The sequence below is a fragment of the Oncorhynchus mykiss genome, chromosome 26 (genome assembly GCF_057628025.1).
Source record: "Oncorhynchus mykiss isolate SJ-2025 chromosome 26, ASM5762802v1, whole genome shotgun sequence".
NCBI classification, from domain to species: domain Eukaryota; kingdom Metazoa; phylum Chordata; class Actinopteri; order Salmoniformes; family Salmonidae; genus Oncorhynchus; species Oncorhynchus mykiss.
Window position 1 is genome coordinate 15,805,397 of NC_143047.1, and position 60,948 is coordinate 15,866,344.

Below are 60,948 nucleotides of genomic sequence, written 5' to 3' on the forward strand. Positions count from 1 at the left end.
GTCCCTGCTTTGATGCACCTGTACTGACCTCGCCTTCTGGATGATAGCGGGGTGAACAGGCAGTGGCTCGGGTGGTTGTTGTCCTTGATGATCTTTATGGCCTTCCTGTGACATCGGGTGGTGTAGGTGTCCTGGAGGGCAGGTAGTTTGCCCCCGGTGATGCGTTGTGCAGACCTCACTACCCTCTGGAGAGCCTTACGGTTGTGGGCGGAGCAGTTGCCGTACCAGGCGGTGATACAGCCCGACAGGATGCTCTCGATTGTGCACCTGTAGAAGTTTGTGAGTGCTTTTGGTGACAAGCCGAATTTCTTCAGCCTTCACAATGCTGTCTGTGTGGGTGGACCAATTCAGTTTGTCTGTGATGTGTACGCCGAGGAACTTAAAACTTACTACCCTCTCCACTACTGTCACATCAATGTGGACAGGGGGGTGCTCTTATACTCAAAGCACAAAGTATCTCACTCAAAATCCACTCAGAGTCAAATCAAATGTATTTATAAAGCCCTTCTTACATCAGCTGATGTCTCAGAGTGCTGTACAGAAACCCAGCCTAAAACCCCAAACAGCAAGCAAAGCAGGTGTAGAAACACAGTGGCTAGGAAAAACTCCCTAGAAAGGCCAGAACCTAGGAAGAAACCTAGAGAGGAACCAGCCTATGAGGGGTGGCCAGTCCTCTTCTGGCTGTGCCGGGTGGAGATTAGAACAGAATATGGCCAAGATGTTCAAATGTTCATAGATGACCAGCAAGGTCAAATAATAATAATCACAATGAGCTGTCGCCTACTCTTAGCTATGATGTGGGTGTGCCCCAAGGGTCAATACTGGGTCTGAAGTTCAAACGTATGCAGATGATACAGTGATATATGTGTATGGAAAGAGCAAACAACAAGCTGCACAAGAACTCACTACTGTAGTGGTCCAGGTTGCAAAGTGGCTCAGTGACTCGTGTTTGCATCTCAATGTGAAAAAAACTGTTTGCATGTTCTTCACAAAGAGGGCAACAGATGCAACTGAGCCAGATGTCTGTGTGTCAGGGGAGAAGCTCCAGGTGGTATCTGATTTTAAGTACCTTGGCATCATACTGGATTCCAAGCTCTCTTTTAAAAAGCAGGTGAAAAAGGTAATTCAAATAACCAAATTCAACCTAGCTAATTTCCGATTTATACGAAATTGTTTGACTACAGAGGTAGCAAAACTGTACTTCAAATCTATGATACTCCCCCACTTAACATACTGCTTGACTAGTTGGGCCCAAGCTTGCTGTACAACATTAAGACCTATTCAGTCTGTCTACAAACAGGCTCTCAAAGTGCTTGATAGGAAGCACAATAGCCATCATCACTGTTACATCCTCAGAAAGCATGAGCTCCTGAGTTGGGAAAATCTTGTGCAATACACCGATGCATGTCTTGAATTCAAGATCCTAAATGGCCTGGCTCCCCCTCCACTCAGTATTTTTGTTAAACAGAAAACCCAAATATATGGCAGCAGATCCACAAGGTCTGTCATGAGAGGTGACTGTATAGTTCCCTTAAGGAAAAACACCTTTAGTAAATCCGTTTTCTCTGTGAGAGCTTCCCATGTCTGGAATACACTGCCATCAGACACACATAACTGCACCACATATCACACTTTCACAAAATGCTTGAAGACATGGCTAAAGGTCAATCAGATTTGTGAACATGGTCCCTAGCTCTGTGTTGCCGCTTTCCATGTTGCCTGTTGTCTGTAGCTTGTGAGGTGTGGAAACACTTTGTTGCTTTTATGAATTTTGTCTTGCTGCTTTTTGTTCTATATTGCTCTGTCTGTATGCTATGTCTTACTTGTCCTATGTTGCTATTGTCTATATTGTAATTGTTTTTAATAACCTGCCCAGGGACTGCGGTTGAAAATTAGCCGGCTGGCTAAAACTGGCACTTTTACTGAAACGTTGATTAATGTGCACTGTCCCTGTAAAAAGAAAATAAACTCAAACAGTGGTTGTCGAGGGTGCAACAGGTCAGCACCTCAGGAGTAAATGTCAGTTGGCTTTTCATAGTCAATCATTCAGTCCCTTGGAGGGCCCTGTGTTTGTGATGAGCTCTCCAGAGCTGGATGAGAGAGGCTTGTGAGAGAGCAGTGGTCATAGAGAAGCTCAACCAACCCATTATCTTCAGGCTTTCAGCATGTCTCAGGAAAACACCCAGATCACTTGGCCAACAGTGACAGATATAGAGCCAGCTGTAACGGCACTGTACCCGACCTTCTGAACCAGGATCCACTTCACCTGATACCTAATGGTGCCAGAGGGGATGGCTGCCATTTTACGGGCTCCTAACCAACTGTGCTATTTTTTTCGTTTTTTCGCATTGTTTGTAACTCGTTTTGTACATCAAATCAAATTTATTTATATAGCCCTTCTTACATCAGCTGATATCTCAAAGTGCTGTACAGAAACCCAGTCTAAAACCCCAAACAGCAAGCAAGGCAGGTGTAGAAGCAGGTGTAGGAAAAACTCCCTAGAAAGGCCAAAACCTAGGAAGAAACCTAGAGAGGAACCAGGCTACGAGGGGTGGCGAGTCCTCTTCTGGCTGTGCCGGGTGGAGATTATAACAGAACATGGCCAAGATGTTCAAATGTTCATAGATGACCAGCATGGTCAAATAATAATAATCACAGTGGTTGTCGATGGTGCAGCAGGTCAGCACCTCGGGAGTAAATGTCAGTTGGCTTTTCATAGCCGATCATTCAGAGTATCTCTACTGCTCCTGCTGTAACTAGAGAGTTGAAAACAGCAGGTGGGGGACAGGTAGCACATCCGGTGAACAGGTCAGGGTTCCATAGCCGCAGACAGAACAGTTGAAACTGGAGTAGCAGCACGGCCAGGTGGACTGGGGACAGCAAGGAGTCATCATGCCAGGTAATCCTGAGGCATGGTCCTAGGGCTCAGGTCCTCCGAGAGAGAGAAAGAAAGAGAGAAAGAGAGAGAGAAGACAGGAGAAGATAAGACAGGAGAAGTACTCCAGATACAACAAACTAACCCTAGCCCCCTGACACAAACTACTGCAGCATAAATACTGGAGGCTGAGACAGGAGGGGTCAGGAGACACTGTGGCCCCATCCGATGATATGGCGCCACAGTGTCCATGATGTTGCTGCTACTGCCTCTTATGACCGAAAAGAGCTTCTGGACATCAGAACAGCGATTACTCACCTCGAACTGGATGAAGATTTTTTCTCTAACGAGTCCGACTCAAAGGATATACTGCTTTCTTGAGACCAGGACTAAATCCCTGTCATTTGCATGAAGAAAAGATGGAAAGTTAAGCTAAGGACCCTGGCACTAAACACCTCCCTCTGCAACTGGATCCTGGACTTCCTGACAGGCCACCCCCAGGTGGTAAGAGTAGGCAACAACATCTTCCATGCTGACCCTCAACAATGGGGCCCCTCAGGAGTGCTGTGCTTAGTCCCCTTATGTACTCTCTGTTCACCACCAACTGCATGGTCAAACACAACTCCAACACCTGATCACTGACAATGATGAGACAGCCCATAGGGAGGACGTCAGAGACCTGGCGGTGTGGTGCCAGGACAACAACCTCTCCCTCAATGTGAGCAAGACAAAGGAGCTGATCATGGACTACAGGAAAAGGTGGGCAGAACAGGCCCCCATTAACATTGACGGGGCTGTAGTGCAGCCGGTCGAGAGTTTCAAGTTCCTTGGTGTCCACATCACCAACAAACTATCATGGTCCAAGCACACCAAGACAGTCGTGAAGGGGGCAATACAACAACTTATTCCCCCTCACGAGACTGAAAATATTTGGCATGGGTCCCCAGATCCTTAAAAAGTTATACTGCTGCACCATCGAAAGCATCTTGACCGGTTGCATCACCGCCTGGTATGGCAACTGCTCAGCATCTGTCCATAAGGCGCTTCAGAATGTAGTGCGTATGACCCAGTACATCACTGGGGCCAAGCTTCCTGCCATCCAAGACCTATATATTAGGCGTGTCAGAGGTAGGCCCAACAAATGTTTCAAAGACCAGTCACCCAAGTCATAAACTGTTCTCTCTGCTATCGCATGGCAAGTGGCAAGCGGAACCGGAGCACCAAGTCTAGGACCAAAAGGCTCCTTAACAGCTTCTACCATCGAGCCATAAGACTGCTGAACAATTAATCAAATGGCCACCCAGACAATTTACATTGACCCCCCAGTGAAAATAGTTTAAAAGTTTCATTGCAATGGCATTTCTTCTTTCTCCACAATGTGAAACAAGAACAAAGAGTGGCCATCTTTGCCCTTCTCTGTCTGGAAGCACTAAATAGGAAAGGAGGATACCTAATCAGAGAGGTGCGGGGGGCTGCCATAATCGACATCCATGTCTTCGGTGCACAGGACTTGGAGGAGATAGTAAGTTATGCCTTCTGTCTATATAAGTCATTGTTCATTGACCTGAATCGCCCTTTTTCTTCTTATTGGGTAAGTAAACATGGGTTAGACCTAGCTACAGAGTCCTCACAGGCAACAAATACACAAGAAATAAAGTACTATGCTATCTATCTATGAGGTTATTGCAGTGATTTGGCACTGAGAATATCATCCTCGTAGCATTAAAATGGTAAATCACTTTTTAAAGAGATGACTCAAGCTGCTGATAAGCATTGCAACAAAAAAATACAATTAGAATAAAAACCCACTAATCATTCCAAGTATCACCCGGTCGGCTTAAGTGCTTCCTCAAATGGCCCCCCAGAGGACCGTTACTCTGTTAAAGTACATAACCAAAGACTATGTCACCTTGAACTGCAGGGGCACTACAGCTGTTGCCAACCGCCAGGCACCTCTTCAGAGCAGCAGTTAGACTGTTTTATGCATGCTGAACATTTCAGGGGTGAAGGAGAGCTGTTGGTGAGCTAGCTAGCTTATAGCTCTGGTAAGCCAGCTTTTATTTGTACATGGTAAATAAAAACAGATCAGTAATCTGTATGGTTAGTCCATTAGTAGGCTACATAAAGATGATAAACCCAATGAAAAACTAGAGAACAAAAATGTATGTACATATTATTGTTATCCAACCTGATACAATGTCAGAGAGTAAATATTAGGAGTATAAACCCTGGTTAAAACATGCATAATGCATTTTTCATGACGCCACCACCAGTGTAATGGATAAATGGACTGTGCTCTGCAGCTCTAATTGGATAAGGGTTATCTAAGGATCAGCATTGTTTAATGGGCTCTCTCTGCTGCTCCTTATCCTCGATCTCTAACCAAGTAAACTACTGCCTAATCAGATTCCCGCCAAAGTCCATTTACTCTCTTGCCGGGCAGTGGTGACTGGGCCCGGCTATAGAGATGGGCTGCTGCTGGATCGGAGTGCACAGAGAGGAGTGTGGACGGTGTTGCCAATCTATCAGTTATAATGCTAATGCAGTTTTACAGGGCCAGGCAGAGGACCCGACAGCCTGACAATAGGGGAAGGAGGCCCAGCCTAAATCAATTAGCTAAGAGCACAAATATCATCTAAATCATAGCCTGCATGGTCCAGCTAGGCCCCAGGCAGTAGACCTGCAAATGAAAAGAGCAGGCAGCTTACTCAGGCCTGGCCAGAGAGTTATGACTGGGGCGCTGACATTTAAAACACAGCCACTTTTCCACCAACTCACAGGAAACTCACAACAGCAGAGACCAGAGAGCAAGACAGGAGCCAACCCTGAGATCAAACTTCACGTAAACCTTTCCCTCTGTCAATCAAGGTGTTGTTAAAGTTTGCTGCAGTGTAGCTTAATAGGGATAGTAATAAGTAATAAAATAGCAGGGGATTGACGAGAGGTGTTGCTGCAATACTGTATTTTGCAAAGCTAAGCCTTACTTTTCATTATACATCAAGATCATCAGTGTTTCACCCTTCTGAAAAACGATTGCAGTCCAAAATACCACAGTCGACTGCAGTTACTGCACTTTAACTGCAGTTTCAAAACTGAAAGGAACGTGTTCTTCGGGGAAGTGCAATCCCCTGTGTTGCAGTCCAAATGAATGTATCATTAGGCCTGCACAAAGAGTCATGCTAACTTTTGTTTTGGATTTCCATTTCCAAGTGAACAGCCTTGCTGACAAATATTCAAAAGAAAGCCATTGAGTTGAACCAAAAGTCAATGACTTTTTTCAAAACAAAGCTGTGTGAGTATTTGTTAGTTAGTGTTAGTGTGCTATTGCATTTACGTGAGAGAGTGTCTAAGGGGGTCGGGATGGTGTTGAGGGCCTTGTAACAGGGACGACAGGAACATATGGTGACTGTGCTGGGAAACAATATGTGGCAGACAGTATTTTCCACCTATAATTCAGATCTCAGTGGAGGGTGTGAGGAGGAAAGGCCAGTCCCAGGGGCATCACTCCACCATCTGGAGCCCAGAGAGCTGTGTGGCACATCCAATTTACCTCTACTGCGTAGCAGTATGACACTGCTCCACCTCTCCACCCAGCACACAAGCAGGGCCAAGGACTATGGAACACGGACGCTGTCAAAAAGGACAAGACGGACTCGTCAGTTTGGCCCCAAAAAATCCTCAAAGTGGAACAGAGTAGATTTAGTGACCTCAGACCACAAGTCTCTCACTGGAGAACATTCGGGGGTGTTACTGCAGAGGATGCATGGTTATGGCCTCTCACTGTCCTCTCATTGTACAGAATCCATACAGCATGTGCTCTGATATGTATTGCTTACTGTATGGTTCTTTTGTACTCTGGTACTTTGCTTATTTTGGAATGATTGAATGCCTCAGTCACTGTGGTTCATCCTAAGACCCAAGTTATTCATTGTTACCTTACAGTACCTTCTCATTGTGGCAATTTTGTTAAATGGAGCTCGGTAACCACAACATTGATAAAAACATAGTCAAGCCATCAGGTATTTCATAACATTATTATTTTGAGTAAAGTCTGGCCAAATGGCTCCATTGCTTCCAGACGGACCATTGTTATTTACATTAGACAACCACATAGACTTGGATGTCCTCCAGATCAGCAAACCAGCAGGTAATTCACCTCTTGATTGGCAGGAGGACATAGCAGGTTAAGAGATGACAGGAATCTAACACATTATGACCCCAGCCAAGGAGACTGCTACTGAATCCCTGGCCCATCTCTCTGGTCAAGAGCCAACACTGGACTGTTTTGTATTCCATGTCACAGCCAGATCAATGAGCACAGGATAAAATATTATAACTTTCAAGGAATCAGAGAACATTAAAAACGGATTTTATGGAGGAAATGTGTCCAACCTATAATGAGTTGAGGCCAGCAGAATTAGTATTCATTGAGGCGAATGTCTCCATATTGGAAAACTAAATGGATGCTACTGTAACAAAAAACTACTTGATAAAACAAAAACAGAATCAACCGCGAGCTGAATTAAATGGGGAGGTGAATCAAAGCAATACATTGAGGTACATGGACATGTACCATATACAATTGAATATAAAGAGAATGACTTCCACCTGCACTTGAGAGTGAACAGCCAACATCAGCATAAAGCCTTGGAATAATGAGAAATGAGAAGGAGAAACTCACCATAATTCTGTTTAATTTGTTGTTGACTGTGGTTGTTTAGGGGAAAACCAAACCCTTTGATGACAAATCAAAATCTTCTTTTATTTAACAGGTGTTTCACCTTACAGTGAAATGCTTACTTACGAGCCCCTAACTGACAGTGCAGTTTCAGATCAGAATAAGAGATAAAAGTAACAAGTAATTAAAAAGCAGCAGTAAAAAATAACAATATATACAGGGGGGTGCCGGTACAGAGTCAATGTGTGGGGGCACCGGTTAGTTGAATTAGTATGTACATGTAGGTAGAGTTAATTAAAGTGACTATGCATAGAGTGGCAGTGGTGTGGAGGTGGGTGGGGGGGGGGGCAATGCGAGTAGCCTGGGTAGCCATTTGACTAGATGTTCAGGAGTCTTATGGCTTGGGGTGGAATAGGTTTGGTTGTGCCCGCTTGTTAGTTTGTTGGTCATGTGGACACCAAGGAAGCAGGGTGGGCGGCAGGGTAGCCTAGTGGTTAGAGCGTTGGACTAGTAACCGGAAGGTTGCAAGTTCAAAACCCCGAGCTGACAAGGTACAAACAAATCTGTCGTTCTGCCCCTCAACACTGTTCCTAGGCCGTCATTGAAAATAAGAATTTGACTGGTAAAATAAAAGGAACTTGAAACTCTCAACCTGCTCCACTGCAGCCCTGTCGATGAGAATGGGGGCATGCTCGATCCTCTTTTTCCTGTAGTCCACAATCATCTCCTTTGTATTGATCATGTTGAGGGAGAGGTTGGCACAACACGGCCAGGTCTCTGACTTCATCCCTATAGGCTGTCTCGTTGTTGTCTGTGATCAGGCCTACCACTGTTGTCTCATCGGCAAATTTAATGATGGTGTTGGAGTTGTGCCTGGCCGTGCAGTCATGAGTGAACACAGAGTACAGGAGGGGCTGAGCACGCACCCCTGAGGGGCCCCTGTGTTGAGGAGCAGCGTGGTGGATGTGTTGTTACCAACCCTTACCACCTGGGGACGGCCCGTCAGGAAGTCCAGGATCCAGTTGCAGAGGGAGGTGTTTAGTCCCAGGGTCCTTAGTTTATTGATGGCCTTTGAGGGCACTATGGTGTTGAACGCTCGGCTGTAGTCAATGAATAGCATTCTCATATAAGGGTTTATTTTGTCCAGGTGGGAAAGGGCAGTGTGGAGTGCAACAGAGACTGCATCATCTGTGGATCTGTTGGGGCGGTATGCAAATTGGAGTGGGTCTAGGGTTTCTGGGATGATGGTGTTGATGTGAGCTATGACCAGCCTTTCAAAGCACTTGATGGTTACAGATGTGAGTGCTACGGTCGGTAGTCATTTAGGCAGGTTACCTTAGTGTTCATGGGCACAGGCACTATGGTGGTCTGCTTGAAACATGTTGGTATTACAGACTCGGACAGGGAGAAGTTGAAAATGTCAGTGAAGACACTTGGTCAGTGCATGCTCGCAGTTGGTCTGTGCATGTTTGCAGTACACATTCTGGTAATCCGTCTGGCCCTGCAGCATTGTGAATGTTGACCTGTCTTAAGGTCTTACTCACATCGGCTGCGGAGAGCGTGATCACACGGTCTTCCGGTACAGCTGGTGCTCTCATGCCTGTTTCAGTGTTATTTGCCTCGAAGCGAACATAGAAGTAGTTTAGCTCGTCCGGTAGGCTCCTGTCACTGGGCAGCTCTCGGCTGTGCTTCCCTTTGTAGTCTGTAATGGTTTGCAGGCCCTGCCACATCCGACGAGCGTCAGAGCTGGTGTAGTATGACTCGATCTTAGTCCTGTATTGACGCTTTGCCTGTTTGATGGTTCGTCGGAGGGCATAGCGGGAGTCCTGCTCCTTGAAAGCGGCAGCTCTAGCCTTTAGCTTAGTGCGGATGCTGCCTGTAATCCATGGCTTCTGGTTGGGGTATGTATGTACGGTCACTGTGGGGACGACGTCATCGATGCACTTATTGATGAAGCCAATGACAGATGTGGTGTACTCCTCAATGCCATTGGAGGAATCCCGGAATATATTCCAGTCTGTGCTAGCAAAACAGTCCTGTAGCTTAGCATCTGCTTCTTCATCTGACCACTTTGTTCTTGATCTAGTCACTGTTGCCTCCTGCTTTAATTTTTGCTTGTAAGCAGGAACCAGGAGGATGGAATTATGGTCAGATTTGACAAATGGAGGGCGAGGGAGAGCTTTGTATGCATCTCTGTGTGTGGGGTATAAGTAGACCAGAGTTATTTTCCCTCTGGTTGCACATTTAACATGTTGATAGAAATTTGGTAAAACTGATTTAAGTTTCCCTGCATTAAAGTCCCTGGTTACTAGTAGCACCGCCTCTGGGTGAGCGTTGTCTTGTTTTCTTATGGCGGAATACAGCTCATTCAATTGCTATCTTAGTGCCAGCCTCTTACTTTGGTGGTATGTAAACAGCTACAAAGAATATAGATGAAAACTTTCTCGGTAGGTAATGTCTTATCATGAGAAACTCTACCTCAGGCGAGGAATAGCTCGAGATTCCCTTAGATATCGTGCACTAGCTGTTGTTTACAAAAATACATAGACCAATGGCCCTTGTCTTACCAGACGCCGCTGTTCTATCCTGCCGGTACATCGTATAGCCAGCCAGCTGTATGTTGATATTGTCATCGTTCAGCCACGACTCCGTGAAGCATAAGATGTTACAGTTTTTAATGTCCTGTTGGTAGTTTAATCTTCCCAATAACTCGTCCATTTTATTGTCCAAAGATTGCATGTTTGCTAGTAGAATTGAGGGGAGTCGTGTTTATTCAATCGCCTCCAACTCCTCAGAAGGCAGCCCGCCCTCAGGCCTCTCTTTCTTCTCCTCCTCTTCACGCAGATCACTGGGGTCGGGGCCTGTTCCCGAGGGATCCTCCGTCTCAGGTTCGTCAGAGTCATGAAAGAAGAAAAAAGATTCTGCTAGTCCATGGTGAATAATCGCAGTCCTGATGTACAGAAGTTCCTTTCGGCCATAAGAGACGGTAGCGGCAACATTATGTACAACAATAGTAAAAAATAAGTTACAAACAATGCAGATAAACGAACAAAAAAACACAATCGGTTGGGAGCACTTAAAACGTCTGCGCCATCTTACACATGCTTTGTATGGTTAGTTGATTATCTCTGGCATACATCATTAGTGGTCAGTCCAGATCAGTCCAGATCCACAGCTATCACTCACATACAGTGCATTCGGAAAGTATTCAGACCCCTTGACTTTTTCTACACACAATACCCCATAATGACAAAGCAAAATAAATTTTTGCAAATGTATAAAAAATAAAAACTGAAATATCACATTGACATAAGTATTCAGACCCTTTATTCAGTACTTTGTTGAAGCACCTTTGGCAGCAACTACAGCCTCGAGACTTCTTGGGTATGAAGCTACAAGCTTGGCACACCTGTTTTTGGAGAGTTTCTCTTCATTCTATGCAGATCCTCTCAACTCTGTCAGGTTGGATGGAAAGTGTCGCTGCACAGCTATTTTCAGGTCTCTCCAGAGATGTTCGATTGGGTTCAAGTCCGGGCTCTGGCTGGGCCACTCAAGGACCTTCAGAGACTTGTCCCAAAGCCACTCCTGCATTGTCTTGGATGTGTGCTTAGGGTCGTTGTCCTGGTTGTCGGTGAACTTTCGCCCTCATCTCTGGTCCTGAGCGCTCTGGAGCAGGTTTTCATCAAGGATCTCTCTATACTTTGTGCCGTTCATCTTTCCCTCGATCCTGACTAGTCTCCCAGTCCCTGCCGCTGAAAAACATCCCCACAGCAAGATGTTACCACCACCATACTTCACCGTAGGGATGGTGCCAGGTTTACTCCAGATGTAATGCTTGGCATTCAGGCCAAAAAGTTATTGGTTTCATCAGACCAGAGAATCTTGTTTCTCATGGACTGATACTCTTTAGGTGCCTTTTGGCAAACTCCAAGTGGGCTGTCATATGCCTTTTACTGAGGAGTGGGCTCCATCTGGCCACTCTACCATAAAGGCGTGATTGGTGGGGAGATACAGAGATGGTTGTCCTTCTGGAAGGTTCTCCCAGCTCCACAGAGGAACTTTAGAGCTCTTTCAGTGACCATTGGGTTCTTGGTCACATCCCTGACCAAGGTCCTTCTTCCCCATATTGCTCAGTTTGGACGGGCGGCCAGCTCCAGGAAGAGTTTTAGGGATTCCAAACTTCTTCTATTCAAGGATGATGGAGGCCACTGTGTTCTTGGGGATTTTTAATAATACAGAAATGTTTTGGTACCCTTCCCCAGATCTGTGCCTCGACACTATCCTGTCTCAGAGCTCTACTGGCAATTCCTTTAACCTCATGGTTTGTTTTTTTCTCTGACATGTGCTGTCAACTGTGGGACCTTTCCAAGGTGTGTGCCTTTCCAAATCATGTACAATCAATTGAATTTACCACAGGTGGACTCCAATCAAGGTGTCGAAACATCTCAAGGATGATCAATGGAAACAGGACCTGAGCTCAATTTCAAGTTTCATAGCAAAAGATCTGAATACTTATGTAATTAAGGTATCTGTTTTGAAGTGTTTATAAATTTGCTAACATTTCTAAAAACCTGTTTTCGCTTTGTCATTATGGGGTATTGTGTGTAAATTTATGAGGAAAAACATTTATTTAATCAATCTGCCTGCGGTCTCCCCCTTACTGTGGCTTACAGAGGGCTTCACCTCTCCAATCACACCTCCCTGGGGAAGGGTAACATGGACACCAAATTGAAACGAAGATGATGAAACACTGTCCAGATGATGTCAGGGATAGACTCCTACTAACCACACTCCCTTGTTAACTGTAAACAAGGGGGTAAAAAGATACTGTTGCATCATGGACAGCTGCTGTGGGTCAGTCATGGGGGAATATTACAATCTGTGTTTCAGTTCAATTCAGGTTTGTGTTACTCCAGATTCTTGGTCCAGTGGTCCAGAGTTCCTATGTGGATATAGAAAGACCCAGACCCATCTGTTTGTAAGATAACACTGGGATAATGACTTTGACCTGTTCACCCAACTTCATCATAAGTTCTCTGTCAGTGATTGAAATGACAAAGCTGGTATAGTGCTACCTAGAAGTTGGGTGCTGTGATTAAAATGAGCTGAAGAAAATGATAGGAGATCCTCTATTATTCTGTGCTACAGTAAAAATATAAAATGAAAGAAATCTGGATAATTCAAATATATTTTTACAGTTCAAAATATTTTCATAGATCCCCATGAAATGGATGCATAGCTGACTCCAGTTGCAGTTGTCCCATACTGTTCTAAGCAACTCTTTGTTCTCTCTCCATCACAGGAACATGAATAATGGTGGGTGAGAAAGTGCAAATACAACCAAAAAGCAATTAAGGGATAGCAGCACTTCATAAAACCCAATCTTGATCTTCGTAAGCAATATTCCTTTGCCAAGCACACCAACGATCCGCCAAGCCTTGGTTTTGTGTTTTAAAGCTTTCTGTCAAGGTTCACCCAAACACACTGTGGAGGCCAGATTCCTCCCACATTATAATGACTCCTATTCCTCTCAGTTGTGGATGCGGTGTCAGTGATGAAATGTAGCTCTGTGGTAGTAGATAAAGTGCAGCAGTGCATATCATTTATTCAGGCAACGTTGGTTCTCCAGACCACCTGCTAACACCTCAGTAATAGTATACATCCATTCCTGGAGTGTATGAGTCACAGTATATGTTTTCCTCCAGTTGTGTCTTATCTGTTTGGCATCCACCCTGTCCCCCCCAAACAGATGTTTCCACTGGGACCCCATGGCCCCCGGGTTACCCCTTCACCCACAGGCCAGTGGGTCAGGACCATGCAAGGTCATTTCCATGTCCAGCATATATTCGATTTGCAGAGCCCCGACCCCCATGCACACTTTTACCCCAGCCACAGCTAACCTGAGTCAAATAATCAACTTATGTATTTGTTAGGGGAGGGGGAAAAGTGTGACATCACTCTGGCCCCAGGCTCATACCTCATTTAAACTTTTTTTCCCTCAGATTCACACCATGGTTTTGAACACACATCATTAGCAACATGCCCTGTGATGGCCTTCCTCCTGATATCTCTCTAATTTTCTCCATTCTTTCATCTTTACATTGTCTCAATAAACTAAGTTAAAGAACTGTAAAACTTGTGATGTTATGGGTAATTTCTTATTTCATCAAAAAAGTATGTTCGTCCTCAGACAGCTGAGGTTAAGCAATGAAGAGCTGTGTCTGCCTTCGTCCCATTCAGCTGTATATGCATGGACAGCCAGAGTGACAACAGTAGTAAAGCACATATTCAACTCAATAACATACCGGAAATGTCAGTAAAGTATGTATTCCAAGCAGGAATGATTTAAACAATGCCCTGAGCTTCATGAATATCCCTTAAACATGTACAATGATATTAAGATTAAGGACCCAGCATCCAAGTAAGTCTGAAGCAACAACAGTTGAGTGAGGGTCGGCGGGTCAGTGCAAAAAAAGGGTGAATTTAGTGTATTTAGCAATGCAGGTGGTAAGACAATATTAAGAGTTGTATTTACATAGTAGGTCTGGACACATTAATATTTTATTTTATATTTTTACAATTGTGAAAATACTTCACTTGCAAAAATGATAAACAGTTGGCCAATAGCAAGATGTACAGGGGAAAAAAATGCTAAATGCATCTTTAATTGACAAAGTATCAATAAACTCACACATCTGAATATATGGCAGAGCTATAGTAACAGCATGTTATCTAGACAAACAGCTCTTCATGAATGAGGAGACCGGGCATCTTAAAAAAGACCTGCCCTACCCTCCATAAGCCATAAACCAACAAGATCTCAGGCACGGTTTGACTGCAGTATTCAACATTTGTCCATAAACGTTGAGTTTTGATGGTTAAGTTTAGGCATTCATTCCAAATTGTTAGGGTTTGGCTTAAGGTTAGGGTTCAAACAAAAACTAGTACCTAGCACTGGGATTGAACTTGTGATCCTCTGAGCTGGAGCTCGAGGCGCACGCCCAGCCGCCATCCCCGTCCACAATGCCCTAGCAAGCCGTGAACCTACTTGATGGTAGTAGCGCTCACCGGTGCCCCTAGTGGCCTGTATTGAAGGCGTCTCCCAACGTTCTGGGGACCTGGACGAACGTTTGAATACCGCATTGGATCTGGTGGAGACCTGGCTGCATTAACACCTCAGACTAATTCGCATAAACAGTGATATGGTACTATTGCTCAATTCACACAATGGCCAATACTTTTACATTTTTAACATATACACTTATGCATAAACATTAGCATTTCCAAGAGAATCTGAAAGCACCCCTAAACGAGAGAAACCAACAAAAAGGAATGGAACCTATGGATAAAAGATAAATGGTTCTGTGCGTCGCTAGCCTGGGTACCAGTCTTTTTAGCTAACATTCCTTGCAGCCAACTCCGTAGTACAAGTAATGGAATATTTGCTAAAAAGTGGTACCCAGACTAGTGCTTGGCAAGGAACAACGTTTGAAGTTGAGTAAGCTTAAAACTTTGGCATTTCAACAAAAGGAAATACTAAACATTTTTAAAGAAATTATATGACAACCAGACTCTGGTGTTTGTTGTTTTGTGATACAAAGCGCAATGTTTCAGCATGACTAGCAGCATAAACAAACTTTAGAAAACAATGAGTTCATCTGGAGAGAAACTGAAGGGAAATAGGCTATCCCACATGACGATATAGCTACAGGCACAACTGATCAGTTTACTGTAGTGCCTCGCAGTTAACAATAAGATATTTTATTCAACATAAAATTTGATCTATTAATGAAACATTCTTTGGAAAAAAAATGCTGAGTGAAAAAAAAAATGCTGCGTAAGTGATTAGTGTTCAATGTCCTTATGCATGACTGCATTGATAATGAACATTTTCTCATTGACAATGTCAATGTCCTTGAAATGCATGTGCTGAATGAGGAACCATCAGGCTTTCCCAAATGAGTTTAATGAGTCTCTCACTTTGGCCTGTCAGCCTGATGTGGCCTATGTATTTGAGGGTGAGGCACTAGAGACCGCCGGGCCGCTTTGCTCCAGTCCACCTGTAAGAGTTTCAACTTCCTCTACTCTATTTTTTGCCTCTACCATTATAAACACAGACCCTAAGGGTGTCATTGACATAAGTATAACTAACTAGAGGGAAAAAACATACAATATTTTACAATTAGTTACGCACGTCTCTGAAGAGGGAACGCAACACCCTGCTACAACTCAACTCCCCGTGAAGTGAAAGAGGTATGGGACTGTAGGTACGAGTAAGGATGACAAAGGCAGAGAGTGGTACCGTTTACAAGGTTCCAGGGGCTGGACGGAACCAAAGCAAAGAAAATAAATCTCAAAGCCCCCTCTCCTACCTTACCTACCCACTACTAATTTAGCGCCACCTGGTGCCCTAACCAAAATACAGGGGGTGGTCCACCCAGGTCTTACCTAGTGTGCCTAGACAGTGAATGTACTACGGGTATATGTATGCCCGCGGGCCTCTTGCCTAAGCACTCCCTTGGCGCCTTCCCCTTCCCCCCTGGGAACAAATTAAACAGGATAACAAACTATTTCAATAATCAGAACACTGCATCCTATTGACACACAACCAATCAGCACCCTCAGCAACAACTAACATAGTACATACCAAATCTCTTTCTGAGAATCAACCAACACAGTATATAACCCATAGCCATCAGCCTCCTCTCTCAGCAATGATCTTTCTCTCCTGAACAGAACACTGGCTTTTATATAGCTTCAGAAGGCATTGGTAATTGGAGACAGCTGCGTCTTGACGAGGGGGCGGGGTCAGCTCCAATCATCAACGGGGCTGACCAATCAGCTGCTTGGGGAGAATTCAGGAAGCCATCTCCTGAAACACACACCTAACAAACCACAACACGGAAACTGGGGAACGTAACACATGTTTAAATCCAGCGGACTTCCAGAATTCACCTTCACTGCATTTGATGGCTGCATGGGACCTAAGCTCTCTCCTTAGATGACAATGTTCCATGTACATTGTGTAAGACAGGCTCCGGCCCCCAAGGAGGCTACCTCCTCTAAATCAGGTTCCCTGATGACAAAGGATCAGGGATGGACTGCTCCCATCGATCCCAGGGGGATTTGTGGGCTGTGCATCTAGGCAGGTGCAGTTATATGTCTATGGGCTGAGGCTGAGCGGTAAAGAAGGGCCCTGCGGATCACCAGTCATCAGGTTATGGAGAGTTCCGTCCCCCCTGCAGGTGTCCCCTAGGCCCGCTCAGCCCCACCATCCATTCAACTCTCCCTGGGTGAAATACAGGCCACCTGCCTGTCTATCAACAAGGACCATGGCACATTAATGATGAGGCTGGTCTATCTGTCTTCTTTAGGGCCTATCTGTCTTCTTTAGGGTCTGTCTGTCTTCTTTTCTTAATTCCTGCTTACCTGGATGTATGGCAGAATGTGTCGAGTTTCAAGTTTATTTGCTGTGTGAAATGAATAGATTTCTAAATCTTACTCACTCCAGCTGTGAGTGAGTCAGCATGAATACAAGGTTCCACTCATGGTGCCATTAGTAACAGACAATGATGCCACAGGAGGTTGGTGCCACCTTAATTGGGAGAGGATGGGCTTGTGGTAATGGCTGGACCGGAATCAGTGGAATGGTATCAAATACATCAAACACATGGTTTCCATGTGGTTGATGCCATTCCATTTGCTCCATTCTGGCCATTATTATGAGCCGTCCTCCCTTTAGCAGCCTCCTGTGAGTGATGTAGTGTTAATGAGCGTGGCAGTAAAAATACACACTAATGCATTTCAAATGTGGTTTTTTTTCACTGTAGTGAGACCATGTTCATCACATCAGACAGACATTGATGAGAGCAGGTGATCTCAACACGCACATACTTGCACACACAAACACACACATTGTAAGAATGGATTCACTGATCCCAGCAACATTACAACACCCAGGAAAGCTATGAAATCGGCCATCTGCAGGCAATGGACGAGGGGCAATCAATACCTTCACATGAAGCTGAGACGCTCCACTATAGGAACCAAGCACTTCAGGTAATGAACTGCCTGGTTGCAGGGTGGGACTGCAGCAGCGCAACACGGCAGTGCTACAGCAGCAATTCTTTGATTAGTTATACTGACAAATACTGACAAATCACCTGTCCTCACTGTACCTCCATCCACACATCCCATCACCCTCTTCCACTTCCCCAACCTTACTTTCCTCTGAGTCAATGTTGTTCTGCCCCTATACAAAGGCAGCTAACCCACTGTTCCTAGGCCGTCATTGAAAATAAGAATTTGTTCTTAACTGACTTGCCTAGTTACCAGTTTATTATATACAGCACGTCCACCCTCCTGACACTACAGTGTCTATGGATTACCAAGAATGGTGCAACAAACAAAAAACATCCAGTCAGAGGCAGTTCTGAGGGTGAAAGCAGCTCTTTGATGAGAGAGTACAACAGTGGTGCTCAGAACGGCATCTCGGAATGCACAACTCGTCGATACTTGTCATGGACGGGCTATTGCAGCAGACGACCACACCGGGCCCACTCCTATCTGCTAAAAACAAGATAAAGCGCCTCCAGTGGGCACGCAATCACAAACATTGGACAATTGAAGAGTTGAAAAACATTGCCTGGAACATGACAGCGCGTTCAGATTACTTCCCAGACCTCAGCCCAAAAGAACATCTTTGAGATGAGATGGAACGGGCTGTTCGCAGCATGACTGTATCTCCGTCCAATCTGTAGCAACTGCGTGATGCCATCGGGTCATCATGGACCAACATTCCAGTGGACCTTTTCCGACACATTTGTAGAATGCCCCGAAGAATTCAGGCTGCTAAGGTGGCAAAGGTGGGTCTGACCCGGTACTAGATGGGTGTACCTAATAAACTGTCTGGCTGGGTGACTGACTCACAATGAGAATCTGTTCAACTGATTGACTCACACTATAGGAGAGCTTCCAGTAAGTGTGTGCTTTTAGCTGGGCTCTTGATGTTTTGCATTCTCCTCTAGTGCCTTGACAGCCTAGCATGCTGGCTGTTCTCCAGCATGGGCTTGATTAAAAGAGTGTGAGGATGAGAGCCACTGATAACCCAGAGTGCTGGGTTATCAGTGGCTAGCCATCTACATATTTACCATCCAAACAGTTTCGGGAGCTGGACCACAGTGGTCTAAATAAAGAATCAGAGACACATAGATCTACATTATAAATGTAGACTGAGAGAGAGGGGGGGGGGGGGGGGGGGGAGATAGAGAAGGTGGAGAGGGAGAGGGAAGGAGAGAGGGAGAGAGAGAGAGCGGTTGGGGGAAGAGAGAGAGAGATTTTAGCTAGGTTAGAGAGAGATTCTATAATCAGCAGTATATCTCATTAACTCCATGCCTGTTCTTTGTCTAAAGGCAAATCTGATCAGGAAATGTTGTTTTTCATTTGAGGTTTTACTGAAACATAAGACATGTGATTAGGAGCTGTATAATTTGAGGTCGTGCTGGATGAAAACCCATTCAGCATGTTGTTTTCCTTCCATTTGTGCTTTGAAGTGTATTACACAAATATTACATACATCTACATTCATTCTTTAGCTGGGATATGTTTTTGTTATGGGCTGTGATGTTTTCATTCTGCTTTGTGTCAACGCATTAGCACACAATGGCACCTGCAATGGTCAAAGCCTTTTGTGGTCAGGCCATTATTCACAAGCACTCAAGCATTTAAAATATTGGGGCAGTTTGATAAGAACCTGTTATGAAATTCAGAAAGAGCAGAGAATATTTCTCCCAAGGGCCTTGTTACTACGGTTTGAAAAACAGAATTCCAAGCAGTCTTGCTTAGCTATAATTCACCCAGAGAAAGCACTGCCTCTAAATGTCCATAACATCCTACCCACTGGGCACAGATGTTTATTCCACATTGGTTCAATGTAATTTCATTGAAATTATGTGGAAACAGCGTTGATTCAACCAGTGTGCTCAGTGGGTACCATTTTATGTGTGGGAAATATGATCTATCAGCAGGAATATGTGTTATGCATGACTACACCATCTGACAGTGATGTATTCCAACCAGCAGACTCTTGTACCTTTCCACAAGTTGAAATCAATCACATATAATGAACATCATAGAGGATTACTTTCACAAAATGTTGGACATCACAGTAAGATATCCAGGAAAAAGGTGAACACAGAAACAGAAAGAATGGGAAGGAGAGAGACTGAATCAGGCCTCTAATGTAAAGGGGATTCCTGACTGGACACCATTCAGATCTTGAGATGAAACAGGCTGTGGTCTTCCAGGAAGCTTATGGAAATTAGACCCAGGAAATACGAACATAGCAAATCAGATTGAACACATTCTCCTGGCCCTGGAGTATTGGGATATTGAGTGAGAGAAGCACTGTCACACAGCTACTACCAAGGTGTGCACTGTCAGACTTCTTGTTTGACTTCAGTTTGGATGTATATCTCTAAATACAAAAAGACACAACATGGTTATTACTGAGAGGAAGAACGTGCCCAGTGGAAATGAGGGCAGTAGACTTCCCTGTCACAAGGGGAAGGGGAGAGAGAGAGAGAGAGAGAGAGAGAGAGAGAGAGAGAGAGAGAGAGAGAGAGAGAGAGAGTGGTGTACAGCCTGGTGGATTACTTTGATTAGGGATGGGTACCTTGGCTCTAACCCAGATAGTTTTTATCCCTTCCTGGTGAAATATTGCTGAGAGAGAATATTTCTCTAAATTAACATCAGTCTAAAAAAGCTGGGGTAGACCTATTTGGCGGCACATCATAACGCTTTCACACAATGCTGAGGTGTAACTATCGGTTAACTATCGGCCCCAGTCTGAGGTCCTGAGCGCTCTGGAACAGGTTTTCATCAAGGATCTCTCTGGACTTTGCTCCGTTCATCTTTGCCTCGATCCTGACTAGTCTCCCAGTCCCTGCCACTGAAAAACATCCCCACAGCATGATGCTGCCACCACCATGCTTCACCGTAGGGATGGTGCCAGGTTTAATCCAAACGTGACGCTTGGCATTCAGGCTAAAGAGTTCAATCTTGGTTTCATCAGACCAGAGTATCTTGTTTCTCATGGTCTGATCGTCTTTAGATTCCTTTTGGCAAACTCCAAGTGGGCAGTCATGTGCCTTTTACTGAGGAGTGGCTACAATCTGGTCCCTCTACCATAAAGGCCTGATTGGTGGAACGCTGAAGAGATGGTTGTCCATCTGGAAGGTTCTCCCATCTCCACAGAGGAACTCTACAGCTCTGTCAGAGTGACCATTGGATTCTTGGTCACCTCCCTGACCAAGCTCCTTCTCCCCCAAATGCTCAGTTTGGCCGGGCAGTGTCGTGACGTTACTATCGTTTAATATGGTGACTGGTTATCCATTGAATGATTACATACCACGTTTAATTATTACTTGATTAAATGAATCATGTAACAATTAATTAGTTAGTAATCTGGGGCACTACGGAAAATGTTTGTTTAATGAATTACCATTTCCCAAATTAACTCAAGAATATTTCGGTATACTACCCATCATCAATCAATCAATAATTATCAGTCTCATTCTGAACGTCGTAATATCTTATAAATCTGCACTAACCCTAGTCTACATGATGAATCAGTTTACATGAATTGGCTTAATTATTTATTTACTAAGTAATGAAATAATCATGCAGAAATACATACACACACATAATAGTATTGAATACTAACATAATGTAATGAAAGGACCCAAGTGGACTAACCTGTAGGCTTGGTAGACAATAGAAAGGTGTGGGGACAGATAAAGAGCGGGAAATACAGAGTGAACCCACGTAAACTACCATTCAAAAGTTTGGGGTCACTTAGAAATGTCCTTGTGGGCCTCCTGGGTGGCGCAGTGGTTACGGGCGCTGTACTGCAGTGCCAGCTGTGCCACCAGAGACTCTGGGTTCGCTCCCATGCTCTGTCGTAACCGGCCACGACCGGGAGGTCCGTGGGGTGATGCACAATTGGCCTAGCGTCATCTGGGTTAGGGAGGGGTTGGCCGGTAGGGATATCCTTGTCTCATCGCGCACCTGCGACTCCTGTGGCGGGCCGGGCGCAGTGCGCGCTGACCAAGGTTGCCAGGTGCACGGTGTTTCCTCTGACACATTGGTGCGGCTGGTTTCCGGGTTGGATGCGCGCTGTGTTAAGAAGCAGTGTGGTTGGGTTGTGTATCTGAGGACTTTCAACCTTCGTCTCTCCCGAGCCCGTACGGGAGTTGTAGCAATGAGACAAGACTCAGGCTACTAAACCACGAAGTCCTCATTTTTTTAAAGAAAATCACATTTATCCATTAAAATAACATCAAATTCATCAGAAATACAGTGTTGTAATGGCTGTCTTGGGTGGAAGAAGGAGAGGACCAAGAGTATTCATCTTTTTAATAAACAACTGAACACTTAAAAAATACTAAACAACAAAGTGACAACCGAAACAGTTCTATCTGGTGCAGACACACAAAGACTGAAAATAACCACCCACAAAACACAAAGGAAAACAGGCTACCTAAATATGGTTCTCAATCAGGGACAACGATAGACAGCTGCCTCTGATTGAGAACCATATCAGGCCAAACACAGAAATAGAAATAGAAAAACTAACATAGACTGCCCACCCCAACTCACGCCCTGACCATACTAAATAAAGACAAAACAAAGGAATAAAGGTCAGAACGTGGCAGTAACCCCCCCCAAAGGTGCGGACTCCGGCCGCAAAACCGGAACCTGTAGGGGAGGGTCTGGGTGGGCGTCTGTCCGCGATGGCGGCTCTGGCGTGGACGTGACGTGGACCCCAGTTTTTGTCCGCCTCCTCTTACAAGCGGCGACCCTCACCGCCGACCTCGGACTGGGGACCCTAAAAACGGGTCCCGAATGGACGGGAGACTCTGGCAGTGCCGGACAGGCGGGAGACTCCGGCAGCGCCGGAGTGAAGGGCGATTCTGGCATCGCCTGGCTGACTGACGGCTCCTGGCAAACATTGTTGGGCACAGACAACAGCACAAAGGGCAAGAAGGTTGAGACAACAATACATTACGCAAAGCAGCCACAACTGTCAGTAAGAGTGTCCATGATTGAGTCTTTGAATGAACCATTTGAGATAAAACTGTCCAGTTTGAGTGTTTGTTGCAGCTTGTTCCAGTCGCTAGCTGCAGCGAACTGAAAAGACGAGCGACCCATAGATGTGTGTGTTTTGGGGACCTTTAACAGAATGTGACTGGCAGAACGAGAATGTGGAGGATGAGGGCTGCAATAGATATATCAGACAGGGGGGAGTGAGGCCTAAGAGGGTTTTATAAATAAGCAACAACTAGTGGGTCTTGCGGCGGGTATACAGAGATGACCAGTTGACAGACGAGTATAGAGTGCAGTGATGTGTCTTATAAGGAGCATTGGTGGCAAATCTGATGGCCGAATGGAAAAGAACATCTAGCCGCTCAAGAGCACCCTTACCTGCCGATCAATAAATAACGTCTCCATAATCTAGCATGAGTAGAATGTGCATCTGAATCAGGGTTTGTTTGGCAGCTGGGGTGAAAGAGGGGTGATTACGATAGAGGAAACTAAGTCTAGATTTAACTTTAGCATGCATCTTTGATATATGCTGAGAGAAGGACAATGTACCGTCTAGCCATACCCAAGTGCTTGTATGACCTCAAGCTCTAAACCCTCAGAGGTAGTGATCACACCTGTGGGGAGAGGAGCATTCTTCTTACCAAACCACCTGACCTTTGTTTTGGAGGTGTTCAGAACAAGGTTAAAAGGGCAGAGAAAGCTTGTCTGACACTAAGAAAGCTTTGTTGTAAAGCGTTTAACACGAAATCCGGGGAGGGGCCAGTTGAGTTTAAGTGTATCATCTGCATATAAATGGATGAGAGAGCTTCCTACTGCTTAAGCTATGTTGTTAATGTAAATTGAGAAGAGCGTGGGGCCTCGGATTGAGCCTTGGGGTACACCATTGTTGACAGGCAGTGGCTGAGAGCAGATGTTCTGACTTTATACACTGCACTCTGAGAGAGGTAGTTAGCAAACCAGGCCAAAGACCCCTCAGAGACACCAATACTCCTTAGCCGGCCCACAAGAATGGAATGGTCTACCGTATCAAAACCTTTGACCAAGTCAATAAAAATAGCAGCACAACATTGCTTAGAATCAAGGGCAATGCTAACATTAAGGACCTTTAAGGTTGCAGTGACACATCCATAACCTGAGCGGAAACCAGATTGCATAACAGAGAGAATACTGTAGATATCAAGAAAGTTTTTCCAATACTTTTGATAAACAGGGCAAAATAGAAATAGGCCTATAACAATTAGGATCAGCTTGATCTCTCCCTTTAAATAAAGGACAAACCGTGGCTGCCTTCCAAGCAATGGGAAACTCCTCGGAGAGGAGAGACTTGTTAAAAAGATCAGAGATAGGCTTGGCAATTATAGGTGCAGCAACCTTAAAGAAGAAAGGGTCTAAACCATCTGACCCAGATGTTTTTTTGCGGTCACGTTTAAGGAGCTCCTTTAGCACCTCGGACTCAGTGACCACCTGCAGGGAGAAACTTTGTAGTTGGGCAGGTGAAAAGGAGGGATGAGTATCGGGGCTAGTCGCATTAGAAGGGGTGGGAGATGAGGAAATGTTGGATGGGCAAGGAGGCATGGCTGAGTCAAATAGGATTCCTGACTTAATGAAGTGGTGATTAAAGAGCTCAGCCATGTGCTTCTTGTCAGTAACAACGACATCATCAACTTTAAGGGACATGGGTAGCTGTGAGGAGGGTTTATTCTCCAGGTCTTTAACCATTTTCCAGAACTTCTTGGGTTTAGAACCAGAGAGAGAACTGCTCCTTAAGTTATCTAACTTTGTCCTTCCGGATAGCCTGAGTGCACTCACTGAGTATGCTTGTGCGGAGACTTTCGCCAAATGCAATTCTTGAGGTGGAGTAACTCTGCAAGATCACAGTCGAACCAGGGGCTGAACCTGTTTTTAATTCTCATTTTCTTTATGGAGGCGTGTTTGTTAACAATATCACTGAAGATATCAAAACATTAGGTCCAAGCTTCTTTGACAGAGGGGATCAAGCTGATTCTATATCAATTTACAGAGGCCAAGGGCCTCATTTATAAAGCTGTGTAGAGGATTCACGCATATGGACGTATTCTGATTTATAACACAGTGTGCATGCACGCCCCACGCCGTTTTCACTTTATAAATAACAATCAACTCGAAATTTGGCGCTCGTGAGCGAGCGTCTTGTCCCACCTGTTTAATGCCCATAGTTGCCTATAAATAGTCAGTGAAACGCCCTTAATTAATATTCATCCATAATCACTGTGTGACAACAATGACTGCAAATCCCGACAGAAAAGCTAAAAAAAAAGAATTTATTGTACGGGCGGTTGAAGCAAGAACACTGATATTGTTTGGCGAACATTACAAATGCCAAATAGGCGTTAGAGTGGCAGCATGATGCGGACGCTGTGAATGCTGCTGGCTCAGAAGGTCGGACCCTCTCAGGGAAAAAAAGTGGTCTGACATAAAAGTGGAGGCCAAAAGGTCTTGGTAATCGGAACCCGGCTCATAAGCCACTCATCATCATTGGCCAGTAAATGTTGCTGGTCTCTGAAAATTCAGAAGGTCGGACCCTCTCAAAAATTCGCCAAATCTTCCAACAGTGCCTATGCAACGTTTATAAATGAGGCCCCATGTCATGAACGAAGGCTTGCTTATTACAGTTTTTTAGCAAGCGTCTATGACAAATCAGGACAGGACGTTTCACTGAGCAGCCAATAGGGACACAGGCTGTAAAACAGTGATCACTAAGGTCATTACAGAAAACAGTGGTAACTGGTACCTATCAGGATTATTTGTGAGGATAACAAAGGAGAGTAGCCTTTTCTGGGTGTTTGGAGTCATACCTTGTGGGATTGGTAATAATCTGAGAAAGATTTAGGGAGTCCCATTGCTTTAGGACTTGGTCAGGTGGTTTAAGCATATCCCAGTTTAGGTCACCTAGCAGGACAACTGAGCACTGAAGGTGATCCTTGGTAAAGATTGCCACTCCCCCACCTTTGGAAGATCTGTCTTGCCGAAAAAGGTTATAGCCAGAAAGGTTAACGTCGGTATTGAAAACACTCTTTCTTAACCACGTCTCAGTAATGACCAACACATCTGGATTGGAGCTGTGAACCCACACTTTCAATTGATCCATTTTAGGTAATAAGCTTCTAGTGTTAACGTGCAGAAAACTCTGGCTTTTACGAGAGCAGAAATCAGTGAAACAGATATCAGAGCACACATTAGAATTGGGGCTAGCATAAGGGTGTACATGCACATTTCCACATATCATCAACAGTAATACAATCAAGGCAACCTTAAAAAGAAAACAATACCAGGAAGTTAGATGCAGTGTGTTTGTTGTTCATTACAATGAGGACTTGCTCTCTCTGTCCGATACAGCTCCTTCATTGGGCATAATAATGAGGGGTTAAGCAGTGGGCAGATAGTAAATCTGCTGGGCTGAAATTGCTCTGCCATTGGACTGACTTGGGACCACTACTGTAAATCTGTCCCATCCAGAAACACAGGGTTGTTTATCACCCAACATATCACTGGACATTGCAAATGTCCTCATCAAACCTGTGTGACGTTACTGAATCACCCAACTCATTATACATCTGCCATGATAGCCAGAGAAGATGTGTGGCAGGAAACAAACAAGTTTAATTAGTTGTGGTTATCTGGTCAGAGCATTCAGATGTAAAAGCAACTGAACTGAGATGTCAGATTCTGTGTCAGTGTTGGATTAGAGAGTGTGTTAGGGCTTGTATAGGGAGGGAGAGAGGGATAGGGATAGGGAGGGAGAGAGGGAGGGAGCGAGAGATAAATAATCACACTCATTCATCTGATGAGGGGACAGACACTCTTCTGGTCATCTAACACAATATGGACACTAACAAAACATTTAATAAAAGGCTCCAGTATACTTGATTATCATTTAAGTGAGAAATCCTCATGTAGGGTCACTTAGATTATCATGTGACCCATATTGGTGTTTTGGCATGCATATAGTGGCCTAGATTCAACCCATGTCACTATGGTAACATATGGTCAAATTAATATAGATTTTTATAGATTTTGTTGTTGGTTAATAAATCAAGAAAACAAATCATTTTTATTGTCATAAATGTTATTGTTTATAGCCTAAGTGGTATCATAGAAACCTGCTTACAACCTATAACAGCTCATATGACTAAATATCAACACTGATGGAAGGATGGAAATAGCAATTAGTCTATCCAAGATTTGCGCTCAGGAGATCATTTTGTGTGTGAGAGCGATGCGCAACGAGTGAGGAAGGTGGAACGGTGTATGCTGGGGAAAGGGTCTCGTTTCTATCCCAACTCACCTGCAAATCTCGATCTGATACAGACACACCGTTTTCAGTAAACATTTGTTCTAACTAATGCGGGTGTCGTTATTTGTAGAGCCGGACAGGCGCACGTGTATGGAGCTTTTTAGGAGTTGGGAATGCTCGGTAAGCACGTTAGATCCTATTCTTATTAGGCTTCCTGAATGAGGACACGGATGGATATCGTGGCACTGTCAAAATGACACGGACTCTCACTCTCCTCGCTTTCCTTTTCACTTGTATAAAATGTAAGTATTTCATGTATGTGAATTTCGATTGCATTGTCAGTTCAGTTGAAAAATATTCTCTCTACAATGGGTTGTTCTTGCTGAAGTTGTTAGAATTGTACCTTCAGAAAGGAGGTTCACTTTTGTAATTCACCTACAGTGCATGTAATACACTATTTAATTTCATGTTAGCCAAGTTTCCATGAGTGATTAAACGTGTTTTTTTTTATTATCAGAGAGGAACATAGTTCAACATGTATTGATGCCTTAATTTCAACAAAATCAATTAGATACAATACTGTCAAGAGAATAACACAATATTTGTGTTACTCTTTATTAGGTTGCACATAGGAGGACAAGCAGTGAAGCACATTCACAGGCTAGTCAGCCAACCTGGCCTAAAAGCATTTCATATTATTTACATTAATCCGACACAATCCATTTAGTATGTTATGTTTGGTATGGCATGTATTCATTTGTGGATATCCGTCAACCATTTCACATGATATGTTATTAATTACAATTCGAATGATGTGTTACGAATTTGCAAAACCTACATTTGCTGTGACTACTGTTAATTTCGTGGCTAACACTAATATTAGCTAGCTGGCTAACATTAGCTGAGTTAGGGTTAAGGTTAGCTAAAATGGTTAGGGGAAGGGTTAGCAAATATGTTAAGTATTTGCAAAGTATCAAAAAGTAGTAATCAGTTGAAAAGTTGCTAATTAACTAAAATGCTAAAGTTGTTAGTTATGAGATTCGAAAATACAACCTTTGGGTTGCTAGATGTTTGCATTATATGCCCACCCACCTTTCATTTTTTGTCTTAAATAACCTTCTGTCTTATGTAACCATACCATAAGTAACATCTCATATCGAACATCTCATTCCAAAATCATGTACTTAAATATGGAGTTGGTCCCCCCTTTGCTGCTATAACAGCCTCCACTCTTCTGGGAAGGCTTTCCACTAGGTGTTGGAACATTGCTGCTATAACAGCCTCCACTCTTCTGGGAAGGCTTTCCACTAGGTGTTGGAACATTGCTGCTCTAACAGCCTCCACTCTTCTGGGAAGGCTTTCCACTAGGTGTTGGAACATTGCTGCTCTAACAGCCTCCACTCTTCTGGGAAGGCTTTCCACTAGGTGTTGGAACATTGCTGCAGGGACTTGCTTCCATTTAATATTAGTGAGGTCGGGCACTGATGTTGGGGGATTAGGCCTGGCTCGCAGTTGGCAGTCCAATTCATCCCAAATGTGTCCGATGGGGTTGAGGTCAAGGCTCTGTGCAGGCCAATCAAGTTCTTCCACACCGATCTCGACAAACCATTTCTGTATGGACCTCGCTTTGTGCACAGGGGCATTGTTATGCTGAACTGTTTATACAAAGTTGGAACCACAGAATTGTCTAGCATGTCATTGTATTCTGTAGTATTAAGATTTCCCTTCACTGGAACTAAGGGGCCCGAACCATGAAAAACAGCCCCAGAAATGATTATTCCTCCTCCACCAAACTTTACAGTTGGCACTATGCATTCAAGCAGGTAGCGTTCTCTTGGCATCCGCCAAACCCAGATTTGTCCATCGGACTACCAGATGGTGAAGTGTGATTCATCACTCCAGAGAACGCGTTTCCACTGGTGGCAAGCTTTACACCACTCCAGCCGACGCTTGGCATTGCGCATGGTGATCCTAGGCTTGTGTGTGGCTGCTCAACCATGGAAACCCATTTTATGAAGTTCCCAGCGAACAATTCTTGTACTGATGTTGTTTCCAGAGGCAGTTTGGAACTCGGTAGTGAGTGTTGCAACCGAGGAAAGGCAATTTTTACGCACTATGTGCTTCAGCACTTCGCGGCCCCGTTCTGTGATCTTGTGTGGCCTACTACTTCTTGGCTGATCCGTTGTTGCTCTTAGACGTTTCCACTTCACAATAACCACAGTTACAGTTGACCGGTGCAGCTCTAGCAGGGCAGAAATTTGACAAACTGACTTATTGCTTATTGGAAAGGTGGCATCCTATGACGGTGCCACATTGAAAGTCACTGAGCTCTTCAGTAAAGCCATTCTACTGCCAATGTTTGTCTATGGAGATTGCATGGGGGTGTGCTTCATTTTATACACCTGTCAGAATGGGTGTGGCTGAAATAGCTAAATCCACTCATTTGAAGGGGTGTCCACATACTTTTATATATACAGTGCATTCGGAAAACATTCAGACCCCTTGACTTTTTCCACATTTTGTTACGTTACAGCCTTATTCTAAAATTGATAAAATAAATACAATTCCCAGCAATCTACACACAATACTCCATAATGAGAAAGTGAAAACAGGTTTTTAGATTTTTTTTTACAAATGTATTAAAACGATAAATAACTCATTTTCATAAGTATTTTGACCCTTTGCTATGAGACTAGATATTGAGCTCAGGTGCATCCTGTTTCTATTGATCATCCTTGAGATGTTTGATTGATTTGGAGTCCACCTGTGGTAAATTAAATTGATTGTACATGATTTGGAAAGGCACACACCTGTCTATATAAGATCCCACAATTGACAGTGCATGTCAGAGCAAAAATCAAGCCATGAGGTCGAAGGAATTGCCCGTAGAGCTCCGAGACAGGATTGTGTCGAGGTACAGATCTGGGGAACGATACCAAAACATTTCTGCAGCATTGAAGGTCCTCAAGAACACAGTGGCCTCCAGAATTTTTAAATGGAACAAGTTTGGAACCACCAAGACTCTTCCTAGAGCTGGCCGCTCAGCCAAACTTTGCAATCGGGGGAGAAGGTCCGGGGGAGGTCCGGGTCTGGGAGGTGACCAAGAATCTGATGGTCACTCTGACAGAGCTCTAAAGTTCCTCCGTGGAGACGGGAGAACCTTCCAGAAGAACAACCATTTCTGCAGCACCCCACCAATCAAGCCTTTATGGCAGATTGGCCAGACGGAAGCCACTCCTCAGTAAAAGGCACATGATAGCCCACATGGAGTTTGCCAAAAGGCACCTAAAGACTCTCCGAACATGAGAAACAAGATTCTCTGGTCTTATGAAACCAAGATTGAACTCTTTGGCCTGAATGCAAAGCGTCACGTCTGGAGTAAACCTGGCACCATCCCTACGTGGTGGCAGCATCATGCTGTGGGAATGTTTTTCAGTGGCAGGGACTGGGAGACTAGTCAGGATCGAGGGAAAGATTAACAGAGCAAAGTACAGAGAGGTCCTTGATGAAAACCTGTTCCAGAGCACTCAGGACCTCAGACTGGAGCAAAGGTTCACCTTCCAACAATACAACGACCCTAAGCACAGAGCCAAGACAACGATCGAACATCTCTGGAAAGACCTGAAAATAGCTGTGCAGCAACACACCCCATCCAACCTGACAAAGCTTGACTATATTTGCATAGAAAAATGGGAGAAACTCCCCAAACACTGGTGTGCCAAGCTTGTAGCGTCTTGCCCAAGAAGACTCGATGCTGTAATCTCTGCCAAAGGTTCTTCAGCAAAGTACTGAGTAAAGGGCCAGATTTTTTGTTGTTTGTAGATTGATGAGGAAAGAAAGAATAAGGCTGTAATGTAACAAAATGTGGGAAAAGTCAAACCTATTATGTTTCAGTAGCCTTTACAATCAGTCATAAGTGCATTCTGGGTATTATTATAGAAAACATGTGTGTATTCACTGTGCTGTGGTTGGAGGAGGAGTTTGGTTAAAAGGTTTCCAACAAATGGGCATTAAATGGGCATGACTACCACAATAACACAGATGAAGGAGCTTAGACCGGCCCTTCTCAGGAAGAGAAAGTCACTGGGAAGTCACTGAGAGAGTAAAGGATCATATATCACACTTTGCCTATACAGTACACTGGCCATTTACAGCACATTCTTGCAAGTAAATTTGACAGCTGGGATAGATGCTATGTGTATCTTTTTACTTGTCCACTCTGTCTTGTTGGTACGCTGTCATAACATGTATGGCCTGAAAATAAAGCCAGGAGAACTGGCTAAAGCACACAGACCTGGCTGGTGACCAGGCTACATAGTCTGTCTGTGCTCAGCATGGAGAACCTGGCAGTAATATTCTAACCATACAGATAAATGCCACAGTGTTCTGTAATCAGTAGGACCTCTGGCATGTCTTGAGGGCCTTTACTGAAATCCAGATGACAGGATGTTTTTTGCCTGCTGTTTCTATTGGGTCAAAAGACAGGGTTATTATGCACCTCCCAATCTCGTCATAGATGTCATTTTTGAGAATGCAGTATTTTGGAGCATAGAGCAGAGTGACCTTTTTAAAAGTCAACCATTGCTGATTCAGTCACTATATCAACCCCGCTGCCCTCTGCTGCCAATCAAGATAATGTCAATGCCACACTTTTAAAGTGTTGTCATTAAAAGGCATGTACATTCAAATCAAATCAAATGTTATTTGTCACATACACCTTACCCTGAAATGCTTACTTACAAGTCCTTAACCAACAAAGCAGTTCAAGAAATGGAGTTAAGACAAAAAACAGAAAGTAACACAAGAAAATGACATAACACTAACGAGGCTATATACAGGCTATGTACCTGTACCGAGTCAATGTGCGGGGGTACAGGTTAGTCAAGGTCATTTGTACATGTAGGTAGGGATAAAGTGACTATGCATAGATAATAAACAGTGTCAATGTGAATAGCCATTTGATTAATTGTTCAGCAGTCTTATGGATTGGGTGTAGAAGCAGTTAAGGAGCCTTTTGGACCTAGACTTGGTGCTCCGGTACCACTTGCAATGCGTTAGCAGAGAGAACAGTCTATGACTTGGGTGACTGGAGTCTTTGATAATTTTTTGGTCCTTCCTCTGACACCCCTTAGTGTATAGGTCTTGGATGGCAGGAAGCTTGGCCCCAGTGATGTACTGGGCCATATGCACTACCCTCTGTAGCGCCTTACGGTCAGATGCCGAGCAGTTACCATACCAGGCAGTGATGCAACCGGCTCTCGATGGTGCAGCTGTAGAACTTTTTGAGGATCTGGGGACCCATGCCAAATCTTTTCAGTCTCCTGAGGGGTGGTGTCGTGCCCTCTTCACGACTGTCTTGGTGTGTTTGGAGCATGATAGTTCGTTGGTGATGTGGACACTAAGGAACTTGAAACTCTCGACCCGCTCCACTACAGCCCTGTCGATGTTAATGGGGGCCTGTTCTGCCCTCCTTCTCCTGTAGTCCACGATCAGCTCCTTTGTCTTGCTCACATTGAGGGAGAGGTTGTTCTCCTGGCACCACACTGCCAGGTCTCTGACCTCCCTATAGCCTGTCTCCCCTTTCAAGACCCAGTTGATACATACATACATACACGCGCGCACACACACACACACACACACACACACACACACACACACACACACACACACACACACACACACACACACACACACACACACAGTGTAATAGCCCTTCTCAGCAGGTAGTGATTACTTGTTTAAATTGCCTGCTCTCCCACTGGCCAGTGCCCTTCACCTCTGGGTAAAGAGTGTGGATATTTGACAGCAGCCTCCCAGGGCTTTGACAACATGCCATCTGTCTTGTAGAGGACCTCTGTCTTGTAGATTCCACCTGACTGATGATAGGGGAGCCATGGAAACATGCACCAGTCTATGAGGGAGTCCTGATGGACACTCAACTCTCAACTCTACATGAAGCTATACCTCGATAATTAGGATTTGTGGTAATTGCCTGGCACAAACTGGCACATGGGCCTGTCTGATAATACACTATTGGGAAGGGATCTATAGTCAAAACGTGTATCTTATTTTTAGCTATCATTATCCATAAATGTGAATCAATACTATGCATGCCAGTGTCCCTTAGCTAAAAGTAGAGGAGAGTCCGTCTGCATCACTTCTTGTTTTTATAAGAAACAATTTATTTAAAATTCCAAATTGTTTGCATAGTCAATTTACACACAGCACTGACACACACACTTACCCCACCAGACATGCCACCAGGGGCCTTTTCACAGTCCCCAAATCCATAACAAATTTATGAAAATGTACAGTATTATATAGAGCCATTATTGCATGGAACTCCCTCCCATCAAAGATTGCTCAAGTAAACAGCAAATTTGGTTTAAAAAAAACAACGCCTCTCCCCTATTTGAGCTAGATATTGTTTGTATGTACTGATATGTAGGCTATGTAACATTTGAAATGTATGTAGTTCTGTCCTTGAGCTGTTCTTGTCTATTAATGTTCAGTATTATTTCATGTTTTGTGTGGACCCCAGGAAGAGTAGCTGCTGCTATCGCAACAGCTAATGGGGATCCTAATAAAATACCAAATACCACATCATGAATCTTCAAATTAATATTTTTCAGTGCAACAGTCTTAGCAGCTATTGTAAAGATTACTTCAGGGCATGTACCATTTGACTAAGCATTTTTCTCCAAAACAATTTCTGGGCTACTCAGCTACTCTCTGCTACTGTATGACAGAGCATTACTCACTATAGAGGAGGGCTGGTGGGGGAAGAGAGGGTTGTTGGTGGAAGAGAGGGTGTTTTATCATCAACACTCCCTGTCCTTCCTCCCTCGGGGGGGGTAGGGGGGTTGACTTGCGCGTTGTTTATCAAGGAGAAGAGGGTGTGCTGGTTTGTTTCATGTGATGCTATTCCTGGCTGGAGCTCACATAAGACAAAAGGCTGATCATGTGGCTTTAGGCTCTGGCTCTGCAACATGCAGAATCATTAACAGTGCAGAAACATCTCCCCTCCCATATCCCGGATGTTATTTATTCCGCAGATAGCTCCAAGGCCCTCATATATTTTTTTACTATATATTTAACAAAGCCCAAGGCCTATCAGACATGCATTCTCCCCTGTGGGAGTTTGTCTCACACTTTAGTATGGAGTTTGTTTGGAGTGCTATTAAACACCTCCAGGTACAAGGGTATAAAAACCAGGAAGTGTCACAGTAGGTGTTTTGTTCTGCTCCTCTTTGTCCTGGGTTGGGGAGCTGAAAGACTGAAACACTGCAGAGTCGGCAACACAGTTTTCATCCAGTCCACACTGGGCCATAAAACATGCTCCATGAAACAACATAAAAAGACAGGCGTGACAGTCCAGCTATAAAACCAGTGACTAAACACAACAGATACAGCCAGTGGGTCTTTTTTTTATCACACAGTAATCTAGTTTTGTCATTGTTATAACACAATTTCAATAAAGGTAACAACTGTGACTATTTCCCGTAACTATCTCCAAATCACTGTTGACTCTATCCATAGGGGGCAGTTGTGCGGACTCAGAGGAGCGTCTGATGAACTGTCTGCTGGGAAAGGATCGCTACAACAAGCTGATCCGCCCAGCTGTGAACAGGACAGAGCGGGTTACTGTCAAACTACAGGTGTCCCTGGCCCAACTCATCAGTGTGGTGAGTCTCATGATAGCCATTCCATAGAGCCAGTTAGAGGCCCTGAGACGGAGAGGAGAGATGGGGCAGATGAGTGAGACCACAGAGGGAGAGGAGAGAGCAGAGATGAGAGAACAGAAAGGGAGAGCAGAGCTCAGAGGAGTCAGTGGCAACCATGTTAATTACTTACACACATTCTACTGAAAGGCCCTGGCCCTAATGACAGCATGGGTATAGGATGGATCTGGCAGGGCTATGCTCTCCATCTCTGTCATGTCCAGATTGAAACTTCAGCACATTGCGTTAGAAGGAGCTGTAAAAGCTGCTGCAGGAGAGGACGTTGGAGTCCCACACTGATTTACAGGGTCCCTCCCTCCCTTCCTTTCAGCCCAGGCATGGCCCAGAGAATAACAGCACGACACATACGTCCTCTGTTTATGGCCTCTTATTGTCCTCCTCTTCTTTGGTAATTGAAATTTGAATGTCCTGTAAAGTGTAATGGTATGAGAAGTGTGATATAGTTGTTTGAAAGCATTGTGCTGCTGCGTGCATTGGAGGTTTGCCCACTCTGCTGCCCACTCCTTTTTAGGGGTGTTCGTTTTACTTGCTGTTCAGAGTTGATGCAAGCGCTCTGTCGATTTATCAACAGGACCAACGGCACTCAGATGGCAGATGTGTCCCAGGCGAAGGGTGTCATTTATCTTAAGAATTGATCCCATGTGCAGGGAATTTATTCAGCATGGAAACACATCTCTCACTTTTACTCTCTTCTAAATCAAGCATGTGCACTAGCGGAATGCATGTGTCCTGGAGTCTGTACGTGTGTCTGAGTTTTGTCATTAAACATGCTTTGTGTGTCGTATAGTAAATAGTCTGTTTTTAAATGAAGCTAACACTGACATTTTCCTTTCCAGAATGAGAGAGAGCAGATTATGACCACCAATGTTTGGCTCACACAGGTAAGCGTGAAGATTATGGCCCTATCCTATTTATCATTCATTACTCAGTCTGTCCCCTCGTCCATCTCCAGCTCCAGTGTCCTTGTCACTGAACCTGAATTAAAGCAGAACCATGCCTCTGACTCAGACAATCCGGAACAGAACAGACTGATAATTGTGCCCACACCATTCACCACTTTTCATTTCAATGATAATTAAGTGTGTCATTGGGAATGATCTGGTGTTGGGAGAGGTCCTTATGTGACTGAGTGCAACAGTTAGAACAGTGAGGGTAGCCTATCAGTTAAGAGCTTTGGGCCAGTAACCGAAAGGTCGCTGGTTCGAATCCCCGAGCTGACTAGGTGAAACATCTCTCTATGTGCCCTTGAACAAGTCACTTAACCCTAATTGCTCATCTAAGTCCCTCTGGATAAGAGCGTCTGCTAAATTACTGAAATGTTAACCCCCCTGTCTCTTCAGCACTGGGATGACTACAGGCTATCATGGGACCCTTCTCAATATGATGGCATTGACAAGCTACGTATTCCTTCCAGACACATCTGGCTACCTGATATTGTGCTCTATAACAAGTAAGTAAGCATTATTCATTTTCCAAATGACGAACACATTTTCTCATGTAATTTATGGATCATGAAAATCAAATGTGTGATTGTAATACATTTTCTCATGTAATTTACGGATCATGAAAATCAAATGTGTGATTGTAATACATTTTCTCATGAAGACATAATACGTTTTTGTAATGGAGTCCTCTCCCCCTACCTCCCTCATCACTCTCTCCATAGTGCGGATGGAACCTATGAGGTAACAGTCTTCACCAATGCCATTGTCCAGTTCAACGGCAGCATCTTCTGGCTCCCTCCGGCCATCTATAAGAGTGCCTGCAAGATCGAGGTCAAGCACTTCCCCTTTGACCAGCAGAACTGCACGCTCAAGTTCCGGTCATGGACCTACGACCACACCGAGCTCGATTTGGTCCTGAAGACAGGGGTGGCCAGCATGGACGACTTCACTCCCAGTGGGGAATGGGACATCTTGGCCCTGCCGGGCAGGCGGACGGTTAACCCTCTGGATCCTACCTACGTGGACCTCACCTATGACTTCATCATCAAGAGGAAGCCGCTGTTCTACACCATCAACCTAATCATCCCCTGTGTCCTCATCACCTCTCTGGCCATCCTGGTCTTCTACCTGCCGTCTGACTGTGGGGAGAAGATGACTCTGTGTATCTCAGTCCTCCTGGCCCTCACTGTGTTCCTCCTCCTGATCTCCAAGATCGTCCCTCCCACCTCGCTGGACGTGCCTCTGATCGGGAAGTACCTAATGTTCACCATGGTGCTGGTGACCTTCTCCATCATCACCAGTGTGTGTGTGCTCAACGTGCACCACCGCTCCCCCAGCACACACACCATGCCCTCCTGGGTCAAGGTAGTGTTCCTCAACAAGCTGCCCCATCTGCTCTTCATGAGACGCCCGAAGAATAACTCTGCCCGCCAGCGGCTACGCCAGCAGAGACAACTCCGAGCTCGCAGATCCATCCTGGCGGACCTGGGCTACCCTGCCACCGCCATGTCCAAAACAGCCACCGCTGCTGCCATGTCTTCCTCCTCTGCCTCTGCCTTCTCCTCTCCGGGACACTTTTACAACAAAGTCACAGCTCCGCTGGGGTACACCCACACCTTCACAAAGGGGGAAGCCTGCTCCACCGAGTTCCTGCCCAACAGCTTCCCCTCCTCCCAGGACCTCCGCCATAGAGGCAGCCCAGACTGGGGGGGAGATGTTCAGGAGGCAGTGGACGGGGTCCGCTTCGTGGCTGATCACATGATGGGGGACGATGATAACCAGAATGTAAGTGATCCATGACGTTGTCAGTGGGGTTAGTGTTGTGAAATGAGCTGGAGTTAGAACTCAAATAAGTGTTTTTTATCCTTGGTCCTGGAGAGATGTAGTGTGTACAGCTTAGTACTTTTAACACCTGGCTCCACTAATGATCATGACCTTGATCAGCTGGACCAGTTGTGTAAGTGCTGGTCTAGGACAAAAGCCTGCACACACTGTAGTCCTCAAAGACCAGGAATGAAGAATACTGGGATGTGGGGTAGTTGAGAATACAGTCCAGTAAAATAACCCAGACTGTTGTAATAGATTGTTTTCATAAATAAATCAATGTAAAAGTGAGGTGACCAGGCTTGAAAAATGTCCACCTTCAAAAACTGCAGAGGAGAGGGGTGAAAGGGTCAGTAGCTGCTACAAGGTCTGGCTCAGTAATATTTACACTGGTGCTTTCTCTTTGTTTCTTCATCTTATATTACATTTGCATCACTTTTAAACTCATCAATCACATATTGTACTCCATACCCAATTTCTGCATGCCGCAGGTTTTACCGTATGAACATTACAACAGTAATGTGACCATACCTTGTTCTCTTTGTGTTCCCAGGTGATCGAGGACTGGAAGTATGTGGCAATGGTGGTGGACCGTATGTTCCTGTGGATCTTTATAATAGTGTGTGTGACTGGAACCCTGGGTCTCTTCCTCCAGCCTCTATTTCAGCATTCAATAGTCCCCATCCAGCAGCCCAGCTCAGACACACCCCGTACCTGAACACCCCCCAAGAAGTATGGGGGTCATACATAGAAATAAGGGTCATAGAACATCAACCAATGCCATGTGGCCTACAGCAATACAAGTCTCTGTATCTCTTTCTGTTTCTACTACCTGGTCTTAACACGGCACATCGGTACAAGGAAGAGTTGACTTTTTCCATATAGTTGAAGCAGAGATGCAAAGATGTCCTTCTAAAACCAGACTGAAAGTACAAACGTTACCCGCGTGGAGTAATAACCCAAATAATACGTCAGATATCATTTGACTCCCGATTTCTCTCCCATGTTATATCACCCTGTTGTGGAAATGTAATGGAAAAAAAATCTATAAATATATAAAAAGGTCAGTGAGTTTGATTAAATGCATTAACACCCAATAAAGTCTAAAGTGGTGGGGTACTACATGAAATGATGGCTTGGTCACATTGATAAGATGGATATTGGGCAAAATCATGTAGCACGGAACATTATGATTCAAGCTAAGGTGTTATAAAGAGGCCTCCTAACTGATACACCTGATACACCTGGTCTATAACCTGGGAATTACTGGGGATATTCCCCACAGATGTATTATTTTGATGCAATAAACAGTTCCAGTTTAAAAAAACACATTTGTACTGTTTATTTTGTTATGTCTAAGTTTCCTGATTTAACCATAAACAGAAACATAAAGGCAGTGAGCCTAATAGTGAAACAGACACACAAGACACACAGACACACAATACGTATTGTGCCATCTACTGGCCACATTTTAATGCCCACTCTGGCATCACATCCATTGATATTGCATGGACTCTCTGGCTATAGGTATCACTCTCTCCTTCGATCAATCGCCAGAACCCTGTGACTTTATGTCACATCAGCTGCTAATGACAAGGCAAAGCAGCTCTGTTCCTGACTCATTAAACATGTGAATCTCCTAACTATGATGAGATGTGATTACACTGACAGTTTAAACATCAGCCTGCCTACTGGGGAGTTTAGGAATACCGCACTGGCTTCTAGGAAATGTGCAAGCTGGGTACTTTTAACCTAATATGATGATTGATTGTACCCTTCTAACATGCTTACACCTCTCCGAAAGAGTAGCCTCTTTACTAAATGGGATCTTTATCATCTTTGTTGGTCTGTCTTGCCAATGTTTATAGTACTATACCTATGTCCTGATGTTAATCTTTCTGGTTTCTGTTTTGTCTGAATTTTGGGGGTGAAATTACAATAATAGTGTTCAAATAATTGTGAATAATGCTTTATCTATACAGCCACACTGGCATGACAATAACATAACAGCACACGTCTTCTGTTCTTTCAGCTCGATAAGCACAGATGTAACATGTTAACACAGTCCTCCGATTTTTTTACAGCAGCAGGCCATTATTGTTTTTGTCATACCTTAGGAGAGACCTTGGTAATAGGCAGGATTCGTACTCTTAATGAAAGTGGATTGATAGTTTAAAGCTGCATCCACAGTAATACGTTAAAAGGGGGCTGCAGGTTAATGGAAGTCTAGCTCCGATATGAGGTATGTGAAGGCTGCTTGTCAAGAGGGGGTTGGGGATGCCTGGCCTGGGCTTTGTGTGAGCTTTGGTGTGGTGTGAGTGCAGTTGAGAGCATCTTTCAGACTCAGTGGATGACTTCTCTTGGCACTATTATTATTTCCTTTAATGTGATTTTGCTTGAATACCTTGCACACACTGTAAAACACATTGGTGCATTGTAATTGTTTTATCATAACGCTGCTGTTTACCCTTTTTCCTGGCTTTACTTCTGTCCATTGGGACTTGAAGAACAATAGTATATTGTATCACGTACGTAAAACGTTACCAGTTACCACAAGTCGTCGATGACCGAGTGGTGCAACAGTATACCTCTGTCCATGGCGATGAACTCTTGTTTCGCGTGAATTGAAGCGGTCTCGCCTTTGAAACGCCAGATACTGTGCTTTTGCCCTCAGTTCTAACACTCACATAGTGTGCCACTTTACATTATACAACAGTCTACACCAAGTCAACCAGGTATTTTCAGCCACTTTCATACATCTGAACGAATCATTGATTCAATGTCAACAAGCCACCGTGCTTCTACACCTGCATTTGCTTGCTGTTTGGGGTTTTAGGCTGGGTTTCTGTACAGCACTTTGATATATCAGCTGATGTAAGAGCTATATAAATACATTTGATTTGAACAAGGAATTTCGTTTGAATTTGTGAACTGAATAGTCTCCTAGCCCCATCCGTATCGTCTCCTAGCCCCATCCATATAGTCTCCTAGCCCCATCCATGTAGTCTCCTAGCCCCATCCATGTAGTCTCCTAGCCCCATCCATATAGTCTCCTAGCCCCATCCATATAGTCTCCTAGCCCCATCCATGTAGTCTCCTAGCCCCATCCATATAGTCTCCTAGCCCCATCCATATAGTCTCCTAGCCCCATCCATATAGTCTCCTAGCCCCATCCATATAGTCTCCTAGCCCCATCCATATAGTCTCCTAGCCCCTCCATATAGTCTCCTAGCCCCATCCATGTAGTCTCCTAGCCCCATCCATGTAGTCTCCTAGCCCCATCCATATAGTCTCCTAGCCCCATCCATATAGTCTCCTAGCCCCATCCATGTAGTCTCCTAGCCCCATCCATATAGTCTCCTAGCCCCATCCATATAGTCTCCTAGCCCCATCCATATAGTCTCCTAGCCCCATCCATGTAGTCTCCTAGCCCCATCCATATAGTCTCCTAGCCCCATCCATATAGTCTCCTAGCCCCATCCATATAGTCTCCTAGCCCCATCCATGTAGTCTCCTAGCCCCATCCATATAGTCTCCTAGCCCCATCCATATAGTCTCCTAGCCCCATCCATGTAGTCTCCTAGCCCCATCCATATAGTCTCCTAGCCCCATCCATATAGTCTCCTAGCCCCATCCATATAGTCTCCTAGCCCCATCCATGTAGTCTCCTAGCCCCATCCATGTAGTCTCCTAGCCCCATCCATATAGTCTCCTAGCCCCACCCAAATAGAATGGAACGATGAGTTATCAATTCTGTTGAGATGATAGACTGCATTCTATAGGCCTAGGCCAGAAATCAAATACATGACGTTCGTTATTAGTGATACATACAGTATATACAAACGTCGACTGTGAAAGCAGTCTGGTGCGAGGTGACTCCAATTCCCGAAACTACCCGGCTGTGGGGGTTAAAGCGGCGACGTTATGATTGACTACCCTGTTTTCTCACCCTCCCTTTCCTGCAACCGTCCCTCAACTCGCGCGCAGTTTGCCTCCCAGCGTCTGTAGCAGTTTGTCGGCACCGCGCGCTTTCATTACTCCCACTTCCCACTTTCTCTCTTCTTTTGCCTCCGTATCCTGATAGATTGAGGATTCATTTTCTGCAATCCTTAATTAACAATGAACGCCCATTTTTTCTTCTTTTTTTCAATTTTGTCGGGTGAGTAGCGTACAGTTTAACTTGATATGAGCCATCTACTTGTTGCTTTAATGCTGTATTCAATTAATATCATACTGTATTCAATTCAAGTAATATCAGATACCGAACATAATGCTGGCCAATAATGACAATGATAAAACGGAATATTCTTGCATGGATAGCCTATACTTGGAACGCCTAGAAAGCCCACAATTAATATAAATAACATTTTATATTTTAGTTATTGGCTTATTGTTATTTTAAATAGTTTTTTAACATTTGTTTCTCGTGGATGTCATTAAGAAATAGACCGTTTAAATATCTAATTTGTGTGGTTTCCTCATGCTTTTAGTGAACCTCAAAATCTGGAGAACTGATGTTTCGTTCTTTATGGGCTATAGCCTAATACTTTCAGCAAAGACGGCAATGTTATAAACCATTCCCAGATATTTGTCGCACCTATTTTTTATTTTAAACAGTACGTGCCATTCATTGTATATGAACCGTTAATAAATGGTTGTACATTTATTTCGTTTATTGAAAAGCAAAGCATGTTGCTGACATTTGATGTCAATCTTCGGTCACTCAGATGTGTGATTTCTTTGATTCCAAGGTAGCCTACAAGGTAGCCTGTCTGAGTCAATTGTATTAGGCTACTGTATGACATCTGAACTTCAAAGAAAATAATGCCGATCTCCCTGCTTGGCAATCTAAGCGGGAAAAAACAGTCTAACTGAAACGAATAAACTAACCTACCTGTTGAATTTACTCAGGGACGAATATATAGTATATAGTTAGAAAATAGGGACAATTGAGGGAGTGTCATTGGCTAAGGAGAACACCAAATAAGTCCAAAAGATTTAGTCACTCAGGATCAGTCTACTCTACAACAAGAATACTGAAAGATGGACTTGTCCACTCCATCACCATAGGCTACAACAGGTGCAACTGATGTTGTCTGTGTCTAACCTTCCATCCCCACCTCTCTTATTCAGGAGGCTCCTGCTCTGAGGCAGAACACAGGTTGTTCTCAGTGATATTCTCCAGCTACAATCAGTACATCCGCCCAGTGGAGAATGTGTCTGACCCAGTTATCGTGCAGTTTGAGGTGTCCATGTCCCAGCTGGTCAAAGTGGTGAGTGTGTGTGTGAGCTTGTGTGAGCATGTGTGTGTGTGTGTGTGTGTGTGTGTGTGTGTGTGTGTGTGTGTGTGTGTGAGAGAGAGAAAGAGAGAGAGAGAGAGAGAGAGAGAGAGAGAAAGAGAGAGAATGTGTGTGTGTGTGCGTGTGAGAGAGAGAGAGAGGGAGAGAGAGAGACAGAAACAGAGAGAGAGAGAGAGGGAGAGAGAGACAGAAACAGAGAGAGAGAGAGAATGTGTGTGTCCGCGTGTGTCCGTGTGTGTGTGTGAGAGAGAGCGAGAGAGAGAGAGACAGAGCGAGAGAGACAGAGAGAGAGAGAGACAGAGAGAGAGAGAGAGAGAGAGACAGAGAGAGAGAGAGACAGAGATAGTTAGAGAATGTGTATGTCCTTGTGTGTGTGTGAGAGAGAGAGAGAGAGAGAGAGAGAGAGAGAGAGAGAGAGAGAGAGAGAGGGATGGCGACTGCGTCCTCAGTGCCTCTGCTGTGCTGCTATGCTGTATGTCTCCCTGGTGTTTGAGAGTTCCACTCTCGGACAGTGGAGCGTATATCACACAGTACAGACTTTGAGAGGCCAGGCTCTGACAGGGAGAAACAGATCATTCCATAAATAACGTATTGAGCACAGAGCCTCTGTGCATTCTCTTAAATGAATATGCATTGATTCTAGCCAATGTTGAGAACAGCTGTGTGTGGGTGGATGGATGGGTCTCAACTTAACTATATGTGTATGGTCTCATATGACACACCCAAGTGAAGAGTGGCATGTTCCGGGTTCTATCCAGGACACCTGAGATGTGCCCTGCTGTAAATGAGACTCTCTGGGGCTAGTGGGGGATATCAGCCTGAGCCTGGACCCAACAGAGCTTGTCAGATTGAACGGCTGAGTGGGTGTCTGATTGGTCAAGAGAAGATGGGAAATGTCAGCTCTCTGATTCCCTCACTCCTCCCATCTCTGAGCCCCTTTCGCTCAATCACTGCCACTTCACATGAGTGCCCTTGGTTTTAATGCCTGGTTTTGGCCGGGGGCTCGCTGTGAGGAGATTTGACGAGGAGAGCGGCAGCTGTTTCGCCAGCCTCAAACTGTTCCAGAGTGGATGACTTTAATTACACTTAAAAGGGGAGGGAAGAAGGGCGTCACTCACAAATGAACAGATGTATTATTATACCACAATACTGCCTGGCCCCTTATGTAACAGGGATCTTAATGTGCTGGGTATTGCCACATAAAATCCCTCAGGAACTTACTCCCTGTGTATACTTTATAACATAGATGAACAACACATTTGGGCCACTTTGTGCTACATCAGGCCTTATACAACTAGCAGTGGAATAACCTGTGTGATTAGTGTAACAGATAGAAGCTAGGTACATTCAGTTAAGGACCACTTATCCATGTCTTGTCATGATCAGTGTTTATTATGGTTCCACATTTTGAGCAGGTTCTTGTTAAATGTCGAATAAAACATGGACACCACGAGTCTATTCCATTTCAGTAAATATCCTCTGTAGAGCTTTCTTTTGGAGGAACTGGGCTCCAATCCAGAACCTCTCTTTTCTGAACATGACACATGACACATATTTCCCTGACCTCAGCCCATTTAACAGCACAGAAGAGCTTCCTGTTTTTATGGATGACCATGATTTCCTCCCCACGCCTCACACTCTTCCAACCCCTCTACAACTCGGATACTTCAGCCTGCTTATAGCTGGACTATTAGCTTATTTAAAACGCCCATTCTTCCAGGTGGCTCAGACATAATCTCTCATTTAAATAATGGTTCCTCAGTCTGCCTGGAGGGACATACAGGGCTGACCTAGTTCTGCAACCCCAGAACCACCTGCACTGTATCGACCTGCAGCAGTCTTCCTCATCTTAGAGCCAACACCTGGCGTGTCTGCTGGGAGCTCATCAGGACACATGAATGGTTAATGTTATGAGCTGGGTTCTGTCTGTCTGTTGGTCTTTTGGTTTGTCTGTCTGTCGCTGTCTGTCTGGCTGTCTGGGAAAATCTAAATTGTTTTTGTTCGCCTCCTATCCTCCGTCCACAAAGGTAATTGAGGAGCGGAGGTGAGGAGAGGAAACTTGGTTGTATGAAACTTGGTTGCTTGTATGAAATGAGACTCTCCTTCTCCACTCAGGAAAATGATGTTTACAGGGGTGGAATCCATAAATAAGTGCCAAAAATGAATTAAGCTGGCTGTAGAAAACATTTTATAGATAACAATTTAAGTAGCGTATCATTTTTAAATGTGTCCATACTTTTCTCCTTGTAAAAAACAACAGCTGATTCAAAGGGTGTGTCACAGATTCTAAAACACTTCCACTCTAGCCACCAAAAGGATACTTATGAGTATCCTCGGTGAGAGGAGGATATCGAGGAGTGGAGGACACTTCTCCGTTCGCCTACTAACGAATTGACACTCTCCTCGACCACTCAATCATTTATCGGTTTCTGGGTCATGGAGGAGAGGAGGACAGAGGAGTTGAGGAAAGGACAGACTTTTGACAAATTGAGAAGCTCCCTCTCTCTTCTTCTTTCTCTATTTCTTTCTTTTTCCATACTCCCCTCTTCTTTTCCACCTGAGCTGAGACAGTGTCAGGCCCTAACCAGCACATCGTGAGTGACAGCCTGCAGACAAGGGCCTAGAGGCTGAAGCTGTCATATAGTGGGCTGGAGGACCCATGTGTTCCTCTCAGTGTAGTGTCCCCTCCCTGTGTAACTCCAGCCAGGGATAGACCCAGGACAGAACACTCTGTTCACCCTGCCATCCTGTATGGAAGATGATTGCTCCTGACAGCGTGCCCCCTTTCTAACTCTGAAATATTCCTACAGTTCATGAACCCCCGCATTTAGCCTCTGGTCAACTTGTCCTTCCTAGAGTAAATTCTTCTTTTCTTTTTCTCAGGATGAAGTTAACCAGATTATGGAGACAAACCTGTGGCTGAGACATGTAAGTATAATCTTCATCCATCTCCTACTGTATGTGTATATGAATTACTGTTTAAACAAATCACTCCACTACATCTACTTGACCTACTGGGCTCCTGAGTGGCGCAGCGGTCTAAGGCACTGCATCCCAGTGCTAGAGGTGTTACTACAGACCCTGGTTCAATCACAGGCTGTATCACAACCGGCTGTGTTTGGGAGTCCCATAGGGTGGCACACAATTGGCCCAGTGTCATCCGGGTTAGGGTTTGGCCGAGGTAGGCCGTCATTGTAAATAAGAATTTGTTCTTAACTGGCTTGCCTAGTTAAATAAAAACTAAAAACTATCATACATGATTCCTGGAGGCCATAATGATATCTTACATTATTCATCAGGAAAATGCTTTTAACACTCCGGATATTAGCCTTCTGACACAGATTTATGAGCCATAGATTTACCCTGCTATGACTGGGTTACATTTCTATCCAGAGATGATATGCAGAGATGATATGCCATGACTGGGTTACATTTCTATCCAGAGATAATATGCCATGACTGGGTTACATTTCTATCCAGAGATAATATGCCATGACTGGGTTACATTTCTATCCAGAGATAATATGCCATGACTGGGTTACATTTCTATCCAGAGATAATATGCCATGACTGGGTTACATTTCTATCCAGAGATAAAATGTCATGACTGGGTTACATTTCTATCCAGAGATGATATGCCATGACTGGGTTTACATTTCTATCCAGAGATAATATGCCATGACTGGGTTACATTTCTATCCAGAGATAATATGCCATGACTGGGTTACATTTCTATCCAGAGATAAAATGCCATGACTGGGTTACATTTCTATCCAGAGATAATATGCCATGACTGGGTTACATTTCTATCCATATGATCACATAGTGTAGGGCTACAGAGAATACAAGGGACTGTACTGTTGCATGGCTTTCTGGTTTTGTCACATGGTTGACCCCACCTGGTGCTGCTGATATTGTCGTGATACACGCTGAGATGAGCTCATTCTGAGGGAAATGAAACGGAACTGGTATCCAGATGTATAAAAATCTGAACCAAATATCCACATCTGTGCTTAACCCTCATTCATCTTATACATGACCATCTGTTTGTCAACATGCCTAGTATAAGGGACCGTGTGTATATGGTAACAACCCAGTCACATGTCAATACAGTCGAGCCAATCACAAGAGGGTTGTGAAGAACCACTTACAGTTTTTCTCAATTGCTAAAACACTATAACCCATTGGCTGAACAAAGTTCTCAGTTGCCTGGACTCATTTAGCTAATTATGCAGTCTGTTGTCAATAACTTAAACTATTTCACGTGGTAAAACATAATTTTCAGATCTCACTTAGACTTTTCAGCAAAAGTCTAAACACATTCTCATTCTCAAAACACGTTCTGCACTCTAATGCACATGTCATCCATACTGGTAAACACAAGTGGCAACAATCAAATACAAATAGAGAACATATGTCATTGATTGAACACAACCACTCAAAATTGATTTAACCTGTTTCAAATGATGTGACACAACCAATATAAGCCAGTTCAGAGAGCAAACAGGTTGTTGAAGGTGGGAAGGAGAAAGTCTGAGAATGGATACTGTAGTACAGTGCATTGTAGGCTGTATACTGTACAATGGACAAATTGTACGGCCCTGAACATTGTGATTTCCATTTATTAACAGTACTGACTGCTCAATCGATTTTGACTGGTTGCAGGTTCATATCAAGAAAGAACAAGAATTAGAGTATCACAGACAAAGGGGTACAAGGAGGTGGAAGAACAAAAAACAAAATTGCAAAGAGCAAAGCAGAGTAGTAATTTCTGATCAAATTTGAGCTACTATGATAGAACATGTTTTCGTTCATCAAAAGACAATGGCGGAAAAATATGATTTTTTTTTAGATTAAAAATGTACTTCTCCCTGAGAATTGTATGTTTTGAACAATGTGTTTTCTATTTTTCGGTGTATTGTTTACTGACTGCTTGAGAGTGTATATCATTTTGATCACTTTGTTTATGATTTGAGAGCCGTGTTTGATTTTGAACACAGGTAAAACTGTTTTGAGGCGAATGTTTCACTTTGCAAGAGGAGTCAGAGGTTATGTAAATAGTGCTTGAAGATGAGGTTTTGTGTTTAATGTTTTCAGGAAATGGAGCAAGGTTTCAGAAATTGTGTTTTAGCAATTGAGAAAAACTGTAATCGAAAAACGTGGCCATCCGTTAATTGAATGGTTAATTAGATGAAAGAGTTATGTCTTTCTCATGACCGAAGAGGGAGAATATATAAGTGACACAGTCCTACAGCACAGAGGTTGTGTCTCAATTAACGGATTAAGTGGTTCTTCACAACCCTCTTGTGATTGGCTCGACTGTATTGACATGTGACTGGGTTGTTACCATATACACACGGTCCCTTATACTAGGCATGTTGACAAACAGATGGTCATGTATAAGATGAATGAGGGTTAAGCACAGATGTGGATATTTGGTTCAAAAAACGTGGCCATCCGTTAACTGTCAATGGATCAAAAATATAGAACGTGTCATTTGAAATGTGTGTGGGTTTTATAAAAGAGTTTTATCTAATGATATGAGACAACCTACTACCTCTTCAGATCTGGAATGACTACAAACTGAGGTGGGATCCCAAAAACTTTGGAGGAGTGGAGTTCATTCGAGTGCCTTCTAGCAGGATATGGAAGCCAGATATCGTGCTGTACAATAAGTGAGTTAAACATGCAGTTGCAATAATAATATGTACCGTGCATAACTGAGTTCAAGGATTTCTTCTTTGACATTGAAATGACTGAGTAGATGATACAAAACCAGAACATGACACTCATTTCTTAAGTAAGGCCCTCATATACTGTAGATTATTTATAATGGTGTGCATGTAAAGCCTATCAGACAGTGTTATCAAATGATGGAGCCTCAGGGCTTCTTTCTGATTAATTTAGCTGAGGGACAATAGTCCGTTGTTTATATTACATCCTTTATATTACAGCCAGAGGTCCACCAAGTAATCTTCAATGACTCATCCACCCTCCTCCTTCCCTGTTGTCTCTCTGTCTATCTGTCTTTCCCTCTCTCTGTCTGCCTCTCTCTCTCTCTCTCTCTCTCTCACCCCATCTCTCTCTTTCCCCATCTCTCTCTCTCTCTCTCTCCCCATCTCTCTCTCTCCCCATCTCTCTCTCTCCCCATCTCTCTCTCTCTCACCCCATCTCTCGCTCTCTCTCTCTCTCTCTCACCCCATTTCTCTCTCTCTCACCCTCTCTCTCTCTCTCACCCCATCTCTCTCTCTCTCCCACCCCATCTCTCTCTCACCCCATCTCTCTCTCTCACCCCATCTCGCTCTCTCACCCCATCTCTCTCTCTCTCTCTCTCTCTCTCTCTCTCACCCCATCTCTCTCTCTCTGTCTCCTCACCTTCCCTCTCTCTCTGTGCCACAGTGCAGTAGGAGATTTCCAGGTGGACGATAAGACCAAGGCCCTGCTTCGCTACAATGGGGATGTGACCTGGATCCCTCCGGCCATCTTCAAGAGCTCTTGCAAGATCGACGTGACCTACTTCCCCTTCGACTACCAGAACTGCACCATGAAGTTTGGCTCCTGGACATACGACAAGGCCAAGATAGACCTAGTTCTGATTGGCTCCACCATCAACCTCCATGACTTCTGGGAGAGTGGCGAGTGGACGATCATCAATGCCCCGGGTTACAAACACGACATCAAGTACAACTGCTGTGAGGAGATCTACACAGACATCACCTACTCCCTGTACATCAGACGGCTGCCTCTCTTCTACACCATCAACATGATCATCCCCTGTCTGCTCATCTCCTTTCTCACTGTGCTGGTCTTCTACCTGCCTTCTGACTGTGGGGAGAAGATCACCCTCTGTATCTCCGTCCTCCTCTCTCTCACTGTGTTTCTCCTGGTCATTACCGAAACCATCCCGTCTACGTCGCTGGTCATCCCCCTCATCGGGGAGTACCTCCTCTTCACCATGATCTTCGTCACCCTCTCCATCGTCATCACTGTGTTCGTGCTGAACGTGCACTACCGAACGCCCAAGACCCACACCATGCCGTGCTGGGTGCGCAGCGTCTTCCTGGGGCTTCTACCCAGGGTCATGTTCATGACCCGGCCGGAGAGGGACCCTGAGAGGCTGCCTGAGCCTGGGGGGGTTGTTCAGCAGCTGATGCCCCCAGCCTCGCGGCCCTGTGTGGTCCACACAACAGGAACCCTGCAGGGGCAGCAGAAGCCCCAGGTCCTGGTCTCCACCGTGGCTGCCAGTGTGCTCCCAAGCCTGGCCCAGCGACAGCGCCTCTTCATCAGCACGGAGCTCACCAACCTCAATAACCTTAGCCTTGGTGGTGGTGGTGACTCGGTCAATGCGGGCTCCAGCTTCCTGTGTCGCGAGGGCCGCTGCAACTGCTGCTGGCGCCAGAGGTCCACCAAGCTGCCCACTGAGACGGGAGGAGGGAGTGGCGGGGTGGGGAGCATCGGGACCCACAGTGGAGGAGGGGCTGCTGGGATTGGGGGGGTCTGTGGAGGCGGTGGAAGCTCCTGCTCCAGCTCAGAGTCTTTGGATGGCAGGCTGATGACCCTGTCCCCTCACTTCTCACCGGAGGTCAGGGAGGCCATGGAAAGTGTCAAGTACATCGCCGAAAACATGAGAATACAGAATGAAGCCAAGGAGGTAAGTCGAGACGTATCACATGTACATCATTCACAATAGCTAAGAAAATATTCAAGGTCTATACTGTATCTACCATTTAGTGTCTCTGACAACTGTCTTTCAGGTCCAGGACGACTGGAAGTATGTTGCCATGGTGATCGACAGGATATTCCTCTGGGTGTTCATCTTGGTGTGTATCCTGGGGACCGCTGGGCTCTTTATCCAGCCCCTCCTATTGTTCGATATGTGACCCACTCATACACACAACAATTACACAGTGACTGAGTGTTTTAAATCATACATATACAGTCATGTTGTGGATCACCCAGTGATGCGGACCAAAGAAGCTGAGACGAACCAATTCTGTGAACGGAAGGGAACCAGATTATGGAGGAAGGCAAGCTGCTGCCAGCTGGTCCATGTCACTTCTCTGTATGTAGATACGTTTCTGATTGCTAAAGTGTGGTGTAGTAGTGATCTCTTAGTTGCTAAGGACCAGACTCTGAAACCATGTCAATGTGTAACTCTGTACTGCTGCCTACCCATTCCCTTATGTTTGCTCTGTGTAAATGACTTCATCATAGTGTGACTTGATTATGACTGGCACAAAGAAACACACTATCGTCAACAAAAGGACCATGGCTAAAGGAACATCGATTGGACCAAAGGATCCCCAACATGTACATAGCAATGACTGCTTAAAAGGGCTTTCCAGAAGTACACAAGTCTCTCAAGTCAATTTCACAGCTTATTGAATTCATATCATGTTTTCAAATGTTGAACATCGCTGAGTCATTTTGACATTGTTTATTTGTGAAATATTCACGTCTTCTATAAACTTACTGTATGTTCTTATGTACAGTATCATTCAAATCTGATTCTAATGCTCATTAAGATTTCAATGAACCACAGTGTCACATATTATAATAATCACAAACTGGTGAAAATTAAATGGCTATGATGCAGGATGGGTAACTTTATTACACCATGTGGGTAACTCTGAAAGCAACCTGAAATGCTTTTCATTGTGCTGTGAGGGGTGACACCATGTGGTTATTCTCTGCTACTACAACTGACCACAATATGATCCAGAGGTCACTACCATATGTCTGCAATCAAAGACAAGATTTTGTGTCTTCATTTTGCGTTTTTCATTTGGTTTGGCGAAGCACTCCATTTGGACAACTTTGAAAACAGCTCTCCAAAGGCTCTTTCATCCGAAACGTCTGCCATGATCCATGGTCATTGGATGAAGTGACTTCTGAAGAGGAGTGAACACATGCTAACCTACCTTTAAACTCATTGCATTTCCAAATCGATATTTCTCTCCATATGAAAATTGAGTTTGGAGGTCCAGCTGGCAGGCAGGATGTAGATGTGATTATCAGTAGCAACAAGGCCGTATAGAGGTTGGGTATAACCCTGTTACATCCTCCCTGCCTCTCTGCCTCCCAGCCTGCCTCCCATCCCTGCCTCTCTAGCTCCCTGCCTGCCTCCCTTCTCTGCCCCGGGCCCCCTTCAGCTTTATTGGATCACAATCAATATGGAGACCTGGTGATGAAATACATCATTAGTCTGGGGCCTGGGCTACGGTCTTCATCTCACCATCCTACCGCTATGCCAAAGAGCATTTCTCCTGCTTTAACTTGACACCACTTACACTCTCTGTTAATAAGGAGGATGTGGTTGAGATCTCTTATTGTGTTGTACCATCATTCAAAAAACAGTTTGGTGTACAAGAGGAGGGAATTCACAGTTAGGAGTTATACAGTATATATCTATGGCCTGTGGTATCTATGATAGAGTGATACATTTGAAAGAGGATTTTTGGGGAGCGTTTCAATCCTACATTTGGGCAGACATGGAATCCCTGGATGTTGTTTCTGTGGCTGTATGTTGTAGTCAGTAAACTGTTATCAGGTTGTGACTGTGAATCTTAACTGGATGTTAGCCAGGAAGCACAGTCACATACTGTATGTAGTACTCCATCACTTCTGATAACATTTCCCCATCTGATTGATTGAATTAAAGCTCACTCAGGGCTCATTTAAGTGAACTAGTTATCTGAGGGGGAGATCTATAACAGACAAAGTACTAATTGTGTAAAAGGTTGTGGGGGGGGGGTTGACTGCATTTATAGAACAGAGATGGTTCCATGACCACACTCGTGTGATGAGTAACCTTGTCTGAGACCTGGAGAGTTGCATTGCATGCAGGTGACCCGCGTTCTGTCCCTGTCGGTCACACTTAAGAATTGTCCCATTGTTTTTGTCCGTATGATATCATTTCGCATCCTTTCATTTGAGAAGAAAGCATGAGAAAGTTGAGAAGAGCGCAAGTTGAGATCATTGATTCCATGCACCTGTTGATCTTTTGAGTTATGGATGGTCAATGTTAAACAATACATATCATCCTCCAGGTCTGTGGTGCAAACATATCCTGTAGCTGCTACAGTCCTACAAATACAGGAAATGACATCATTCGTATTCACTATTCTCAGGCTGTCTCAGATAAAATGATCCCCATCTAGTTTCAGGTCCATACCACATACACAAGTGTTGTGTCTTCGCTATGCCGGAGTAAGTGATATGACATGCAATTTTATAAAATTATTTCTCTGCAATTAATATTACCTGATTAAACTAATCATGCACATGTAAATAACTAGGAAAACGGGGCACCACGGAAGAATGTCTATAGCGCTGTTGTCTTCCGAATAAACTCTTAAAGACCTGGTAATCTTTTATATCAATAGCAGTCAATTGTTAATCGTCACCTTATTCAGTCTCATCTGAAAATCGTAACATTCTTGGTTATCTTCACGAGTTGAATAACCAATACAAATGTTGGTTTAATTATTTATTTACTAAATAATCACACAGAATTACATATACACAGGATATAGCATACATTGATTACTAATTATGTCATACAAGAAAACGTCCCTAGTGGACGGAACCGATATGACGGCTGGTTACACAAAGAAAGTGGGTTGGGTTCGAATGAAAGCGCAGGAAGACTAAGGAACAAAAGGATTGGGCCTCTATTGGACCTCATGAAGCTATGCTATTCATTCTAAATAACCGCCCATTTGGAAAAGGAATGTGCAAGAAATATTTACTCTGAGCTGCGCTTCGATTGATTGGTCATAGATGGAAGGCTGGGTTGCCCAGCAGAGATCTCCCTTGTCCTTTGAAGAATATGTCATGTGGTAGAACGAATACATTGTAGTACCGTCGCTGTGTGGTAGAACAGATACGTTGTAGTACCATCGCTGTGTGGTAGAACAGATACATTGTAGTACCCTGTCTTTCTGAAGAGATTGTCCATCCTTTCCTAGCCCACGTTTACAGCTGCTGCTGCTAACTCGACGTCTAGGATGTATCACTTCTTTAGTGAATAAGAGTTCAAAGTTCATACCAAGTTGCCATACTATAAGCTCATGCTATATTCTGACTGGTATAGTCGAAATTCATCCTTCCAGCGTGCCAATCGTCACCTCTATGTTGAAATTCGCCCTTCTAAACGTATGGACATTAGTCCTCACGTCCCCGGAAACACAATGTTAATTTTGTTAGTTTGTAGTCATTCAACCATTCGCAACCAGAGCTCACGCTGAGGTTGGCTTTGTTCTGTAGTTGATATTAGCCATTTTAAATGTATGGACAGCAGTCCTCACGTCATTCACAACCAATGTCTGTTCACATGGCCGGGGCCACTGAGTGAGCATAGTTCACTTATGAAAAATATATTTTATTTAGAAGCTAAAATTACATTTAATATTTTCACAAATAGTTTCATATTTAAACATTTAAATTGCACAACAATTCCATGTGAATCTGTTAACTAGAATGTGTAGACTTTCCAACATACAGTTTATGTCATCCTATCATTAGTAATAATGTCTCAGACGACAACTGATCTGACATATTCTTTAAATACCAACAGATATTTTCAACCGGTTGGATTACCAAAATATGGTTCCGTTCCCCACCCTTTTGATGTTACCAGACTCTCAGTCACGAATCCCGCCGAAGATGGTGCCTCTTCCTGTTCGGGCAGCGCTCGGCGGTCGTCGTCGCCGGCCTACAAGCTGCCACCGATCCCCTTTTCTGTTTCATTTAGTGTTGTCTGATTAGTTTCACCTGTTTGTTGTTTAGGTTTTGGTTTTGGGCTATTTAAACCCGGTAGGCCCGCCGGCTTTTGTGAGGGCTTGTTTTCTGTTATTTGGTGTGTGTGATTTCTGTGGATGTTATTTTTCCCGAACCGTTTCATCCTGTTGTTTTGGACTGGGTCTTTTAGCGCCCGTGTGTGTGGCGTTGACCGACACTGTTGCTTTGGGAATAAACTATCCACGTATCTACTACCCTGCTCTCCACGCCTGACTCCTCCACCCACTACTTCTAGAAGTATTGTCACTCTCGCGATGTTAAGAAAGGCCTTTCTAAGAGTCCAATCTGTAGAGTAGAGAGAGAAATGGGGGAAGGTATTTATGGGTGTCATAAACCTCACCAACAGGGCAACGTCATGACCCAAGGTAGAAAGAGTCAACCAACAAGTGTTTCAACAAGACTTGAACACAATGATCATTTTCATCCTCATCCTGTGTGAGTATATTTATGAAAATTAACCTGATATTGATTTAGTTTTAATTGAATTCAAATGTATTCCACATTTTGCTATTTAGATGGGTCTATGTTGTATCTTTTGAATGTATTTTCTCTTCTAAGGTGCCTTGTCAAGAGAGACCATGGTCCAAAACACAGGCAGGTTCAAATCCATTAATTATTGAAGATGATTGAATTCTCGTTTAGATAATTACAATATGATACTCTACACATAAATGATTTACATATTGCAGATATGTTATGCCTCAAATACTTTTTATTTTCTGAAATATTAGCCAAGGACATTTTTCCAGCAAAGATCTATTGGACTTCTACAGGAACGATAATGGAGGGAAGTGACCTATTTGTAAAATGTAGTACACATGGGCGCAAGGAAAATAAAGTGGCATATGTTTACTTGTGCATTAACGGAGTTGCAGTGGATCAGAAGAAAACTATAGAAGAAGACACCCTTTTCACCATGAAAAGTGTTACTGGCCAACAGGCTGGCAAAAGGAGATAATCAGGATCTTTTTACTGTCTGGATAGGTCATTGCTGTTAGACATTATTTGACACACACTGAGTGTATAAAACAATAGGAATACCTTCCTAATATTGAGTTGCACCCCCCTTTGCCCTCAGAACAGCCTTAATTCGTCAGGGCATGGACTCTACAGTGTCGAAACATTCCACAGGGATGCTGGCTCATGTTGACTCCAATGCTTCCTACAGTTGTATCAAGTTGCCAGGATGTCCTTTGGGTGGTGCACCATTCTTGATACACATGGGAAACTGTTGAGCGTGAAAAACCCAGCAGTGTTACAGTTCTTGATGCACTCAAACCGGTGTGCCTGGCACCTACAACCATAGCCCTTTCAAAGGCTCTTAAATATTTTGTCTTGCCCACTCACCCTCTAAATGGCACACAATCCATGTCTGAATTGTCACAAGGCTTAAAATCCTTCTTTAACCTGTCTCCTCCCTTTCATCTACACTGATTGAAGTGGATTTAACAAGTAACATCAATGAGGGATCATAGCTTTCACCTGGATTCACCTGGTCAGTCTTTCATGAAAAGAGCAGGTGTCCTTAATGTTTTGTACACTCAGTGAATATGGATATACTATCCTTTTCAATGTTTTTGATACATGTATATTTCAATGTGACTGCAATATTTTATACCTTACATGATTCCTGTCTTTTCCTGCTAATACAGACCGTATACTCCCTGCAGACATATCACTTGCAGGCTCAAGAACTGTGAGAAAGGGAGAAGGTGTGGAGTTTAAGTGTACTATTTCAGACCCCAGTTTTCAAACAAAAAATACCAGTGACTTAGTTCACTCTTACCTCTGCAAGTATGGCTCTGTTGTTCAGATCCAGGTGTTTGACGTAAAGAGCACGGAGGCAACGTTTACGATGAAACGTTTATTAAAGAATGACACAGGCAACTACAGTTGTGTGCTTGACCTGCAATCAAAACCCCTCACAGATAAAGACAAAAGATTATATGGAAATAATGCAGTATTTCTCTACAGGTTGATGGTAAGAATGTATGGTGTTTCTCTAAATACTTACATATTGAAATAATATAATCACTACATACATATCTAGTTTTGTTATTAGAAAATCATTGTTGATGGTTCATGGTTGCAGTACGTTGTTACTATAGAAATGAGATCTATAACAACAAGTTACATGCCTGTTTTGCTTTCCAGTGTCCTGGAGTCACTTAATCCCACTCGTGTACTGCGTCTGTTTTCATCTGATCTTATCACTGATAGTGGGCATATGGTGGCTGTTCATTAAACAAGGTCAGGCCATTTAACATGGACATTACTCTGGATATACGGCTTTGATTCATATAGAATCATGTTTATCAAACTAATACATTTCATATCTGGATTGAATGAACTATCTGGAGCTTTTCTAATGTCATTGTTATGATAGTTAACTTGAGTTTTAACCAATAATGTTACATTTCTTTTTTGCGCCAATGACCGGGGAGGGTGATGGTGATGGTAAATGTGTTTTTTTAAGCTCTTGCCGATAAAACTATTGTTCTATTAATGAACATTTTTTTCCCCATTCTGGGATATTTCTTTTGTCTTAGACGGAACGTCAAATGTGGAGGAAGAATCCAGGTAGAAAAATCATGTATATTTGACATTTTATTTTATGAAATAAAACTGATTTCTTTGTGTTTATTTGTATTATTTTCTTTGAATTGAAATGTCACAGACTACATTCTGTAGTTATACTGTAATGAAGCACTGGAGAAACAACAAAAAACAACAAGCAAGCAATACTGCAGTGTGCTGCTTCTATATAAAGGTGTATATGAATAAGATGAATATAACGGAATGGGACTATCTAATAACCACAACCAATGTATAATACACTGTATGTTGTTTATTTGTCAGTGATGAATTTGCCTTTGACAGTGTGGCCGGTAAGATAATATTTATTTCGTTTGGATAATGGTTAGCTGCATTAACTATGCTTTAAATTAAATGTAAGTGTGTTTTAAAATACTAACCATGCTGATAGTAAGTAAGTGGTCATGAAATTAGATTCAGTGCCTATATTTCTTATTTTAAAATATAATTGTGGTCTTCTTATCCCCCTAAACAGGTGGGGAGGAGTCCCAGGATGTTGGTGAGAAATGTTTAGATAATATGATGCTGCACAAACATTTACTAATTATGATGTAAATGAAAAATAGGTATGTTTTTTCATTCTTACATTTGCAATACTGGGTAAATGTAAATAAAAAAATATATAGATATTTTTAGCATCTTGAATTAAAAAAAAAGGATATTTAAATACATTGCTTTAATAAGAAAATAAGATATTTAATCTTCTAATCTCCTACACATGTGATACAACATACCAACATTTGGGTGAGAAATGCTAGATAATTAAGTTTTAAAAAATTATGATAATAACGATTATTACAATTTTGAATAGGTATGTTTTTCTGATACTGGGTAAATGGTCATGACTGAAATAATATGCCACATCTTGAGTGAAAATAATTAACATCTTAATATCTTCTAATCAGGTGATGAGATTGATACAAACCATGACATGGGTGAGAAATGCTTAGATATTATGAAGCTCCATAGAAATGCAATGATTATATTGTGACATTTACAGTACTGGGTAAATGGTGATCTAACATACTTCAGGGCCTTGGGCATTTTTTTTGTTGCTAAATAACATGTTTTAATTATATATATTTAACTTCCATCTTCTTATCTCTGAAACAGTGGATGCCACGTACCAAGAAATTCTGGTGAGTCGTGAGTTCCAAATGAGCTTTGACTGATGATAACTAATGATTATGTTAACTCTTAGTTATATAGGCTTACAGGTCTAGACTCAATTTCTTCCTCTTGTACTTTTCGCGCCTATTGTAATTTTATATTTCAGGTTGAAACACGGAAAATTAAACACGTTATAGCACGTATTCGAGGTGAGTTCAATAGTTTGAAATAGTAATAATAGTAAGTTAGGTGTATTTATGGGGATTTCCATACGTCAGACAGAACGAGTCAGGTATTGTTTCACGGTATCTAGCGGACCATGCAAAATATCTTGTCTCACTTTCTACATCAATGGTGTAATTTCTGATAGTTAGACACGTAAGTAGGTAGCATAGGAAACCACAGATGCATTCAGTAACATTCTTGCTATTCTTTGTACTTCACATAAAGCAACCCAAGATAAGAATGGTTTACATCATGATCTGGGTATATATCCTCTGTGCAGAGAATACAGGCTTGAGACCTTCTCCTCAGAGCTGCAGTGTATCATGTGGTGTACACTCTTCAATTTAGCATTGCTTCTGTGGTAAACCTATTTAGTCATTGTCTTAATGTCATTGTCCTACCTCATCTTGGATCCTACAATATCCTGAAAACTGAAACATTTCTGCTATAAGACTGAACACACAGCTGTCATCTAACGCGACAAAGGATTTGTTGGACCGGATATAATATGTTAGGGACTTTTCATCCACAGATGCAGCAAATCAAGGCCCATATACAGAAGTTGTGTATGCCAAGTCATGCAAGAAGAAAAGACATCATCAATACATGCCTTAATCCTCATTAGATCGGCATTAGTTCATAGCAGTAGTGCATGTGTACTTCATGGTTTACAGTATCTATAATTCTGTATTTGATGTATTGTGTATTCAATGTGTTGGACTACTCCCTGCATGTTCAAGTTGACGATGATGCCAAATTGTTTTGTGACCTGACATTTGCGGTGCATTGTATTATATCTTCAGTGGGAGTAATAAACATTTTTTGGAATCATTTTAAAGTACCACATGAGGTATTATTGCTGGATATACTATTGCATTCTCCCTCATGAAAAAATATGTTTCAATGTTCTCAAACTGGGAATGTGGTATCACATTAGATGACAGCTGTGTGTTCGTCTTATAGGCAGAGTTTCAGTTGGCACAGCAGTTTAGAATATCACCCTTGATAACTGTGGGCTCACTTGGTCTAACCAATAATGTAAGGCTGTCCCATTCTACAGTCCCCCTCTAAAACATGCAAGGATACATTGTAGTTTAAAATAAGCCATTCTTAAATATGTGAATCTTACAGACAGTTTTTTGTTTTTTACTTTTATGCAAATACAAATCCCAGTGATAAATAATACATATATTAACATATGGATTTACATTTGCATATCCACTGATGTACAACATAGACACAGTCCAACTGCAACTTACGGACAATTATATAAGGAAATTAGACTGGCACTGCAAGGCTAATCACTAATTACACCGTATCAGACACATTTCAATGTTGCTGATGTGAACACCATAAACAATGAAGATGAGGTCAGAGGACTGATGTGTTTCTTCAAAATGAGCTGCCTAGGACCAAGCCAAAGCTCTGTGAAGAAACTTTGCATGAAGGTTAGACGCTTCTAATTTGGTCCTATACAGTTTACCATAATTCACATAGCTACATGGTTATAGACACAGTATGTTATGTGTGAAAACATCACAACAGGCTGAAGATCACACCATGAGTCCTATCTTATTCATAATATGTGAGTATTTTCACAGTATTGATCAAGGTAAAGCATACATTTGGTCTAATTTTATTTTCAATATTCAACCTGGTTATACCAACTGTTATCTCTATTTGTTTCAAAATTCAGCTTTACTGGTTAACTTGGCAGAGACAGGTACACTTACATAATTTAATTCTAAAACACAAATAGTCAAATCTGTCATTTTATTAGCTAATGTCTGAGAAGATTCATTGTAAACATTGGAACTTGTGAGATTTACATTTTTGTTCATAAATTGTATTTTTCACTCTTTAATGATGAAGCGAATATCTACCCAGCAAAGCTCTTTGGAGCTAGTACCCACATGAGAGAAGGAAAGACTGTTGATGTGAAGTGCAGCACTACAGGCAGCAGAAAACCATTGAGCAAGGTCTATGTTTACCTTTGCAAGAATGGAATTGGGATGAGAGTAAGAGAGCTGGAGAAAGGTGAAGATGACACCATTTTCACCATCAAGGATGTTGAACGAGAGGACTCGGGCATCTACAGCTGTGTGTACACCATAGAAAAACTCAAACTCAGTCAAGTGAACGCAACAGGTGTCAATCTAGTCATCATTCAGGTCTACAGGGATGGAGAAGGTAGGACCTACTTTGTATTGTATGTGGATGGATATTCAATTGTTAATGTTGACTATATGGCAAGCTCTGTGTACATATGTACATGTCTATCTGTTCTGCACTTCAGAAGAGGTTCATCAAGAGGTCCATGAAGAGGCTGCACGTGATGTGAGAATGGTCAATGTAATCCGACTGATAAGTTCAGCTGTTGTGGTTATACTTCTTTTGACTGTAATGTATGCTAGTTACTACTGTCCAAACATATAATGAATGATATGTTTCCTGGATGATGTACTGACAGAATAA

At 43.5% G+C, this 60,948-nt stretch overlaps 3 protein-coding genes and 1 long non-coding RNA gene across 4 annotated transcripts; all 4 read left to right on the forward strand.

The window, feature by feature from the left end:
• Positions 1 to 26,820: 26,820 nt before the first annotated feature.
• On the forward strand, positions 26,821 to 38,768 carry LOC110506458 (neuronal acetylcholine receptor subunit beta-4-like). Its single transcript, XM_021586083.3, has 6 exons — positions 26,821 to 27,233; positions 34,471 to 34,616; positions 35,510 to 35,554; positions 36,014 to 36,123; positions 36,340 to 37,402; positions 37,995 to 38,768. The coding sequence occupies exons 1-6, from the start codon at positions 27,185 to 27,187 to the stop codon at positions 38,157 to 38,159; spliced, it is 1,578 nt and encodes a 525-aa protein (XP_021441758.1). The 5' UTR covers positions 26,821 to 27,184; the 3' UTR covers positions 38,160 to 38,768.
• A 2,504-nt stretch (positions 38,769 to 41,272) lies between these two features.
• LOC110506460 (neuronal acetylcholine receptor subunit alpha-3) lies at positions 41,273 to 51,337 on the forward strand. The gene is made up of 6 exons (XM_036964255.2): positions 41,273 to 41,600; positions 42,575 to 42,714; positions 45,625 to 45,669; positions 48,307 to 48,416; positions 49,141 to 50,392; positions 50,496 to 51,337. The coding sequence occupies exons 1-6, from the start codon at positions 41,561 to 41,563 to the stop codon at positions 50,619 to 50,621; spliced, it is 1,713 nt and encodes a 570-aa protein (XP_036820150.1). The 5' UTR covers positions 41,273 to 41,560; the 3' UTR covers positions 50,622 to 51,337.
• A 3,866-nt stretch (positions 51,338 to 55,203) lies between these two features.
• LOC149971385 (uncharacterized) lies at positions 55,204 to 56,647 on the forward strand. The gene is made up of 2 exons (XM_090223397.1): positions 55,204 to 55,495; positions 56,171 to 56,647. The coding sequence occupies exons 1-2, from the start codon at positions 55,235 to 55,237 to the stop codon at positions 56,567 to 56,569; spliced, it is 660 nt and encodes a 219-aa protein (XP_090079523.1). The 5' UTR covers positions 55,204 to 55,234; the 3' UTR covers positions 56,570 to 56,647.
• Positions 56,648 to 57,612: 965 nt separating this feature from the next.
• On the forward strand, positions 57,613 to 58,460 carry LOC110506228 (uncharacterized). Its single transcript, XR_016492141.1, has 4 exons — positions 57,613 to 57,637; positions 58,044 to 58,073; positions 58,252 to 58,277; positions 58,415 to 58,460. It is a non-coding gene; the product is annotated as an uncharacterized LOC110506228 (long non-coding RNA).
• Positions 58,461 to 60,948: the final 2,488 nt, after the last annotated feature.

What these genes read in the sequence shown, in the direction of transcription:
- LOC110506460 (XM_036964255.2), top strand. Translation starts at nt 41,561, where the DNA reads ATGAACGCCCATTTTTTCTTCTTTTTTTCAATTTTGTCGG. An exon ending in CTTTTTTTCAATTTTGTCGG is followed by an intron (nt 41,601 to 42,574) that starts GTGAGTAGCGTA and finishes TCTCTTATTCAG; the next exon opens with GAGGCTCCTGCTCTGAGGCA. An exon ending in CAAACCTGTGGCTGAGACAT is followed by an intron (nt 45,670 to 48,306) that starts GTAAGTATAATC and finishes CTACCTCTTCAG; the next exon opens with ATCTGGAATGACTACAAACT.
- LOC149971385 (XM_090223397.1), top strand. Translation starts at nt 55,235, where the DNA reads ATGTTATGCCTCAAATACTTTTTATTTTCTGAAATATTAGCCAAGGAC. An exon ending in GCCAACAGGCTGGCAAAAGG is followed by an intron (nt 55,496 to 56,170) that starts AGATAATCAGGA and finishes TACCTTACATGA; the next exon opens with TTCCTGTCTTTTCCTGCTAA.
- LOC110506458 (XM_021586083.3), top strand. Translation starts at nt 27,185, where the DNA reads ATGACACGGACTCTCACTCTCCTCGCTTTCCTTTTCACTTGTATAAAA. An exon ending in CCTTTTCACTTGTATAAAAT is followed by an intron (nt 27,234 to 34,470) that starts GTAAGTATTTCA and finishes CTCTATCCATAG; the next exon opens with GGGGCAGTTGTGCGGACTCA. An exon ending in TGGCCCAACTCATCAGTGTG is followed by an intron (nt 34,617 to 35,509) that starts GTGAGTCTCATG and finishes TTTCCTTTCCAG; the next exon opens with AATGAGAGAGAGCAGATTAT.